The sequence below is a fragment of the Bolinopsis microptera genome, chromosome 6 (assembly GCF_026151205.1).
Source record: "Bolinopsis microptera isolate Bmic1 chromosome 6, MBARI_Bmic_1.0, whole genome shotgun sequence".
In the NCBI taxonomy this organism is placed as follows: Eukaryota; Metazoa; Ctenophora; class Tentaculata; order Lobata; family Bolinopsidae; genus Bolinopsis; species Bolinopsis microptera.
Window position 1 is genome coordinate 13876459 of NC_087077.1, and position 54790 is coordinate 13931248.

The window sequence follows — 54790 nt, forward strand, 5'->3', positions numbered from 1 at the left end:
CACACCCAGACACACATTTCATAAATTACTGTATGTAAATTATATATATATAATAGTAGTTCTGTTATATTCTTCTACCATACTTTTGAACAGTCTTTTCGAGCGATGAACACACATCTTGGTCGATTATAACGTGCTAGAAAAGACTGTTTTATTTCATTCGGAAGAATTCTTTGAACGTTACGAGTATATATTATAGTAGATGTATATTTGGAAATATAGTTGATATTTTTTGAAGTAAACTCTGTAAGAATAAGATCTTCAATTTTGTTTGTCTTTATTACACTTAACATGCAATCCAAAAACTGACATGCGATAGGCAGACGAAACAACAGTGATGCAGAAACAAATCATAGAGTACTTAAATATTCATGACATTCACAATCAACATAAATTAATCAGCTAAACTGATCAGCTATCGAATACAGCCGATCAAAGTATCCAATGAAAAGATATCGTGTAACATATATCAGCCTTAAACTAACTGAAATTTTATGACAATCCTGTCTTAATTTGTCTGGTTCCACTCCTTCAGGTGTAAATCTCGCCTCGCTGCCATGGCACCCTGCCCCAACCTTACAATATATTATATAACATATCAGCCATTACCTTGTGATATGATAAACATGACTCAAATTTCAACACTCTTTGTGTCACACATGAAAGTGTGTGTACAAAATAATTGGTCTTATCTTATTGCTTTACACATTATCAGTATTTAGTGCGCTGGTGATGGATTCTGCTGTTTGTTGCAACTCTATTTTAAAACGGGTAAGTGTAATTGTTAATTTTTTGTATTTTGCTCAGATTGTATAGTTATGTCCAACATTATCGGCGAACCTACTGTACTTTTGACAATTGCACCATTTTCTGGAGAAAGATCAGGTTGGCGGACCGAATGCCTAACACTTTTCCTAACCCTAACCATAACCGCTAGCTTAACCGTGGTCCTAACTGTGACCCTAACCCTGAGGCCTGAACCCCATTCCTAACCCTCACCGTATCTGTACTGGTAGTTATTAGGCGCTAGGGGTTCAGTCTGCTTACTGAAAGTTTAAGATATTTGTCATATTTGTAGTCGCAGATTTTGCGCTGCATGTGTCAGACTTACTTCCATCAAACTATGGATCTCCAAGTTTTTTAGGACATGTTGAGTTGATTAGGCAAATTCTGGAGATTCAGAGTTTCCTCGAAACTATGGTGATTTTCTGTGAATGACTAGCGCGTGTGACTATATAAATAGTAACTCACGAATCTCAGTTGCATGTCGTTTGATATGCGTACTGATGAATCGTCAGAGTACATCTGAGTCGTCTGAGCACATCTGAGTCGTCTGAGTACATCTGAATCGTCTGAACTCATATCATGTGATCCATCTGGTTACATTCTGTACATGGTTGATGAGCATGGTTGATGAGCTGATGTTGCCTAATAATGTTATCAATTTAAACAAATGTACGGCTGTTAACTAATCTAGAAGCTCGCATGTCATCAGGTTACATTATTACCTACTTCTTGAAACATAAACCTCTCCGTTTTACCTTAATTAATTGGACTAATATGTATGATCAATCAGATTTGTAGCTTTAGTGACATGCCAGTTGACATTTTATTCTTTTAAGACTTGGAGATTTCAAGATTTTGTATCACTCGTATTTGTAAGTGGTTTACTATGCCTCGTTTTCCCCGAAGATACAGATTGTTTGGTAAACTCATGGTATGTGCTTATCTGATTTATTGCTGAGAGATATCCTCGTAGTCACAATACAAGGGCCATTGTCATTGTTGGGAGCCAACTGGAAATCCCATTGGTTTCTGGCTGTTCCTATTTTAATAGTCAGTTTCTAAAAGTTAGTGCAGTTCGGCTGACCAGATTCTCTGGACTAGGATTCAAGACTTCTCATTTGTTTGAAATTGTGTTCAGTTACAGAGCAACACTGTCGCTCCTCTCACTTTTCTCACGAGAAGCCAGAACAGATCTAGAAAGGATAAAATCGCTAACATTTTTTTCTCGATAGAGTCAGTTCACAGTTGCTAGTGGTTAGAATTTGCAGTTCATGGGATAGCCCTTTATAATGTTTAGTTACTAATAAGTACTACTAATTAATAAATATACTACTACTGACAATTAATTTATAGTAATACTAATTGTATTAATACATTTCAGGTTTCTGCCTCAAGACAACCTCTAGTAACAAGGTAAGCCTCTCTTCTCTTTCAATATCATTACCAGCGCTAACCAACTTACGCTATATCATTATCTCCGAATTGATATTATTAAATCTTTTAACATTCTTTGTGTGAAATTTGACGGAAATTGCTCATATATCCCGGGGAAAAAAAGACAAAATAACATTACAACTTCACATACAATATTACACAAGGCACCTCACACCAGTAACCAGATCAATAAAATATCACGACGTTACACTCTGTTACCGGGAGAGAGAAAATACCATAATCCCACTCTTTCTCGTAGTTACATTGAGCACCTACAGAGAATGAAAACGGTAGCCACCTGTGCTAATCTCGCTTCACACTGCTTAAATTATCTAGTCTCTGTGTGTGTGTGCTCTGTGTGATGTTGTCTGTTTGTTTCTTTGCTCTATAGTTCTCGTATTATATACAATTGAAGAGTAGGTTCTGAAACAAATATCTTTTTAGGCCTAGCGTATAATAATTGAAACAACTATTTGAAACGGTTCAGGTAGTGGTTATCAGTAGTTAAATGTGCGTGATAATATCAAGGTTTAGACGTTTGCTATCGATATCTTATATTAAGTGATTTTTAATGCCATTAGTTCAGATTTATTCATTTAGCTACCGGGTTCAGACTACGACATTTCATTTATCAATATTAAGTCCAGTTTCATTAATGCAACTAATAAATGCAAAGTTACGTAACCATCAGCTGCTTAAATTCAATATGATATTGAGTATCAAGAAGTGAATCATTAATCATTCATCGTATATTCAGAAAGTGCATTATCTCGCCGGTCATGGTATTGGTAGTGCTGGTTCAGTTTGAGTCGTTACAATTGAGGCAGGTACATTTCCATTGCTTGATTGTCGATCAACGATATGTTTTTTGATCCTTGAGGCGTTGCTCCCCCCCCCCCCCACTGGAACCCCCATGTTTACTATCCGTCCTCGAAAGAAAAAGCAATGTAATGTAAACTGTGTAGTTTTTCTGTTGAGAATGAGATTGACTGTTCTCTTTAGAGGAATTTGTAACTCCACCCGCTCTCCTGCTCTAGCAACAACTTGTCAGCCAAAACTGAACCAATCTAGAAATGAGCATCATTTCTTGAAGCGTTAAATGATTTTATGTCGTCTGCACATCGTCAAATCGACAACAAAGTCAACAGACTGAATCAGGAAACTTGGTTAACTGACGGTCCCAGACACACCAAACTGACACTCGGCCACAAGCATGCCAAAATCATCAAAAACCTCAACACTACACTCAGCAAAAACAGACAAGATTACAGAACTGCAGTTCACCTCATCACGGGTCACTGCGGCTTAAACAAACACCTTCACACCATTTGCAAATCAAACACCAGTGCTTGTCCTATGTGCGGCGACGGAGAGGAAACTGTCTCACACTTCCTTGGACAGTGTCCAGCTATTGCCCAAATTAGAGGTCAATATTTCCAGGACTACTACCTCTCTGTCAATGACATATTCGACAACCAACACATCACCACAATTGTCAATTTCGCAAACCGCACCAAACGCTTAATTGTGCCGGAAGAGCTGGATCAGACCGGGGTGACTTAAAGTATTATCTCATATGCTGTCTCGTCTCGTTTTACTTTTCCAAACCCAGCTGGCATTTAAGCGTATCATTTTGACTCATATATCATCTTACACCATCCTCCACCAATCACTCTGATTTCACCGGCAACCTTCCCCAAGGTTGCCACACCCCAGAGGTAGGCAGAGCATCTCAATGCTATCCTCTCGTGGGCTATCTTGGCCCAGCCTCTCTTAAAAAAAAAAAAAAAAAAAAAAAAACATCGTCAAGTCAATTAGACAAACATACGTTCACAAAAGTAAAATTAATCTAATGTCAGTGAGAATTCCTTGAAACTAGAGAGCTGTGACCCTGTAGTTTCTAGGAATTCTCGCTGACATTAGCCTTTTAATGTCAACAGTTAAGATGGGGTGGGGGGGGAAAAATAATTGTATAGTTTTTTAGTGACAGAGCTGCTGGAGATAAATATGTAAAAAGAAACTGCATACAAATCTGACCTTGCGTTGCTGAGATATTGCGCTCCAAAGTTTAATTATACCTGTAATTATATGTGAAACTTTAACTATAACTCAAATAAGGTAAACCTTGACTTTTGAAAAAGGCTGGCCATACCCAGGACGGAGGACCTGAGACTTGGCACAGGCGTTCCTTGGGCCGCTGCCTACAAACGGTATGTACAGAATTTTGATATTCGCCTCTGTTCTTGAAATATGAGGTTAACTGTAACCCAAATAATGAATTTTCAATGAATTACAGGCAAACCTCAAACTTTGGCGCGCTAAATCTGAGCAACGCAAGGTCAGATTTGTAAGCAGTTTTTTTTTCTTGTTCATCTCCAGCTGCTCCATCACATATTACATATTATTTTAAACTATAAAAAATCATTTTTACCCCCTTCTGGCCCCCTTCTGGCCCCCTTCTGGCCCCCTTCTGGCCTTAAAATATCATGTCTCGCTTCAGTATTCAATGAAATAAAATTAAATCCATCACCTTATTCCAAGAAGTTCGTTGGATTTGGCACTTATAATTATGAAGTGCGATTTTTACATCAGATTTTTATTTGGGATATGTATTTTGATTTATGCATCCATCGGTTTAATTAAGTGCATTTAATAATTCGTGCCCGCGATTTGTTAAAGTTTTTGATTGTGTAACTCCCATAAATTTGAGAACTCAAAAATAGGCTATACATAACGCATAAACTACTTGAGTAATAGTTTAATAACGCATAAACTACTTGAGTAATAGTTCAATAACGCATAAACTACTTGAGTAATAGTTCAATAACGCATAAACTACTTGAGTAATAGTTCAATAACGCATAAACGACTTTAATAACCCGGCTTAGGACTACACCCTTCCTTTTTTACCTTTTTATAATGGATCATAAGTAATTCAATCAAATACATAGTTGCCAATTATTTTAATCAGATCAATTAATTTTCCGACACCCGAGTCATCAAAATACTATTGAGCCCTTTGTGTGCTTGTTTTTTGTGTTCATTGCTTGTAGTGTTTGATTTGCAGTTTACTTCAGCCGTATTAAACAAGAATAGTATGTAGGCATATATGAACAATATACATTTTTTTTTTAAAAGCACGTTAATGATTATTAAAAACACATTGTTGTCAGATGCTGTATCTTATTAAAATTAATACAACAAAATAGGGTCAGAAGCTATATAGATGATTGAATTCATAACGTAACATTCTCATGCCTTCATGCAAGTAGTGATATCACGGTGCCGTATTTATTTCAGCTCCTAGTGCTGTGTTGAATCACTTTACAATGCACACTGAAATCTGTAAATTTATGCACACGTGTTCTGAAGCAAATATTTTCGTTGCTTGTCCCGCAATTTACAATGTATTATTGCTATTAGTTGTGCAATTCCTCACGATCTTCTGCTAGTATTTGCGGTTTTCTCTACATAACAGCTTGTAAGTGTAACATGTAGGTGTAATACGTTTACGCCATATTATCTCTGATTTTTCATTCTGATTTTCTGCATTTTAAACTACTCACAGATTTCTGAGTGAACCGGCTTGTAAACTTTATATAACGATAAAGTTTTGGACTCCACGTGGTTCCATAAGAAGCTTAACCGCGATGGTTTATATTTCATGTATTACTATATCATAATAGCCTGTAGCAGGCAACGCCCGATACTAATGTATTATTTATAATTTATTCCGTTACACTTGCTGTCATTTTAACATGTTTAGTGGTTTCGTTGATTTTGTCGTATATTTGATGCTTAATTTTTTATTTCATGTACCCATCATGTATGCTTCGTGTCCAAAAGCATTATAATTTCATGTATTCTTTATTCTGTATTTTTTATTTCATGTTTATTTTCGACCTCTCCCGCTCCATAATTTCTAGCGGGGGTTCAATTTCTCATATACTGATATAATTTAGAAATTCTGAACCATTAAAAATTCATGACTGGTTGACGAATTGTATCACGGTTCATAATCCTATTAACCGTTTGGTAGTTGCTCTAATACCGATCAGCCTCCGTTCAAATTTCCCATAAAAGTGTCGTACATGATCCTTTATAACTTCACATTATAACTTGAGCATTTTGGGTGTCAAAATATTTTTAAATCCGTTAACAAAGGCCTTCTTTTTCAGTCAGGTAGAGAGATGGCCAGGATCTAATGAAATGTACTCCAGAAAGCTTTTGTCAAATTCTACCGGTAGGAGTTAATAAAAAACTTCCTTGTTCAGTTCTGACTGATGATTTATTATTTAAGCTTTTCCGTTACCCCTCAAGTGGGAATCGTGTGTTGAAACTTGAAACCTGTTTATTCATTTGATCGGTAACCATTTTATTTAATGGGGTCCGGACTCTAGGTCGTGATCTCACTTCCTAGAGCCCCTGACCCCACTTTGATTGTGCCTTAAAAGATATTTAATAATAAATTAATCAAAAACTAATCCCCCGCCAGATCGTCACAAGTCTCAGTTGAACTCAAGTAAGCAGGATCTATTTGCCCTGTTCGATGCCATTGAGCTGAGTTGGTACAGCAAAGTGTGCTCCCTTGTTACCTGTCCTGGACTTCAGATCAATGGGTAACATACCTATTAATAAGTTAATTAATTAATTAGCCGCGAAGATATTTTGGTTTAATCAGTAACTAACAAGATAGTTGAGTACAAATAGTTTGAGTTTAAGTTCTCGAAATCTATTAATTTCAACCTATTTTTTGGGCTTAAACCATAAAATTTTAATATGCTGAATGAAACTTTCCGTAGCTATAATAGACATCACGTTCCCCATTCTCATGAAATGATTTCAGATTAAACGAGGAAGGGATGACCCCGTTAGACGTGTCTCTGTTGCTGGGTGATACTCCCGTTGCTAGGGTACTACAACATCACGGAGCTGCTGAAAGTATGAGATGTGAGTTTTGAAGTAGAATGTGGTTATATTTTAGGAATCACTCCTCATTCTCATACTATAACTGTAATTTCCTCGCTACTCTCCAGCAACATTACAACTTCTCAAGTGAAACCCAACTCCTCCAGATATGAAGGATCCTGGAGTAAGATACCAGCACGTGTTGGCACTTCTCCAAGAAACTGAGATAAACCGAACGAATGTTCTCAGCAATCCTTGTACCCTCTCCCTGACCTCCGATCCACCGGTATGTCGCGTTGATAAATCGATAAACTCCTCTGATTTTCCAAGATAAGACAACATTTTATATTTTCATTTCTGTACTCTGTCGATTTTTTAAACTATTAAAATCAATATATTATACTGTAGATTAATATGTAGACCACTTTAAAACTCAGCCCTCAAAGTTACTGAATCACTTTGAATTCAGCCGCAATTTGTGGCATAAATGGTTGGGTTTTAAATTCATTCAACTTCATAAAGCTACTCCGGGCTTTTAAGTGATTCAATATGAACTGCAACCTTATTTCAAGTTGATCAATGTTCCGAATGTAAATAGTTAATTTTTGTGAACATTGGTATTGGGTAAAAGTTCCCTCGTTTGATTTGGACGAACGGCTCGGTTACATCTGATAAGGATTAAAATTTTCAGATTTAAGTAGATGACATACCTAATAATAATAGTCATATTTTAATGCATTTGAAACCTTTTATTTTATTTTAGGAGTTTCAGAAAATAACACCTTGTCCCAAAATTGGGGTTTCATTCAAATATCATCGACTGACAAGACAAGCACATTATTTAATTTCTCTGCAATAGAGGTACCCTAGCATGGTTTGAGAACATTATTAATTGTTCGCTGTAATATTAAAAGAAGCATGCTCATTTTCATTATAACCATTATTACCTTGCTCGCCTTGTGGAGCGCTAGACCCTGTATTAGCTGACAAGCACAATAATGATTGCGTAACTGCAAAAGACGCTTTTCCCCAAACAGTTGAGAAATTGAGTTTTTCCCCTTGAAACAGTTGAGAAATTGAGTTAGCGATGTTCTTCACTTTATCCTCTTCTAAGCCATGTTGATTGTTCGACTTTGTTCAATAAAACGGACGTGCAAGTTCAAAATAATTGTCTATTTTACACCGTTCGCTCTTAGTATTTTCATAGTCTATACTGCCGGGACTCTGCTACTAGAACTAACTCCACGACAGGGCAGCAGGGCCCTTAGTTCTGGTCATTATCATTTATCAGAATGTAAAATAGTGGTGGCATTATTATTATTATTACAATTTACCGCGTACAGGACCACATACACTGTACAGGTAACCACGTACAGCCGGTAGTATCTCAGGTTGTACCTACTGTACCTACAGTACTTAGTGTACCAAATGTACCTACTGTACCTACTGTACCTACTGTACCTACTGTACCTACTGTACCTACTGTACCTACAGTACTTAGTGTACCAAATGTACCTACTGTACCTACTGTACCTACTGTACCTACTGTACCTACTGTACCTACTGTACCTACTGTACCTACTGTTTTCTTTGTCGTCTGCCACCCCCCTCTCTCCCAGAGTGGGGTAATTAAAGTACTTTTAACACGTAAAAACATTCTGCTTGTAAAGGCAATAATGTGCATGGCAATACTTTAAGTCGTGACACTCAAAATGCTTCTGTGATTGGACAATACTTTTAGTTGCCATGGTTGCCAAAAGCTTAAGGTCGCCATGTCTTTTATTGCTTACATTGCACGACGCTCGTCCCTAGCCTTTGTCTAATTTTTGTTCTCCTCAATTTCGTTTTATTACTGTCGTCTTTCATTTTTACTGTTGTCCTTACCTTGGTTGGGACCTGGTACCTCTCGTTTTGAAAGGATTTAAAACGCTGTCAACGGTTTTAAAATAACCTAATTTTACGTCGATCAATAAAATGCAATTTAAAATAGACTCTCTGAACGAATAGCTTTGTCTCGACAGCTCATTTCACGGCTCATGCCTCAAGACGTATTTAGAAAGTTTTATTGCATATCATTATTTGGGTATGTCGTGAGGTTGACATTTGTTTTTTGTTGCAGGATAGCAAAGGATCTGATACAGATCAGAAATTGTGGAAATATCATCGGATGTTGTCTACCCTCAAGAACACAGGTAACATATTAAATCGCCACACACTTAACATTAGATTTATGATCGTAAGTTATTTTAAGCATACATAAATCCTGGAAATCCCCTCGTGTAATGTGTAATGTGTAATGTGTAAAGTGCAATGTGTAATATATGTGTAATGTGCAATGTGCATTGTGTAATGTGTAAAGTGCAATGTGTAATGTGTAATGTGTAATGTGTAATGTGTAATGTGTAATGTGTAATGTGTAATGTGCAATGTGCAATGTGTAATGTGTAATGTGTAATGTGTAATGTGTTATGTGTAATGTGCAATATGCAATGTGTAATGTGTAATGTGTAATGTGTGTAGTGTGTAAAGAACATACCCTCAGTGTTACCAGGGATGCCTCAGAGGGTATCTGCATCCGTCCTCAGCAGCACGAGTATAAAACTGGAGTGTTACGAGCCGACTGACTGCAAGCACTCCCTCATCACTCAATACAAAGGTTAGTCATCTTCTGTTGGATGCTTTTTTAACTAAGGTTGGTAAAGGCCTTTTCTTTGTCATTGTGCTGATGATGAGTTTGAGATGTGTCCTCAAAATTCAAAACTGACGGACCACCACAGATATTTTTTGATGAATTCTCGTTAAATCATAATTATCTACAATTCAAAATACTCGTGTGTCGAACCGTATCGAAGATTCTAATTATTATATTATGCCCTATATACCCACTCCCCAGCGACTAAACATCAAATTTGAAGTATATTTTGTGAGTTGTGTTCAATGACCTACATTTCTAGTTAGGTCAAATCATAGGCAGAGGTTTGTAGGTTCTCAAAATTAAATTTGAAGACATGAGGCTAGACACAACATGTTATAAACAGCCGGCCACCGGGCCACCCAAATACGGTAACCAGTGAAATTCAAAAATTGTTTCACGTGAACAATGTAAAGCTTATCTCATTGGTTTAGCTTCATCGTCAGCCAACTCGTGATTTGATCACCGCCACTCCATTGCAAATTCTTCTCAATAATTTGTGTCAATTCCCCGTGATATCATAATTCAGTATTTTCTGCTGTCCTTACTCCTTTCTTTTATTTTCCGTACCCGAGCGAAACTGGGTTACGTGAGTTGAATAATTTTCCATGTTGATTTCCAGTTCCAGAATCGAAACTTTGGCTTTAAATTGTTATTTAGTTATTTTTACACTGTGCTCGGAACGCCAATTTATTGGCATTTTGCCTCCTTGTCCTTCGTGTCTTATGATGATTCAGCATTAAGCTCATTTAGTTCCGTGCAAACCCAATATTTCTAAATTTCCGCAATATAACGTGCACTTTCTTTATCACTCAAACAGAGAAATTGGTGAGTAAATTATACACCAGTGTTGATAGTCACATACTTGATAGTCACACTTGCCCTATAGATTTCCATGATTCCCTAAAATGATCGTAATTACAGGGAAAGTAGATAAATGGGTCCCACTGCATCTGCTCATTCGCTCAGAAGACTGAATTATGATTAATGATTGCATAATCAGCACGAATAAATATATTCAGTACAATTTAATTACTCAAAATCCGGTCGTCCCTATGCTTACAAAACAAACTGCTGCTATTGTTTCTATTATAATAGAGAATTTAGTCGGCAGCATAATTGGTTAAATAGTTAAAGCTTTTCTTCTTTTGTTGCGGCACGCTCATGTTAACTGCTGTCCTGTTTGATGATTTCTGTTGTTTCCATGGTTGCGTTACTCATGACTGTGATAAGGTATTAGCTTATTATGGATCTATGGACCGGGTGCCTTGAGAGTTATGGCCAAAAGACTTGGCCTACCAAATATGATTGCGCCAATAATAGGCATCATGTAGCCGGTGGGCCCGACATGATACGACATATCTCGACACGTCGGGGTTTGTCAGGGTTTGTCGGGGTTTGTCGGGGTTTCCGGTTTGTCGAGCCTGGAGGCTTTTTTTTCTTTTTTTTCTCCCAACAAAAAGCCGAGACGGAGTCATCAAGCTTTACGTGGAAAAACACTATACAAGAAGGCCTCATGTAGGCGGTGGGCTCGAGGCAAAACCCCTCGACAAACCCCGACGTCGGGGTTTGTCGGGGTTTGTCGAGCCTGGAGGCTACATGATGCCTAATAATCATGATTATGTTAACAATCATGATTACGTCGACGATCTATAGTCATTGATTGATGCATTTAAACTGTTATTGCGAAAATAAAAGGCTATTCTTTATTAGACACATCTGGGTTGTGACGTATGGGTTGTGACGTATGGGTTGTGACGTATGGGTTGTGACGTATGGGTTGTGACGTATGGGTTGTGACGTATGGGTTGTGACGTATGGGTTGTGACGTATGGGTTGTGACGTATGGGTTGTGACGTATGGGTTGTGACGTATGGGTTGTGACGTATGGGTTGTGACGTATGGGTTGTGACGTATGGGTTGTGACGTATGGGTTGTGACGTATGGGTTGTGACGTATGGGTTGTGGCGTATGATACAACCGGAAATGAGACTTCAAAAAAACCCACAGACGTTACGTCACTAGACCATTGTTTTGCAATTAATTTCCGTACGACCTAGCAAATATATTTTGCTTAAAACGTTTAAAATTGTAACAGAGTACTAATTGCCAAGCACGGGGCACTCACGCCTCACACGATTTATAATAGACATAATATGGTCAAACTGATGCTACGATTACTTAGACTTTTGATGTGGGGTTATTTCTATTATCTTTCTCTTTTTTCTCTTTAGTCTAGACTTGTCTAGTGTACGTGGCCTCCAGATTGTTACAGCATCGACTGGTACGGGGTACGACACTCTCATTTATAAGCAATCATTAATGTACGTCGTCTTCTTTTATGGCCTGATTGTGACGAATGCCGATATTAGTTTCAAGATGTTAACCAAAATAATTTACCGTTACTGATTATTCAATTATTTTTACAGGTGAACAAACATTGCCTATCTGTAACTGATAAAAGATAGGTTATGACGCTTTATAATGATCACGTGATCTAGTTCGTTAACGTAGTTTTTAAATAATAAATTAACGTATTATTTAAATTGCTATCAAATTCAATCAATATATCAGTGCAATATTCTTTGGAGATAGCGTGATGTTAAAAAGTATGTCACAAACTCGAATTTCATATACTTTTAACACAAGATAACGAGTGTTTGATCCCCGATCCATTGCAATGAAATCTGATAAAGTTTTTTTGCGAACATTTTGCTGTGTTAATGCAGTAAAAGAGCGGTGAATGTCAAAACTTTATTAAATCCTGTTGGTCGATTCGATGATTGCTAATGCTCCATTTGATGCTCGATCAATTTGACCAAAATATGACACGTTTATGACAAAGCGTGGCTCTTTTTGTCATTCTTTGTTTGATGCTAGAATTTGGAAGGTTCAGTATTTTGCATATGTAGGACGTAGGTCTAGCACTGGGTTGTTCTCACGGTATTTAAATTGAATTTTTAGAAATTCCATGTTTCCTTTGTTTAGAATACATACATGCTCCTCCTAGTCGTTGGAGTGGCCTGCATCACACACATCTCTTCTACGGTGTAACATGTTCCTCCATTCCACTCGTTTTATAGCTAACTGTTTTCTGCGTGTATGCTGATGTTATCGACACCTGTAAAGTCAGCCGCATCCTCGAGTATACAGGCCATCCAGCCTTTGCGGGGTCGTCCTCTCAGTCTTTTTCCATAGTTTGGTTTCCAATCCAGTAAAAAATTGGGAAACCGTGTCTCTGGCATTCTGACAACGTGTCCGTACCACCTTAGTCTAGCCGACCGATGAAAGTTTCAATAGACTTAATTCCAGCACGCCTGAGAAATTTAGAATGGGTCGACCCTACCCCTAACCTAACCTTGAAGTCTACCTTAAACTCTACATTTAGTGGCCAGGCTTCTTAGGAACTGTTACACATGCATACTTTTAATCTTAAATAATTACTACTCACTTATCATTCGTGATTCGCCCCTTCAACATACTCGTCTATACCTGGCATTGACCCCACTGACGTATGCATCCGCCTCTTACCCATCGCTTAAGAGACAATTGTATTGTGTTCCATCACTTCCAATCCTATCGCCAAAAATAGATGCCGTGTACGGTGTATGTTTTAGGGATTGTGATTATGATATAAACCTAGACGCAGATTTTCTCGCTCATCCCCGACATAGCAATCATTCCTGACCTCTGAACAACCAGAATTCACTGGGAGAGATTATCATTATGCTTGTTGCAACAAATCATCTTAAACAACCACTCACACTACATTGACCTTCATTGACTCCTTGGACGTAGATAATCGTATGCACATCCGACTCTTAGTCCTCAGTAGAGACAATTGTATTGTGCTTCTACCACAAAAATAATTCCCGAGATCGTTTTTGTAGTAAAATAAAGTTCAATTCGTGCGATTCGTTTCATTGATTCAACTGAATTTCTCATTAAAACATTAAAGAATCAATCATCAATAACTTACATTCTTACATCATGAATTTTAATTAATCAATAAACAGTGTTAGCTGTTTTAAAATAGATATTACACTATACCCACAATTTAAATTTTACACTATTTTGAACAGCTGCTTTCCATTATCTCACGCATTTAAATTCTTGAAATATTGTGTGGAAATGATTCAATTCTAGAAACTTTTCATGTTTCTTAAAACAATATAATTTATGCATCAATGTTTTTTTAAATGTTACATTGCTTTCGGAAATACGATGGTTTCTCTAGCGTTTCATAAAAAGTGAACTACTTCCCTAAGAATTCAATCATACTTAACATCTTTGGAGGGGATTCACCAAGTCAATGGTATTGCCTATCTCCTATTGGCTGCAGATGCTAACTGCAGCCAATAGGAGATAGGCATATCTTTTTTTTTCATATTCAATACAGATCTTATGTAGGAAAAATGCAATAAGACTATGTAGTACGTAACTAAGCGATTTTAATGAAGTTTGGGATGTTACGTCAAAAAACCAATTACAGCACTGCTCATCTCCTGTTATGCCATTAGCTGAGCAGTAAATAATGTTATATAAAACCTGATTTATTGACCGACCCTGCGTGCAGTTTGATCTGAAAACAGTTTTCACATTTCAGTTTATAAAGTTAGTTGGCTCTGTTTGGAGTGCACATCCGTCAGAATCTTGAGATTGTTTTCAAGTGAAATTGATAAATAAATAATAAATTCAATTTAAGACCTAACAGTTCAAAGTTTGTTGGATATAGTGCGGCGGCTGAAAGTGGCTCAATAACTAATACGCTCTCCCGATGATGTTTTGGATTCAAGTGTGCAGTGTACTCGAGCATTTCGAATGCAATTTGATCGTTTTTTAGTGCGAACTTGTCGCTGCTTAATGCAGTTAAAAGACCATCAAAGTTAATAAAGTTCTATCGATTGCAGATTAACTCAGATTTATTTGACGGTTGGTGATTTTAACCAGGTGCAAAAATTACATCTTTGAGTCCTTTGTACTAGTACTAGGTAGCAGCAGGAGCCAAACTTCCATTCTGTTTCCGTTGATATAAGCACCGGCGAGTGGTGATGTCAGATAACTTTATATACAACCAGAATCACTCACAATGCAGCTGTGATTTACAGGGTTAACCGCAGCAATTATTTCTCTTCGGAACCCTCCCTCTGTATCACATTTCAGTGTTTTATGGTAAAATGAAAGCTTCGAGACACCAGCCTGATTTCAATGAGGTCAGGGAATAGTCTGGAGTTATTGTAGTCTCACGGGTAAGCGAGCCCAGCTGTGAGGCTGTCCACTGTTGTTTCCCAAGTTGTGACGCTTCAAATCTGATCGATGAATCTCCGTTTCTATCCGAATCTAGCTATTGACATTGTGATATATCTTAATCTACATAATATGTATATATATGATATATATATATTATATCGTCATCTTCATATCATAATGGGCAGCACTCTTGCAGTCTTGCATCCTGGATGACTATATACCTGACTGTTGTGAAAACTAACAATAATATCCTAATTCTTGAAAATAGTCTTCTCTTGCTTATGGAGCTGCATAAGATCTCGATCGTTACCTATTTGCCATAATGTCGTGATATTTTCTCCGTGTTCCCCTGATGTTCAGTTAATGGTGGTATTATAACTTCTAAACTCTAAACTTGTAATTTATTCTAAGAGAGTAATTGAGATAGTGCCCATTACACGTGATTATACAATTACAGCAGAACATTACCAAGTGGCAAGCATTTTAAATTGTTTTTCTGAACATGTTCTCCCACCTTGGGAATTTTCAGGATGAAATTTCCCAGACTATTCCCAGGTAGTCCAAATATGTTGTTCTAGTCAGGTATTACCAAGACATTCCCACCTTGGCAATGGCAGGGTGGGAACTCTACTGTTAGCCCTGGGATGAGTCTTTAGTTACAATGATATTTGATTAGTGCTCAAAAGCGTACCTGATCACTGACCAGTGACCCTTATAATATTGCAGTTCGAACTCGCCACATGATATATTACGCAATCCATTTTGCTGCTCAATTATTCCGTGTCTGAATGCTGTTTGTCTGCACTCTGCACCTGTCCAGTGCTCCCAAATTATAGGCCATTGGATCAACATCACGTTAACCGGGAAAGATCGCTTGACTTGCCGATGCTATGGCCGATGGCCCTAATTCCTTGAGAAACTGGAATATTCTATATAACTTTTATGGGTGTTTAACCGTGCAAAGAGTTTTTAAATATTCCATGCAACATTTCAGAGATCTTTGTCATTCCTAAGTTCCGTATAATTGTTAAAATGTTACCATCAAAGCCAACTAGAAACCTCACAGTATTGACTGTCTGAAGGTCGAGACTAATCAATCCTAAACCTTTACGAAAAGTAAGCAGTATTAACTTCGCATTAAGTATAGGTTTATGATGAAGTCGCTTTTCACCACCCTTTCCAGTGGACCAGTCCGTTATTTCTCAGATATTGACAGCACTGGCTTTTTGGGCTACATTCATGTAGTGAATGTACAGTACGCTCTCTCACAATTTTCTGTAAGCTCTCGGAATTTTATTGTGTTTTTCGAAGTTTAGCTTAGGAGAATTCCAGCAACTTAAAACTTACCCGCGATACCATTGCAACATGTTAGGGATGCAGGTGTCGTCATAACAAGGCCGCTCAATAATTATATATTCTTAAACGTGAAAGTGAACTCACAATTCATAGTTACATGTTATATATTGCTGTACTCGAATATAATCATATTAATACAATTTTCCAAACTTAATGAACAAATCCCACCTGACATCCATTATGCACGGTCGTGACCACACGTTCGAATAACCAATTATTTTGAAATTTGTCTCGGAACAACAGGTCATTAGTTTTCAACATAGATCGCGAAATTTTTACTGTAGAATCGTAAATAGAATTTGATACTTTTACCACCTGACGTTTGTTATTATAGATCAGTTAGCATGTTGGTTGTGGTATAATAATTTGCTCTCTTTGAGAACCTTGATGACAATTTTCATGAAGATTTTCATAATTTACACTGAAAAATAGACGCTCATAACTTTTGATTTACTTTCATGAATTTAGACTTTGATGGTGAGAAACCAATGACTTACAAAGAGTCAACCATTGTTAGAATCAAACGTAATCTTACTACAGACGATCCCAGAAAATCGCCCACCGGTGCTCATCTTCAATAATCTTTAATTATTTCACCGTCTTGTTGGTTCTTAGTTTGCAGTCCTAAGAACTACCACATTTTGAAATTCTGCATTTTTTGAAATCGTGATTTTCCAGTTTGATTTTGTTGTTGGTATTCGACCAAATTCGTGATAATTTGATCAATCAAATAGTAAACCTAAACCCTTTTGATTGAAAGCTTAAAACAATTTGAGATTGCCTTAAAGAAAATTTGTTGATGATTGTTCACTCTTTCCCTCTATCATTTCTGCAGATTTTTATTGCTACTTAACTTTCTATGGGCAGAGAGAATTGGGTGTCAATCATTGAACTAATTAAATTACGCCCCCAATAAACCGATTCCTCATTAATCACTGTTTAGCACGGATTGCGAAAGACCCAGAATGACAGATCAGACTACCTCGAGTACAGCTCCCTACACCGGAACTGAATATCCTTACGTTTACTGGCCATTTAGTTCCATATCAGTCTTCTGCTTCTGCCTCGGTGTCCCAGTCAACCTTTTTTCTGTTGCTTACTTCGTTTCCAAAAACAAGAAAAGACCGACATACGTGTGTCTCCTTTATATATTTATGAACACGGTAGATCTGGCGATATGTTTCCTCTGCCTCCCTATGTCAATGACTAACTTATCAAATGGAAAACAACTTTTCTTCTCTGTCAGCTTCCTGTGTAACATATGGGGCTATCTATGGCAGATTCTGATAAGATTGTCAGTGTTTGCAGTCGGACTGATGAGTATTTGCCGGACTATTTCCCTCTCGCTGCCGTTCTTAACACTTACAAAACGACACCTTCTAATTCCTGTTGTCATATATTTGGTGGTACTGCTGGTACAACAGTCTATCCCTTGGTGGTTCGGGAAGAGATACAATTTCTGGAATAGCACATGCTCCTGGAGTATCTGGTTCTCTGGTACGGAGTATAAAGTTATGCTCATGTTCTTAATATTACTGCCCTTTATACTGCCCTTATTTCCAATTGTCATCAGTTGCTTGATATCAGTTGTGAAACTGAAGACTTCTGTGACTCACTTTGATTCTGGTAATACAAAAGTTGGGCACGAGCACGCTGCAAGAGCTAAGAAAAACAAAAGATCAGCAACAATTACCATAGTCATGCTAACAGTCGCATACATCGTATTCAATTTACCCTACTGCCTGCTGATGCTTGATGAACTGGTCTACAGTTTAAGCGAAGGGAAAGCAAACATTATCCGATCATTGTTTAACTGGTCAAAAACTCCTTATTATCTGGAGATCTACTCCTTCTTCATCCAATACTCAATCCCGCTTAACAGCACAGTGAACCCTCTTATATACATTCTGAGGATCAAGAGTCTCAGATGCTACATTCGGAACGCTCTGACTTGCGGAGGGATAACTCCGCCTAAGACAAATATCTCCTATTCGATGCAAACGATTACAAGCAAGCTCAGGCCTAAACATAGAATTTCAGCCTCAAGAAATTCTAAACTTTTGCCACGCTGACTTGATCTCACGAAGGACGTTATTCTTTGATTGCATGAATCCCGATAGATAACTGCATGAATCCCAATAGATAATTTTTATTATGATTACGAAATTATTAAGACAGTAGAACAGCTTTTATTTTACACAATGTTTTTTTTTCGGCGCCATGGTTCGTATCCATCTTTTATTTATTTCAATTTTCGAGAAAAACGTCTACATTACAGCAGACTTTTTGATGTTGTTACTGTAATCAGTACCGGCTCTTCACACGACTAGAAAATAAGAGTCACGTGTCATATGAATAGTAATTAGTGAGACCTATAACAGATGGCCCTAAAATCATCGGATGATGATTAATCACTCTACGATCGACTGTCACGTGACTTTATCACCCGTTCTCTAGGTGGCCCTGAATGTCTAATGTCTATCTGAAACCCTCTAATGAGTCCAATCTGATCCCAACCCTCACCCTCACCCATTCCCTTACAAAAGCATACAGTATACTGAAACCCTACCCATAACGAAAATTAGAGTAACTTCCTTATATGGTCATAATATGACTCATATCATAATATGACTCATATCAAGACAGTTTTTCGTCATTATCTCGCCAGGGGAGCATTTTAACCCTATATCAGGGGGAAGGGGTGATTCGGAATCAGCATCCGAAAATACATTGATTCAAGGTGGTTTCAACAGCTCTTACTAATTCGCTCGCCTAAAAATTTCACGTGACTTTGGTTTTTATGGTTTTTGCAGCCGTAAAAAACGGTTTAACATAAACCCTAATCCCAACCCTAACCCTAACCATAACCAAAAATACACCAATTTCATACCCAAAGAGCCTAGCCTTTTCACAAGAATTTTCTTAAAATTTGGGCGAGCGATTTAGTAGAAGCGGGTTTAGTAGAAGCGGGTTTCTATTCAACTGTCTTTTAGAAAAATCTCGAAGATCGAGTGTAGCACGCTCGAAAATCATTAATAATACTGTTAGTGTTACTAAGATCTGACCTATAATTAGCTTTAAGGCGTGCTTCATCGACAATGAGCCGCGCATAACATGACTGAAGGATGGTTTTTAGCGCTTATTTCGGCAAGCAAAAGAGCGATTAGAATCACATAATCGGTAAACTTCCCTCAATCCAATCCAAACAAAATTTTAACCGAAAATTCGAACACTTAAAAAAAAAGTTTGGGCATATTCAACCATCAGACATTATGTTGTAGTTCAAATTATATTATTATTAGCTGCTTTTGCTTTTCCGGCCGGCCGCCGCGCGCGGGATCAAAAGGGGTTGTAGCGTGTGTCAAGACGAAACTCACTTATCATTCCAAAAAAGTATAATGACAAATTTGGTATTACCTTACTAGACTCGATCATGAATTGCTTTAAAAATGATTTTGGATACGATCCATTATGATCAAAAGTAAGCAAGCTCTGTCACTACGATAAGTATAATATTGGCAGGGCCAGGAATCAAGGCCCGGACTAAAACACACAGAGCAGACTGGGTATAAAAAATATCAATATGGAAAAATAGTAACCATAATGAAAGTAATTAAGTATATAGATAGTATAAAGGAGGGACAAAACGGGGCCCTTCCAGTAAGAGTAAGGAGATCCTGTGTGTTGGGTGTTCTTCTCTTCTTCTTTATTGAGGGTGGACGTGGACGGTGGATATCCAGTCTTGATTTCTATAAGGAAGGTTTTGATTTTGTGAACGTATTGTCCTGTGTATTGGAGGGGTTAATCAATCAATTAAACAATTGAATGCAAGTCATTAGTATAATATGTTCTAAGAGCGACAATGGTGAGTCGGACAGGATCGAGGTGAGCGGTAAATTGGATCATCTCCCTCTATCAAAAACAGTTAAACCTGAAAGGAGAGCAAGTATATTCACTATAGTATATTCAATGGCTTTTTATCTAAAAGTAAAGCTTGGAAGTATTAGTAAGACAAAGAAAACGTTCCATTTCTAAAGGGATAATTAATGTTGCTTTGTAATGATATAATTTTCAATCTGAGTCTATAGTATTCTTTCACCGCGGAGTGATAGGCTCAAATACTGCGCTGAGGTATCTGTAGGATATTATTCGTTCATCTTTGCGAGTTATTTATTCCGTACAGTAATTCGTAGATCGTTAAAATCGATGTTTAATCGAGCTAAAATGCGACCAACAAATATTTCAATTGCATCTCATAGTCATTGCCCTTTTTTATGGACCAAAATTAATATTCGATGAATAAAAGTTCGTAAAAATTGCCAAATCAAATTCGGGTAATTTGCGCTTCTCCGCCTGTAGTAGCTACAGATGCCTGGAGACTGACAATAAGGCCCTTGGGTTTCGGAGTCACATGGTGATTAGATCGTGAACAAATATTTTGAGATATTTAAATAAAGTTAAACTTTAAATAAAAACTGGTCATAATTTCCATGGCTTTCAGTTTTCTGTTATTTTCTATAGCATAAGGTTATGACCTTAAAGATGGCAATGATGGTAACATTTAATTTTAAACCGCACCTTTCCAACAATTCTTCATTAATCATTACTATCAATCAAGGATCGGAAAATGACAGATCAGACCACCTCTAGTCCCTACACCGGGACAACAACTGAATATCCTTACGTTTACTGGCCATTTAGTTTCATATCAGTCTTCTTCTTCTGCCTCGGTGTTCCAGCAAACCTCTTCTCCGCTGCTTACTTTTTATCGAAAAACACGAAAAGACCGACACACGTTTCCCTCCTTTATATGTTCATGAATATAGTAGATCTGATGATATGTTTGCTCTGTCTACCCATGGCAATGACTAACTTATCAAATGGAAAACAACTTTTCTTCTCTGTCAGCTTCCTGTGTAACATATGGGGCTATCTATGGCAGATTCTGATAAGATTGTCAGTGTTTGCAGTCGGACTGATGAGTATTTGCCGGACTATTTCCCTCTCGCTGCCGTTCTTAACACTTACAAAACGACACCTTCTCATTCCTGTTGTCATATATTTGGTGGTACTGCTGGTACAACAGTCTATACCATGGTGGTTCGGGTACAGATATTGGTATTATCCTGAGTATAGCACATGCGCCTGGAGTATCTGGTTCAAGTTTGAGTCTACGGAGTATAAAGTTATGCTCATGTTCTTAATCTGTCTGCCCTTTATCCTACCATTATTTCCAATTGTCATCAGTTGCTTGATATCGGTTGTGAAACTGAAGACCGATACAACCCACTGTGATTCTGGTAATACTGAAGTTGGGAATATGCACCGTGCAGGAGCTCTGAAATCCAAAAGATCAGCAACTATCACCATAGTCATTCTAACAGTCGCATACATCGTATTCAATGTACCCTACTGCTTGTTGATGCTTGATCAACTGGTCTACAGTTTAAGTGAAAGGAAAGCAAACATTATCCTAGCATGGTTTAACGAGGAAACTCCCTATTATAAAGAAATTGGCCGCTTCGTCGTCGTCTACTCAATCCCATTGAATAGCACAATCAATCCGATCATATACATATTGAGGATCGGAAATTTGAGGCGCTATATTTGGAACATCTTGACCTGCAGAAGATACGCCGATACTTCACATACCATTTCTACGGTAGGCAACACCATCAGGCACAAATTCAAAATTTCGACTTCTAAAATGTCCAAGCCTCTGCAACTTAATTTGAGTTTAATTTTGTCACTCTTTCAAGGCCTTCTCCGAAATTAAACGCAGCGTCCCGTTCTTTTATTTATATTTCCTCAGGGATTTCAAAACAGCCCTCGTGCAGCTAGAGGGCAGCGATTACAAGGAAATACGATTCATCTTAATCCCAACGTCTCGTCACCCGCATCTTTAAAAGCAAGGAGAATAACATCACCTTGTAATTCTCCTGTTCCTATCCGGAAAAAGGCTGTGAGTCTCCCCGCAACTACAATCTGGAGCTGGAGTCCAGAAAGTGTTAGAGTGCATCTCAGAGAGACAGTGCCTCCTCCGAAGAAAAGAAGCTGCAATTAGATATATGGAGCAAAACTATAATGCTGATACTCTTTAGTCTTTCTTTTGCTATCTCTTAACTGTGAAACCTTTAAATTATCACAAAATTATAGTACCTTTAGTAGTAGTTCCTTTCTTTCCTTTATATTGTCTCTTTATTCACTATCTTGCTACTTTCATGCAATTTTCATAATTTAAAAGTTCACACTGACCCTCATGTACAATTTTAATAAACGTGCGTTATCATGGTATGATGGTTAGGGGTCGTTCACATATTACGTAATCAATATTTTAGCAAATTTTACCCCCCTCCCCCCTTCCGTAATCAACCGTAATCAAGACCCAACCCCCCCCCCCCCTCCTGACAGCAATATTACGTAATCATGGCCTGACCCCCCCCCCCCCCCCACCTTGTCTTTTTTTTCTAGAAAAAACTTTTCGCTACGTTTCATGATCATGCTATCATGATGAGCCGAAATCATTGTTATGATATCCGGCCAAGCAACTTCTAAAATACTTACTATTATAGCCGGATATTCGATCAATTTCTAAATTTCATCACTATCAGAGTGAAATTGAGTGGAATTTGAATTAAAATATTGTCAAATTGTTATTATTCTAGAGGGTAAAAAAGAAAATTTGATTACGTAATCAACGGCCGAAACCCTTCCCCCCCCCCCCGCCGTAATCAACCGTAAGCATTTGGAAACCCCCCTCACCCCTCGGCTGATTACGTAATATGTGAACGACCCCTTATGATGGGTAAATGGTACAATAATTTAAATCATAACTATCAATCAAGGATCGAAAAATGACATTAAATTCCACCGGGACAACAAGGGCCGGGACAACAAGCACCTCGACAACAACTGAATATCCTTACGTTTACTGGCCATTTAGTTCCATATCAGTCTTCTGCTTCTGCCTCGGTGTTCCAGCAAACCTCTTCTCCGCTGCTTACTTTTCATCGAAAAACTCGAAAAGACCGACACACGTTTCCCTCCTTTATATATTCATGAATATAGTAGATCTGATGATATGTTTGCTCTGTCTACCCATCGCAATGACTAACTTATCAAATGGAAAAGAGCTTTTCTTCTCTGTCAGCTTCCTGTGTAACATATGGGGCTATCTATGGCAGATTGTGATAAGATTGTCAGTGTTTGCAGTCGGACTGATGAGTATTTGCCGGACTCTTTCACTCTCGCTGCCGTTCTTAACACTAACAAAACGACACCTTCTCATTCCTGCTGTCATATATTTGGTGGTACTGCTGGTACAACAGTCTTTACCATGGTGGTTCGGGACGGTATAATTACTTTCCTGAGTATAGCACATGCGCCTGGAGTATCTGGTTCTCTGGCACGGAGTTTATAGTTATATACATATTCTTTATATTTCTGCCCTTTATCCTGCCCTTATTTCCAATTGTCATCAGTTGCTTGATATCAGTTGTGAAACTAAAGACCGATACAACCCACTGTGACTCTGGTAATACTGAAGTTGGGAATATGCACCGTGCAGGAGCTCTGAAATCCAAAAGATCAGCAACTATTACCATAGTCATTCTAACAGTTGCATACATCGTATTCAATGTACCCTTCTGCCTGCTGATGCTTGATCAGTTGGTCTCAAGTTTAAGCGAAGAGAAAGCAAACATTATCAAAGCATGGTTTAACGAGGAAACTCCCTATTATAAAGAAATTGGCCGCTTCGTCGTCGTCTACTCAATCCCATTGAATAGCACAATCAATCCGATCATATACATCTTGAAGATCGGTAATTTGAGGCGCTATATTTGGAACATCTTGACCTGCAGAAGATACGCCGATACTACACATACCATTTCTACGGTAGGCAATAACATCAGCAACAAATTCAAAATTTCGACTTACATAACGTCCAAGCCTCTGCAACTTAATTTGAGTTTAATTTTGTCACTCTTTCAAGGCCTTCTCCGAAATTAAATGCAGGGTCCCGTTTTTTATTTACATTTCCTCAGGGATTTCAAAACAGCCCTCGTGCAGCTAGAGGGCAGCGATTACAAGGAAATATGATTCATCTTAATCCCAACGTCTCGTCACCCGCATCCTTAAAAGCAAGGAGAATAGTATCACCTTGTAATTCTCTTGTTGTTATCCGGAAAAAGGCTGTGGGTCTCCCCGCAACTACAATCTGGAATCCAGAAATGAGAGTCCATCTCAGAGAGACAGTGCCTCCTCCGGAGAAAAGAAGCTGCAATTAGATATAGTTATATGGAGCAAAACTATGATGCTGATACTCTTTAGTCTTTCTTTTGCTATCTCTTAACTGGGAAACCTTTAAATTATCGCAAAATTATAGTACCTTTAGTAGTAGTTCCTTTCTATCCTTTATATTGTCTCTTTCTTCACTATATTGCTACTTTCATGCAATTATCACAATTTAGAAGTTCACACTGACCCTCATCTACAATTTTAATAAACGTGCGTTATCATGGTTATGATCAATGATGGTTAAATGGTATAGGTACAATGATTATACTGTAACAAAATTGCACCTTCTTCTGCTATTACCCACAGCTATTCTTCGGAATGTTTCTCTGCGATCTGCAGATTTTCTTTTTCTCTTTTATGTTTTATACAGCTCGCCTATTCATGATCCGGTTTTGATGAGAAATTATATCTTGTTTGATATATCTATACTTTTTTACTTCTCTGCATCAACCCATTAAATTACAAAAAAGGATGGACATACATTGATCTGGTGTAAGTATGAGAAGTTATTATTTATATTCTGACATTATTGTCTAATATTACACGGTCGATCATTTTCATCCGTTTTTAAATACCCAGTGGTCATGAAAAATATCAATTTCTCCAGTAAATTCTTATTTTCTAAATAAATAGATACCAAAAACTCCAAGTTGTTATTCCTCTTTTGATGCAGTAGATGATAAACCTCTGAAATATTTCAGTACAGCGGAGTAGTTGTCCTAACTTCCAGAGTGATGTTCACACCGAGATAGTATCAGCAGGACATGTCTTATCTCACCAGATAACAGGACTCAAGAAGGGGGTTTGTTTTTACTTCACCGTCCAGGCTGGGAATATCAAGGGCTTCGGAGCACCCTCGCCAATTTTAAAGTGAGTGATTTTTGTTATATTTTGTTTTTTAAATACATGTTTATCGGCATCAAATAACAGCACAGCTTGCCATTTTAACCCTCACCATTGTAATTTGTCTGAGACGTTTCCACCAAACTTTCTATCACCGTGCTTCTTGGACATTCCATCTGTTACATAATATGTGTATCTCGTTAACAAAATTGACTGGGTGATTATGTGACACGACACCTTAATTGGGCACCCTTAACAATTCCCATAATGTTTAACGGGGTAGTTAACGGGGTCACCTTATCACGTGATTAGGTAAACCAATCACCTGATCACACGTAATGAATAAACTCGTTATGCTTCATATCTCGGTCATCTGAGAAGCTACAGTTCTAATTCTTTCAGGACAAACGTAATTCGAATGGCCAAACACAATTCAATAACATTTAGCTTGATCCGACTATCCAAACTATCAAATAAATGTGAAAATGAACCTCAATTTGAAAAAAATGAACGCGAATATTTTACGAGTTGACAAATTCCTCGAACCAGTGGTGGTACTAAGTCATACCAGAAGGAAGTATTTCAATTGGGCACTCAGTGACTGAGCTATTAAGGCCAACGTTTGCACACTGACTTTTGGCCCACCCTGTATTAATTATGATAATAATATCATCACATCATACTTACAAACCCCACAGCTTTATAATACCCGATCTCAGATGTACCCCGTCACACTGGTCCGACAATGCTCCACCTACAGACCCACTCTCCCACCAGAGCAAGTGTTCCAACATGCTCTCAGATCTCCGGACCCACTTCAACTACCTCTTCCCCACCCTACTCTCTCAGACACCTACCAAGTGTAAACCTCGGAGCAAGAGCCTCAGTAGGATATTTACTACTCCTAAATTTGTTAAGAACTTGAATAGGTGGGTTTGAGACTTGTTGAGATGAGCTTTTCAACATATTACGTAATCAGCTGAGGGGGGGGGGGGGGTTTTCCAAATGATTACGCTAGTGTAATTTTGACAAAATAACTATGTGTAAAACTGATTACGGAGGGGGGAGGGGGTAAAAATCTTCCAAAAAAAATGATTACGTAATATGTGAACGACCCCTTAGTCGGATTCATTTATTGCTTTAGTTTGTTTAATGGTTGGTCAATATATTGCCTGAATCAAGTAATAAATTGTGAAAGAAGTATTTTTGTATTAACATTTCCATTAATTTCAGATCTCTGTACCTATCAGTCGTGCACTGCACTCAGAATGGAAAAGTATTGTTGACAGACTTTGATAAACTACCCACCATCGAGGTAACTTTAAAACAAAAGGTCTTCGTTGTCCACACTTGAGCAGATTAGTCATCAGTGCAATAATGCTATTGATGAAGATATTTAAAGATCGTTTTGATCTTCTGCCGATTTTGCCCCATTTCCATGCCATATTTCCCAATTCTGAATTATCTAAAAATATCTTTTCCCAGGTAGAGGATCTAGTGACAGCACCATCCGCTGAAACGGAACTATTGTGGCTGTTCAAACATGCCCTGGCAGGTTGGCCTTCAACCCGGGAGCTGAGAGAAGAACTGACTCCACACGAGGGGGTCGGGGGTATAGGGCTCAGATACAAACTACTCTCTGCTGCTATATATCTTCAGGTACTATTAAGTTTCAATTCAGATTATATCATTATACACTAGATTTTCTCCTTCTACTAGTATTATCGTCACTGATCCTAAGATTAAGATTCAATATTAATTGATGATCTGTCTTAATTCTAATAAGGCAATTATTTCAGGATTGTTTAAGTTCTAATGACTTGGGTATACCTTACTATCGACTTGTAAAGAAAAACGGCCAGCTCCTGATTCTACTGATCAAGACTGTTGATCCGTCCACTCCGCCATTTGGTGGCATCCACTTTAGGAACTTATCCACCTTGACTTCCGGGATTGTTCAACCTAAAGATGCCTTCGACATAGCACACCTTAACGCCTCAGACCTCCAGACAGTTTACGAGCAATTCGAACAACCACCTACTCCAGGACTATTCGTAGGACTCCTCCTTTTCAAGATGAAAGGAGAAGAGCTGGAGATAGTGGTGGACAAGTCATGTCCTCTGCTGCCACCACTGGAGTATGTCAGAGAGGTGGGTCACGTGACTATGGAAGAGTGGGACTGTCTCCGGAGGGCGCAACTCGGGGGTGCTGGCAACAGCGTACTCTGTAAACAGGTATCTGCTGCAGCTTGTGCTTTGCTCTCCCGGGTCCATGACACCGAATCAGATATTGACAATTATGCTATCTTCACAAAAACTATCATCGAAATCGGGGGTACTTCAGTTATCTTGATAATCCCGCCCCAAGTTGTAGCTCCCCTCGGGTATGATGGAGATATTGACGGCACAATATCCGTCCCTCTCCAGAACTATGAGATCTTCCTGAACCGAGTCTGTCGGGGTGATCTGACCAGATCAATGCTGCACGTGACAACTCACATGAACACGTGTCACGCCATCCTCGTCCAGATGATCAGACAGACAATCAGCACTGACCAATCAGAACAACTCAGACTTTGCCAGGACAAGTTTAAGAAAATGCACGAGGAGATGTGTGGGGTTTGGTCCGAGTATTGCAGTTTCTCTAAAGTCCTGAGCGAGTGTATGAAGGAGGGGGACCAGTGTGTCAGGAGTATATCTGATCTCCTCCGCTACGCTCCCAACTCCCCTGCTACCTCCATCAGCGACACCCTGACCTCCGGAGCAGACGGACAAACTCACAAACAATCAGGTGTTGTGCGGATATACTCTTCAGACGAGGTGCCGGTGATATCACCCTGTATAAAGCTCCACATCACCCACACCACCACATCACGTGACGTCATCAATAGTGTGATCAGGAAGTTGAGACGTCAGGGAGCTGCCGGACAACTAGCCCTGGAGGACTGTGACCTGACTAAGTTGAGTCTGGTGGCGTGTGTCAGTAATGTTAAGCATCATATTCCGGACACCGTTCAAATACTTCAGCTTGGGCAGCCTTGGATCAATGCCAAGTTTCACATCAGATATATTGACTGAAGTGAGATCAAGTCGTTGAGACCAATTTTATTCAGTAATATTGAGATAATAATGTTTTTAACGTGTTTTATTGAACATTTTCGAGCTGATGAATTAAAGAAAGTTTTACAATTACATAAAAGTTTTGATAAGACTATTGTGGCATTTATTCCCATTTTAAATGATTTAGTTTGTTGTTTATAGATGACGTTATTCTTAATTTGTAAAGAGCTGAGCTAAGTATAACTTGCACTGATAACGTAAGCATTGCAGTTAATAAGTCCAGTTGGGATTAATTTTAAATGACCAAATTCATAATTAAAAAACCACCTGTTTAGTTATAGCACGGTACATTTCACCCTAACCACCGTCAACTAAATATGAAACGCCATAAAATATGATCTATCAGCCCATTATCACGTATATTGTATATGTATGTATTTTGTATCGGTAAATTTATTGATAATAAGGCATAGGTTCCCCCAAACATCACCCTTTTTGGAAGGTGTGGGAATTTTGTAATATAAAACTAGTATTGAACTGTATCAAAGACTGTCATTTATATGAATTTATTCAGTGAACTAATTTCTTCATGCAGTATGTTTCTTTACAGCATTTTTTTACGATAAGCATGCATTATGAATTGTGACTTCTTTAAATGTTCAATCAAACATGTCCATAGTGTTAGTAAAAATAACACTAATAAGCACACTGCGTTACAAGAAAAGTCCTGGTCAGATCAGTGATTGATGATGGAGCAGTAGGGGTTCGTCTCTGTGCAGTTGAGTCACTTGCCACGGTCCGAATGTTTCGTACTTCTTCCCAATATCCGTTTCCAGACCCGACAGAGACTTTGATATGTTGGCATGAAACCTGTGGGAATGCTGTTTATTGACTTATTAGTCCTTGTCTAAGAGATGGTTCACATATTAGGTAAGCCTAGACCACTCCCCATTCCGTAAGCCACTTTACGTATAGTTATTGTTTATTAATTACGCTCGTGAGCTTTTCCAATCCTCCTCCCCTTTGGTCTAGCATACGTATTTTGTGAACGATCCCGAAATAGTTTTGGTGTCTTAGTTAGCTAGGACGGTAACACTACAGCTGTAGTAAATAAATAATCTCCCAGTCTCAAACCTACTGTAAAACTGCACATTCAAGAAGTTCCAACTGAGGTTGACTAATAACTCACGATGGATTGAAGAAGAAGGGTGTGGAATATCTGTCTGCCTTGATATCAACAACTCGGTGTCGCAGAGGGGGCATCTTCTTATCACACAGTTCTTCTATCAGACTGCCTGACATCATGAGCAAACTCCCCATTACTGAGGGTACCTCGTACCAGCTGTCCTTGTACAGTGCCTGAATTTGATCTTGGTTTATTGCAAGTTATCTTATCGTTCCACCTCATAACCTTTTTTATCGAAAATTTTCCAGAAATCCATACCCCAGAATTAAGGAATAGGGACAGTACCTGGAGACAATAGGGACAATAGGGACATTACCTGGAGACCTCCATTAGAGTAAGTAGCGAGTAGGGTGATAGTGGTGTCAATATGCGAGGGTATTGAGAGGTCCTGTCCATCCTCTGAGACCATGCTGTACCCACTATCTGTCTTGTATATGCTAATGTTATCCCTGTATAGCAGTGTCATTGTCAGCATTATAGAGTGAGACTCCGGCTGTACTAGGTTCAATGATCATTCAAACATCATGTCAAATATTGTCAAAATTGAAGAGAATTAAGGCTAATTGAAGGCTAATTGAAGGCTAATTAAACAACAATAGACAATGTATGACTTCTACAGAGAAATAATAATATAACTGTTGTTGTTTATCAGTTTTATAGTTGATGTTATTAGAACATTCACAGCAACAGACTTACTTGGCTTTCCTTTCGGTGTATTTCTTGAGATAAAAACTGGAGAACTCTGCCTCTTTGAACTTCTCGACAAATTCAGAATATTCCAACGCCCCTGCTATTTCCTCAACCAACTTCCGAGCCAGTTTCAAACGGAGTTGGAAACCGTTGCTTAGCAATGGTTTGAAGTTGCGGCTACCTGGAAAGTCATTTTCTGCCGGCCACACGTTAGGCTCCCTAAGAGGAATGACTTTGTGAATCGAATATGTTGTTGTACTAGTAAAATAGAGATTTTCCATATTTTTGAAGTAGAAAGTAATGTGAATTTTAATTGAGAATGAAATGATGTTTGGCTGTACCTGGAGATGTATTCTGCAATACAGGACACATCACTTTTCTTAACATTTCTTTTCTCGTACTGCCCTATGTTGTACACCTCCTCAATGGGCTGCCCTTCCTCGTTCTTTGTAAACCCATAACCTGAGAAAAAGAAAAACTTAACTTTGCCAATATTACATTTTTATACACGTTAGGAAGCTCACATAGAATTAAATCTCCCCGTTGTTTAATTAAAGAATACATTTAAATTCTAAGTACCTCTGAGTATGTTTGCATTGTTGGGATTGTTCTTGATGGACGCATATTTCTCTTTGGTATCTTGGGATTGACTGAAAAATTGTTTCATGACGTCCAGCTCAGCTTGGGGATCAAAGTTTGGTATGTTCACGATGTAGAAGAAGCTGTAGTCTTTCATGGCTTGGATTATTTCCTCCCTGGCTCCTCCATTCATGATATCATTGTAATCTATTTTGGGCGTTTCGGCAAGAGGGTTGGACTGATTCTCGACCACCATTCTCTGTTGATTAGCTGAAATCATAGCGAACGGATGCTGTTATAAAAATGAATAACTCTAATCAAATCATAATAATGTCATTGTATATTTGTTATAATCCTTTAAATGTTATTGAGAAAATTAGGACATTCATCGCGTACCATGTAAATTATTACCAAATGCCATCGAAGTTGAATTTCAATATAAAAAGATAACAAAAATTACACTATAAAAGCTTGAACAGAGGTCAAGATAACCGAATCATCTACGATCGCAACGAATATGAAATTGTTAAATTAAAAGGAAAAGCTACTAAAAGTAAAAGTAAAAAATAATGAGTGCAACCCTGACACTCGTCACTCAGCTGGGGTTTAAGTTTACTTTGACAAATGGGTACTTACTACTTAGTCTGTGAAGCTACTGACTAATTATACTATACACTTTAACTACAAGGTTAACAATATAACGAATATATAGATACCAGGACCACTACCAGGCAAGCCATCTTGTATAATAGTTGTAATTGTATTGTATGGCGAGTAGCTTAGCAATGTACCGCCGCGCGCCGTATCGGCACATATAATATCCAGGAAATAGCTGTGAGCTGATGCTTAAAATTGCACTTACAATTGGCGTAGTATTTAATTAATTATGTTGTACGTTAGATTAGACATAACTGGCTCATATATTATTGTTAATTTCAAATTATAAAGCCACGGTCAAATAATTAAGATAAATTACGCTAATAATATTAATTAATGGGGCCGGATTTATCTTCTTAAAGCCAAAGGTACGTAAAGTAAGTGTAACGGTGCACCACTAATAACAGTTTATTACGCTCTAAAATCAATAATTGGTTACGTAAAGACTCGTTAACCACATTTAAAATAGTCGTGTATAACTTGTTTTCACTTTTAGTGAGCAATTTTAGATCGCAATTTGCAACTTTGCGAAACTTGAAACTTGATTAAATTGCTATTTAATCCTATAGTTATATCATATATGATCTGCACGGTAAGTGCCAGAAGTCGATTAAATTTAAAGAGTAAAGACCTATGTCCTATACAATTACAGTTACAGTTACACCGTCGACTGTCGAGTATTTAGAAGATTCCATCGCAGGGTGCACATGCAGGACGCTGTGACTGAAAAATTAAATTTTGCTAACGTTAGTCGTCAAGTAAAAGTAACCAATAACGTATTTAGCAACTTTCCGCCTTTAAAAAGCTTTAATAAAGCTCGCAAAATTTGAGCCACCAAATTTCCTGGATAAAGATGTTGAACTAAATTTTTTAATATTTATTCTATTCCCTTGTTTTTCTTATAATTGAATAAATGAAAACGCAAATTCAACACGTTACCCAAATTTACATAAGTTATGTCCCGGATAATGATATTGATATTACTAATTACTTATCATAGCTAAATTTTACTTGTGAATGCGATGCTGTAAATGCTAAATTATCGACTTGATTGCTGAATTATAACTTATTATCATTGACGTTGCTCCCCTGCCAGCCATTTTAAAGAAATTATAAACGGTATCGATCGATTTAAGAAACAATAATTGTGCTGTCTAACCAGCCTTCGAGAAAGAGTGGCGACTAATTAACCAGGCTTAAAGTTAACGCATATCATTAAATTGTCCTTACTTTAACTGTTTATTATACAACCTCCCGTGATAAACGAACTCATTATCGGTCCGATTTTTCATTATCTTTTGATTGTTTCTGCCGAATAAAACTTCAAGGAATAAACTTGGTTAGACACAACCACTTCACACTTTACACTTCATATTATGACTATTAGTATTATATCAACTAGAGGGACCCCTCTGGAGACAGCTGCAGTTCGTATAACAGTTGATATTTTTAATGGATATTGAAGATTCTCATAGAAGAATATAATATTAACTAGTGTAACCCGGCCTACGGCCGGGATTTCACTGCCGCAGTTAAAAAGGGTAGGAGTAATTACCCGCTGAGTCAAAACCCGGATTAGACGAGCAATTCTATTCGGAGTGCCCTCACGTATCCAATAGTATGCTTAAAAGATAGTAATTCTTAATCAATAATCAATAGAAATTAACCCTTAACACCATGCACCACACCAGCCTAGATCATATTTGTGAACATGCATTACATTGTCGTATGAAAGTATGAACTCTCTCTACAGTCCAAACAGACCGTTTGAGCACTCCCTCCCCTAATAAGTTTATAGTATTATATGACCATGTAATATATACGCCATGTAATATATACGCTACACAATATTATGCAGAGAGAGAGAGAGAGCTAGCCCCGTAACTCTTGCCGTTCTTCTCAAGCCATTTTATGCAACATATTTTGTGGTACAAAACCATCAATTAAACCACTTACCACCGGCCAATTTTTATAAAATTTGCTTATTGGCTTCGTCAGAGTTTTGTCGGCACTATACCGAAAAACCCAGTCCCGTAACTATTACCGTTTTTTTTTTTGTATAACCGTTCGGAAATTACACACGAACGATCAGACACACACACATTCTGGTGTTATTAAGTTGATAGAACACTCCTTACTAATTCGTCAATGGTGAAATCGTTTACACTGTAGTTCGGCCAAAAAGTTAATTCACCTTCTTTATGGTTGATCATGGCACCAGTCATAATTGAATTGTTTTAGTTAAGCTGAATGAGAAAAGCTACGATGTCAAATAATCTACTTAAAATAACATTTTACAAAATCATCCTACAATTTTGACACGACCCTCAGACTATAAATGACATGACACGAACAAAAAAAGGAATTAAAGACTATATCATAATTACTATATTATTAATTATATATATATATTATAATTAGTATAATAGTTATTACTATATTATGGGCCTCATTGTGAAGTGAAACGTCAGAATATTAACAAAGCAAGACAACCTAGCAAGATTTCCCCACTGCGGTATTAAACTAAGCAGATTAATATAACTATAAGCCGCTTTACTAAACCACGCAAGTCGGTGGCATTAAATGCGTAACTGCGATCAACCAAATAGTTGTGCAGTTTTATTCTAATTCTCAGGAAGTTGTTTCATATTCTGGAATGAAATGATCGTGGACGACAAGCGCTAGCACTGAGCACCGCAATTCACACACCAGAGAAGTAGATAAAACAAATGGGCACCCCTTTTCACGTTCTTCATTCTGGCCTCTTCACAACTATTTTCATTCATTTAGATCAGCATGACATCACGTAGTTAAAGTCGATTTGGTTTTACATCATTTTCTTACTCCGCTCAGATTAACTAAATTACCGACATCACTACCACCGTGTGACGTGCATAAAATAGCACCATATTCATTATTCACAGACTCGTATTTAATTGTATTTCGGATTTATGTCCAGCTGGCCTATAATACAGACAAAGAAAAATCGTTAAATTTAATGTCAACAAAATTTGTTAAATCTTTACAAATGGCAGCCAAAACTAAAACTGAATGGTTAATCCCACCATCAACCATGCGAGATTTCAACTTTTATATCACATTTTTAGCAAACAAAGCTCAGTCAAATGATAACAGTCAAACATAAAATTAAAAAACCTGCACCAAACAAAAACTCAGCGAAGAATATTATAACAATGAAGAATTGTAAATGTGATGATTATTTAGCTTCGCTGAAAAATTAACATGCGACCGAAGTGTTACATTCTGAATGAAAATGGGAACTTTAAATTGTTTTAATCATTGAAATTTATGCCATTTGGTTTCTCTTTTCTGTGCAGTACGTTGGTAAATCCGCGGTGAAAAGTCGAATAGGGTATGAAGTTAAATAAAATATCATTATTTTACTCACAAAATGAAATCAATTCTATTTTGTGCAACAACCACAACACGGCGTTCATATATGACCTCAGAAAAACGCACGGAACTAAATAAATTGGCATAGCATAGCCATAAAATCTGTTAAAATTGCAGGGAAACTTCATCTGAAATACAAACAGTGTCGGATAACTCAATTTACAGGGTGGTAGTTACAATAGCTGCCTGAGATAACCCAATTTTAAGGGAATTCCAATCTAGTTCCGTGAACAATGGCGTTCAGCTTTTCACACCAATTTGAAATCCGGTTTGAAATCGAATCGCGTAGTTTAAAAAATCGTAGCATGTTGCCCGGTGATAATCACTGTATGTGACTAAAATCACACTAAAAACGTTCCTGCTCAAACAAACACAAAAACAGCAAAAAGCATAAAATCGCTGCTGGATGTTCTAAACTCAAAATTGCAAAAAAATCATCTTAAATCCTAAAAAGCTTGAGTGAAAATAATAAAACCTATAATGTCTAGACCGAGCTAACTAAACACCACATGATGCCCTTATAAGGAGCTAACTAAACGGGAGTAGCACTCTCAAGGTGCGCTCCCAATAAATTGTCGCTGCTGTCGGCGCTGCCCCGACGGGAGAGCGAGCCAGGCTGACGAGAAGGAGGAGGACTGAAAAATGAGAGGAATCTGTGGCGCGAGGGTGAGGACTCGGGGGATGCGTTGTACGAGTTAGAGGAGCAGGGGGATCCTAAATCCAGCAGCGTCTCGTCCACATGATCACTGAGATTAGGGGCATTTAGTCAGTTAGGCTGGGCAGTGTTAGGTAATATAATTCGAATACATAAAAGATTGCAATCACAAAACAGGGAGTAGGGTTGGTCCTTCTGGTATTGTTAGGAACTCTAGCCAATTAACGCACCTGTTGGTCATAGTTTGGTATCCCACCGTAGACGGTAGGATTTTATCATAGCTGCGCTTCATATGGGACGATACGAGGTTATTTTGTGAGTTTGAGTGGGTTTGTCCTCCAATGTAGGGCGATCGCTGCAGGGTTAGACGTAATTAATCGAAGAGCAGGTGTTGTAAGTATTACGAAATCGAACTTTGCAACGTCACAATGTCTAACTTCATGCAACAACATATGTGTTACTAACCGGAGGGGACGGGCAGGGCGTAATTTCATTATCCTCGGATAATCTTGACAATATCCTCTGAGCTTTCTTCTTCAAATCCATGTTGTCGCAGACGGCGATTTCTTTGACGACGTGCAGAAATGTGGCTTGGCAACTGTCTGTTAGGAAAGATATGAGGTTCAAAATTATTAATTATTCAATTACTCTTAATCTTCAACACAGAATGAAAGGGGTCCACAATTATTACACTGACCAGTGACCAACCAATTTATTGTTACTGGCAATACATGTCCAAGTGACAATAAAAAGTAAGTTGAATAGAATTCAACAAATTGTTTAATCTATGCAATAATTGACAAAATATTGGAGCTTTACTATAATTTAAGAGGTTACAATTTTAGATTTTTAAAAATTGATTTCAGTAACTCTGTCCCAACACGAAAAAAAACTGCATCCGCCTTCCCTTTTATTTAGAAGTAAAAAGTAACATTTATCTGCGATGGAAATGAAGTAATCACGACGAGTAATGAACTTACTGTGATAATGCTGAGAAAGATAATCAACAACCGAAAGCGCCCTGAGCTGGCACATTGGCTCCTTCCCTTGTAAAACTCGCTGTAACTCCCTGCAAACACACGTGTAATTAATCTTATCACGTCGAAGAAATTTATTCAATAGGTAAACTTTTTCTTCAATTTACAGATTAAATCCCGTTTATGTACGTAAAATGATTTCAGCTGCCATTCTTGGTACAGTAGAACCCCGATTTACCAGTTTAAGGAAAGGAACCATGAACCATCTATTCGGGGGCGGAGGAGAAGGGGGAAGGAAATGGGTGCGGTAAATCAGGGTTTGTAGTAAATCGGAGCGCGGTAAATCGAGATTTTGGTGTAATATTAGTATTTAAGAAACTGAATTACATGTTGATAGCATGTTGGTTGAGTTGTTTGTATTGGGCAGCAAACTTCCATATCTCTGTCATGGGAGGTAGAGGCTCAATACAACTGGCTGTGGTGATCTGATCAACTATCCTCTTCTCCGGAGATACTATCGCTTCTATCTGTACTTCTCGTGTGATATCGCCTTTTGTTCGCACCGGTATATCTGTGGCAGAGATCGTGTTAATCTAGTCGGAGAGTTTTATTGGAATTCTTCCAACCACAAATCACGATGTAATTCTTATCACAAAGTAATCTTAAGGTCATTAGAACGTAATCTGTATAAAAAGGTAATGTACTATAAAGTACATACCGTTCAGTGAAATACATTTGGGAACTGCAAGTTCTGAACTGTACTCGTCTCCAAGTAAACTCTTCTTGTATTCATACTCTATCAACTCGACTAACTCCTGCAACAGCGATGCGTTATTAACATGATTAAGTTATCTTGTTCGAAATCTCCTGACCGGATCGTAGCTCCGTATAATTACAGTAAAACTGAGATTGGAACAGCATTGAACAATTCCAGACGCAGCCTAATGAGATTAAAAGTTTCTTGCTTTGGCATGGCTGCGTGTAGAAAACACCTGGATCAACAGCATGAATTCCACGATTGCACAAATATAACTGTACGTGCCATAATGCTATTTAGCAGAAAAATCCGATTTGGCGGTGGCGCGCGCTGTAAACATCCAATTCGCGTGTTGTGATTCAGTGATTGTCAAGGTTTATTTGGATAATGTTTCCGCCTTGGCCGAAATACGCCACGGAGTAGCGTATTGGGACACACGATGCATGGCATCTTTGAATCTAAGAAATGATGCAATAACGTTACTTGAAACCGTATAAAACCAGTTAGTTATGTACCCGGCCCCGGGTCAGGATAATTGATATTGATATGTTAAGTTCTACCACATGTAACAACGTCGTGTGTGAGCCTTAGGCGGTAAACACACTTAAGAACACTTAGGAACACTTAACAATTCGACAAATTAGACAGCATAAAACATTATGGCACATTTTAGTAAGTCACGAAATTCCTTTGATCTTAATAAAGTAGTCTAAGATCCAAGTCTTGTAATAATTGAATAATATTGCTTTAAAGGTCTACTTTAATGGGGTTTACTTTAAATACACATTTCTGATTGGTAACCGTGGTAATGTCTAAATGGACACATTTGGGTACGGGTCCGGTGTGGTAATAGCACAGGCAGCCTCTGTGGCGCGCGTGTGTATACTATATTATAATACAGCTGTTTCTCAATCATCTACATTTAAAAAATTAAATTCCTTTAAATCGATGAAATTTAATACACTTTACAAAAACGACGAGTGTCCTGTGTAAATTAATGAATAGCAGGAACTGGAAGATATATTTAGAAACATTTGGGACATACTTAGAGCAGATTCGTATGACGTATAGTTACTGTGTGTTTAGTTTACAGAGCATACCATAAAGACACCAGCTGTAATCATACTGATTAACCTAATATTAGCGGGTGAAATTTAGTGCCCAGCATTAACTAACTTACTATAAACAGTTCGGGATCAGCAGGTTAAGAATTGGCTAAATGGTAACAAGTATTTGTGCTATTCATGATCATGGTATGTCATTGACTGCCTGTTAATCTAACCACACCAAGTTAATTACCAGTTAACTCCCAACGAAATGATTATGAAGCGCTGCTATTTAAGCACTTGACAACCCTGCGCCCATCGCACATACCAGGCATACCTTAAAACTCATCCCATAGAAGCTCCCAAAGCCCCCTGTTTAAATATCTCAAGTTACAATGAGTCCCAGTAGCTGCCCGAGCAACAAGTCCTTCCCAGTTTAATTCAATTAACTCTCTATCAGTACTAAAGGGTCAGGAAACCTTAGAGCGTGTGGGAGCTGTTGGACAATCTAACAGTCTGTTAGTAGGTCATTAGTAGGTCATTAGTAGGTAATTAGTAGGTAATCAGAACAGATACTGTATCTACGTCTGTCTAGATACCAGGCTGAACTTAATTACAATGTATCATGATCTCGCTTTAAATTATCTGGGAGCATGCCACTGTTCTTTTGTGTTTGATAACCTATGGAACAGTTGTAACACAGTAACACAGTTGTACAGAGAGGACCGGTTAAAATATCGTTGAAAGATTTGGTTAAATAATGGTAAACAGTGATATAGTAAACTGTGTAGTAATTTGTGAACAGTTCTCTCAGGAAAAGGTAAGCTAGTACAGTATATCTCACTAGATTAGTGCTCCATAACACCTAAGTATTCCTTATTTGTAAATATTGTCGTAAAAATTAAGTCACTTTTCCATATTTTGACCAATACATAGACTCTAAGTATGATCCCAAAGTTGCAAAATTCGAGTAACTCACCAATTGGTCCACTTTGGCAAACGTCAAACACTACCAAGAGACAAAACAGCAGGTTGCAGCAAAAAATAGAGGGTACATACGTTAAAAAGGGGGTTGAGCGAGAGATATGAGAAAGAAGCAATCAGACCATATAAGGGTGGAGGGAGTCATTGAACACCAGTAAAAGAATGGTGGTCTGACATTACAAGCATCGCAACCATCCTTAGAGGTAAGAATATAGAACAATTTGTTGGCAGTAGTGGGCACTACAATTATGAAATGAAGTGGTACTTTGAAATAATTACCTAGTCTTTACTTCTCTGCGAGCTTTAGAATTCGTGATTGTGCGAATGAGTGTTGGAATGAACATAATTATTGATATTAGAATGTTGGAACCAATCTTGAGACCTGATTCATGGCACGTGAGTTAGAAGAAGTATGTAATAATATTGCCCAGTTTTAATTTAAATAATTGCTTCACGCTATGCTGCTATCATTAATTATTCTCCAGTGTGATTGCTTGATAATGAGAACAATACTAAAAATTATCGCTTTAGACAAAGTTAGCCCTCCGACAAACTTGAAAAGTTTGTGTTTCTACATTTTACAGTTTTTTGTATGCATTAAGACAAGAGCTCTTTAATTGCTCTGCATGATAAAATTTCGAATGAAAGAAAACAAGTAGAGTTAGTTTGCATTGGGCAGCTGCTGCTTCTCACTAACATTTCTGCGAACTTTGTCAATACATAACATTCCAGCGAACTTCACGAGTCGGGAAAACTTTGAGACTTTTAAAAGGGTGGAGCAGAGTTTTACGACTGATTGGTTGCTTGCGATAGTGGACATCTATCATTCAATATTCATCATAATTTTATATTCACGAGGTAAATTCCTGCACAGTAAATTATGCGCATAAAACGGGGCAATATGAATTATGAAAGCAGACAGCTTGGCGTGAACATGAGATAGATTGCACGGTTTAGATACTCCTCCCCTTCAATTCTAGAGCTGTTCTAGTGTAATTCTAGTGCAGTTCTAGTGTAATTCTAGTGCAGTTATAGTGTAATTCTAGTGCAGTTTTGGACTCCTTTAACCCAAACTTACTGAAAACACCAGGACACTTCACTCTTGACTTGTGTCCCAGTGTGTACTGTGAGGCCAGCCTCAGGGGTGCAGCATGACAAACATCTACAGCACGGTGGGTCACGTGCTACTGTCAAGATCACATGTTACTGTCAGGTCCTTATTCACTAGTAACAAGTTAACATTATGTGGCCATAATAATATGTGAATGTCATCAGATTATCCTCCAGCAGATCAGTACAAACCAAATCTGGTTGCTAATTACTGTCATGAGTATGGTACATTGCACGTGTACTATTTAAGGGTCTCTACGAAATGGTAACAAATAGAATGGACACACAGCAGACTTGAGAACACGACACGTTTAGCCGACCCCCTACCGACCTGTCATTGCAAGGTAAAGGGCTGGGGTTGCTTGTCATTGCAAGCATGATACAGGGTAAAGGGGTTGCTTGATTAAGGCTGGGCGAGAGATAATGTTCACTTCAGTGCTAGTTTTAAATGGCTCACAAACTGGCTAACGTCTTAATCAGCAAAATCATGAGATAATCATCTAATCACTATTGCTAACCTTGTAAAGCTCGTGGACGACAGTGCCTTGGCAGGCAAGCGAGGACTCCATGAGTTTCACAATCAGTGTCCTCTTATATTGAACCTCCATTTTGAAGTAGTTGGAGCCCTGTCGTAGCAGGTAGCATACCACTGGAATTATCTGAAACGTTAACAGGGTTTGTTAGTTGTTAATTTGATCGGGGGAGCCAATGAACTTAAATGGCATACATTTTTATGAAGAAAATGGAAAAACTTTTGAGTAAATAGACATTTATGCCATTTCAGGTTATTGGCTCCCCCATTTGACCGCTTTCCAACTGTTGGTGGTGGTTTAGAACATGTGAGATGCATATCATATAACGTGTAAATTGTGTTCAACATCTTGAATAGTGTTTCATTTGCATTCTAACACAATAAGTATAATCTAAAAATTCAAAAATTCTTGTAGTTTAGCACTGGCTGCTTGGCGGTCAACACAGTCTAACTTTGTTTATACTTTCTTACTTTATATTTTTCTAGAGTGAATAAGTATAATAAAACTTTGAAATCTGTAGAAATCGTATATAATATTGCTCGCTATTTCCGGCGGTCGTCATGAAGGGAGGCCTATATTTTAGACCCCAAGATCCCACACGTATGACATAATAAAGATATTCACAGGTTTAAATCTAAAACTGAGTAGAAGCCGGAAGTATCTTATACAGTTATAATTTCAAGAGAGACGTTTTAGGTAACATAACGTAATCGAAATCGTGGACTACAATAATTAACATCGCCAATACCAAATTGTCACCTGGACCCGCATCATGATCAATTATAGCGAGCGTGTTTTTATGATTGGTAACCAAATTGAAAGGATCAATGAAGTCCCTGTAAAGTGTAAATGATAACGGATAATTTTGATGTTCAGGCATAGAGTCCCTGTAATATACAACTTACAATGGTAAAGTACAAAGTGTCTGTATAAGATATCTCTGTGATAAAGTCATGTGTACTCCCAGGGGGACACCTTGTCTCATACACTACCTCGCAATTGTGTTATCAATGTTTTAGGTTGCTCAGAGTACGGTATCATAGTCTTTTGACTTTCGATGTGAGCAAAGCAAGTGAGTTTATTTTTCTATTTTTTTATCGACGATGGGTGAATCATCCACAAATCTTCGGAAACACTGACGTCTAACGCGACGATCGTTTCGAGTAGGATTGGTTCCTGAGCGATTTCTTAACAATTGAAGCTCACGAAATGCGAGACACCCCTTACTGGTCCTTACCTTTTACTGTGACAACAGTCGTAAGTCGATTTACATTTTGTTGCTCTCTTATCAGCTGTAACAACTTGCGATAAGAATTAGAAGTCACCAGTGTGATCGTTGTGTAGCATGTATTATATATAAACTGTAAATTGGACTAAGCACAAAGTTGCACAACCATACTCACTGTTCAACTCATGACCCTGATTACTATGATCCATTCAATGTCAAGCATGCAGAATAGGTAGCGAGGGCTGAATCAGTGTTTTCAATGAAATTTGCCAAAAACTAAGAAATTACTGCGGAGGAAGGAGAGGTTCTAAGAAGCTCTGGAAGGAGTTGGGAACAGTGGAACACAGAGCCTCATTCACAGTATTCAGAACTTTTTAAAGTGGTTAGCTCTGACAGTGTGTCTAGATACAAGACAAGACCACGTGATATAGGCGTGTACAATCTCTAGTACAGTGTAGCAGTCCCGCCTGATAAAACTTAAACTTCTCCACATTATTCGCCTAACAGTTTACATTTGCCTTTACGGGTTTTTGGTTATTGCGGGGCGGGCACAGTTCACTGTGCATTACTCATTTACTCGCAATATTTTACAGACGGAGCCAACATTTCATCCGATTTTAAAAGTATCCGTCAATGATTTATGTACTCCAGTACTCTGTAAAATCAAAAAAGGTTTTTGACGAACAACAACAAAAAACCTAGACCCCTTAAAAAACAAAATCCCTAACTGTGTAGCTTTACCAGACCCTCTACTGTACCATATATATTCTATAATTCCGGGACTATAAAATAATCTGTAGGAAGAATTAGAGAGAACCACCCCGTGCATGTTGACTTGTATACCACCCCTTCAACACTTTCCAAAACAGTACAGCTGTAATTCCCACACTGAAGCCACACTAAGTACAGAGTGACAACTATTGGGTTATATCCAGGAACTGACGGTAACTGGCTCGTGCAGCTAATATCGTTTGTAAACTCAGGAGAAATGTTTAGAGGTAAACCAACCGTGTACTCAACGTGTGTCGTGTGTGTAGTGGAATTGTGGAAACAAGTGGAATTGTTAAATGTATCGGTGTGTAGTATCTCTAGATACATGACATGACCACGTGATATCGGCGTGTAGAATCTCTAGATACAAGACAATACAGTTAAACTTGCTGTTGTTAAACCAGTTTCCTAACTTTGAACTGCTTTATATCATGTTGTTACGATATTTTTAACATTCTGTCGTCAGCGACTGTTTTGTTTACAGCTATAGACTATAGTGCTTATAGATATTGGGATAATTGTAGCCTTGATAGACCTTTAATAATTGTACACCGAACAGTGAACATCGAATATGGGTGCTGTTATGTTGTAGTGTGATAATAGTACTGCTGTACCCTGAAGTAACACTCTACAGGCGTAATAAGATGATAACACATAATGATGATAACACATGATAAGAACACAATTTTATATCAGAGAGCTGATAGATAAGGGACCATAATGTTTTGCAGATAAGGAACTATATATTTTATAAGTATAGGGCGTATTGTACTGATAAGGACAGTTACTGAGTTACACTTTGAGGACTGATAAGGTATAAACACATTGTGTGTTTACTGTATTCTTGCTCAACTGTTGATAGAAGGTGATCAATCAATTTAAATCTTTACATTTCATTGGACTGCACTGGCACGTGCATTCCGCCTTTCTGAATCAGTCGACTTTTAATAAACTCGGAGATGCTTGATCAAGGTGTCGGGTATACTTTTTATCTGGTACAAGGCCTGATTGTCTGGATATCAATCACAGTGTAGCAGTGCAGAATGTTGGCATCTAATAGATTTGCGATCTATTTGTCAAGTTCTGGTGCTTAATCATAAGGTGAACATAACACACATAACCCCGGCATGCGCAGGGATTATATTTCAATTTTTCCCGCGACGCGCGGGAAAAATTTATAATAATTTCGAGTGCGAAGCACGAGGGATTATTATGAAAATAACCCCGACGTGCTTTAGCACGAGGGGTTATTTTAATATAACTTAAGCGTGCCGGTGTTATGTGTTATAAACCCCTCCGGGTTAGTGCTAGGACCAACAAATTTGACATTTTACTCTTAATTCTAGCCATATGAGATCAGTATGAAAAATATGAAATGGAATTGGGGACTACCAAATTGAAATAAATACAACTAAGGTACTATGACATTTGAAATTGGCGTTATATCTAAACATTATTCCTCAGTCAGAAGTACGTTGAATGAATATGAATATCGACATAAAGGGGCGTCGAGTTAAGCCTGGCAAGCGATAAAAGGTGGAGCTAATAATGATATCGTGTCATGAAGTTCATCAAAGTAGACGACTATAATACATGGCTTATATCAAACACGACAAAATTAACCGGACAAAATCAAATGTAACCGTCGAGACAAGTTCTGGAACTGGTCCTATTAATGTAAGAGTTTAAGTAATGTAAGCAGTGTGCTGGAGTTTTGCCAGCGCCTGCAATTAGACCGATACGTAGATCAAGTGTATTTATAGTTCTTACGTTAAGCCATAGGTCACGTGACATTTTTTACCAATGCGCGTCGTAGTAGTTAGTCACGTGATACACGTCATCAAAACACGTGACAGTGCGCAGTTGAAATTCTCATGGAATATCAAAACAAAACAAATCTTGTTGAGCCAAATTAGCGGGGCGGGATTATAGAAGTTGTGCCGGGGTTATTTATTCAGCGGGAAAAAACTAACAGCGGGAGGCGGGATTATCAGAATCTATTTAGCGGGAGCCGGGATTATCATAATCTTATTCTATCCCGGAGGGGTTTATAAGGTAGTAGTAGTAATTCACAATCATACCTATTAAGTGCAACAGGTGACTTACTTTGATATTTCAGTGACAACCGTCTTTGTACGAGTTGGAATCCACCTTTACAAATTGTGGATTTCAAATTTACATTGTACAGCAATTTAAAGCTTAACAAAATCTATTTCTGCCTACATTTTCTTGGAAGATAGCTTGGTACTATGAATACACAACTTTGCACATTAGTTAGCCAATCAACATTATAATTAACGACCAACGGCTGCTTTTTTATCCATAGGTTACAACTATGAAGTTGAACTATTTTGTAAACTAGGATGGCTTCCAATTTTAGCATCAGCCACACAATATTCAGCTTTCTACACCAACATCTTGAGCTTTTTAACGTGTACGAACAAGTCCAATATAATGGTGCGAGATGGTGCACTGTTCATTCTGCAGACTAATGTTGATTAACACGTAATTGTACGCTCTCAGACTAATGCTATGTGATCACACACCATGACACCATGACATAAACCTGCTAAAACCAGGATCAAAGTGATCAACAATTTAAAATCCTACAATTACATCAGAATATCGAGCACGTGATACGGCTGGGTTCCTCTAATTGGTGCCCAGAGTTTTCCTTGTATTGCAACACCTAATTATCACAGGCATGGAAACTAGATATTGCACCTCCTCATAACTTAATCAATCTTAATTACTCTATTGTGGCACTAAGGTTTGACATTGTGTTTTATACTGTTATAATGATAAAGCGACTGAAAGGTGGGGCGGGAAGACTCCTTCATAAACTCAGGAAATACTTGTTGTGGTTGTTACCAAGGGACAAATTACATTACACTTGACTGTAACAACACATAATATATTGATATATTTGAGACTCGAAATAGGAGGGCAAACGAATCGTTGTACATGGTATGGTTATAGAAAGAACAATCCTCGGTGCCAAATTAGAATAAAGAATTCACCAACATTCATTATTCTAATGTGCCCGCTCATTTCGAGTGTTTCACTCCTTTGAAATATAATGCTCCTGCTTGTTTGCAGTTGAGCACCAAGCTACAACTAATTATTAATACATTATCAAAACTAAGTTTCTGGCAGGATTTGTTAAAACGTCTGCATGGTATGGTCATACCACTTACCAATTACCATACCGGGATTATTACGACGGGTTTATTAACGACCGGTTAAAATATGGTTCGGGAAAAATATGGCGAAATTGCTCAAAACCCACCACATTTTCCCGGTCGCCATTTTACCGGTGTCCAACCTTTCAATTTTAGATTCAAAAATTTAGTCTCAGATGTAAATTTCCTTATTAGAGATACGGGTATCGGCCTTACAAAATGACAGGCCTCACAAAATGACAGCCCACATAGACCATGCTGTAGCTTAGGTTCCCTATACATTGAACCCTATTCCTTTTACTGTATGAAAGAAAAAGCATTAATTAACACTTCCCAAGGAATGATAATGACATAGAATCTATATTTCTTACATAAATATGGACGTTTTTGCTGTTCAGTCATTGCCCCGCCTAACTGTTACCCAGAATGGAGACCAAAGTTTAGAATTTAACCCCAGAAAACCAGGTACTACCATGACTTATGTCAATCAAAGACTACTCTGGTCAAATAAAAAAACTGATTTAGTGACTTTGGTAGAAGAAATGACAAAAAAATGACCTAGCCTCACAAAATGACAGTGTTATGCCTCACAAAATGACAGTTTTATTTTATGATACAAAGATGGCATATTTATATTGGATGCCCCTTGCCTAATTATTGGTATTCTTAAACCCAGTAAGCTTATGATGAGCCTAAATGTGTTTGTTTGATCATAAATTTTGATCAAAATGCCTCACAAAATGACACCGAAAAGCCTTACAAAATGACAATGTTTCAGATTGAATTACTTTCATCATCTAAAATGGATCAGAAACAGTCAACACAAGAAGGAGTTAAAAATAATCATAATCTGACAGTTAACAATCAAGTAGCATTAAAAAAGTGCAGTTCTGATATCAAAACTTTGATTTCAAACTCTGAATTCAAAACTCAACGAAATAAAGCTTCTATTTTGTGAAAGCAGAGAGTAATAACAACTCCTAAAACATGTCAAACGTTAACTAAACACTGAAAAGTGATCTATCCAGCCATAGAAAATATCAAATATAACCAAATACTGTGTTCAAGTATGAAAACAAAAAATGATTTTTACGCCTCACAAAATGACATTTTTTAAATTTTTTCAAAGTACAAAAAATGTTCCTTTTTTAATATATTCTGGTAAAAACAGAACTGGTATAATATAAACAACATATATATCTAACAGTAAGACACGTGAAAGAATAATGAAACTTTTTCCCAAATCGGATTTGAAGTGATGCCGTTTTGGGTTGTCATTTTGTAAGGCACTATCTCACGCGAAATTGCCCAACTTTTTTAATCATCCTTTTTCCTGTAAAAGCTATTCTAATCTTCAATCTATTATATTTATCTAACTGTCCTAGGTGAAATCAAATTTCTATAAGCTGCTGTTAAAAAATGACAGCCGTGACGAAATTGTCATTTTGTAAGGCATGTTTTTTTGGAAGATTTCAAAGATGACAATTTTTATCGCAAAATTTACGGTTTTTCAATCAAATCAACCCCCGGGAAGAAGAATATACCTGTTGAACTACCTATCTGGATAATAAAACATGAACAAAACTCATTTTTGTGCATTTCAGAGCCATCTCCTTTTTCGTGTCATTTTGTAAGGCCGATACCCGTAAGCAAGTTTAGAAATTTTCGCATTGCTAAAACTTGTGAAACAAGTCGAATTATCAATAATTGTTGAAAGTAGACAGAAATAATGACTCGTGGTTAATCAAACTAGATGGAAAATAATTTTTAACATTTGAAGCGTAACAACCAGATCGATATTAAGATAAAGGGAGAGCTGTTTAGTCTTCCAATAAGTTGTAATCATCTTCGTTATCTTCATCTGGATCATCCCTTTCATCAGTTTTAATTAATTCAAGTTTTAATTTAACTGTTACTTTTACTTTGAGTCCTATTTCATTATGTAGAGATAGTCAATACCTAAGAAATTAAAAATTGGCCGATTTAAATCAAATTTGACAATAAGGATATATGACAAGAATTGGGCAAAAAGGTGAATTTTTTGCAATTTTAGCCAAATGAAGTCGAAAAACCTACAAGTGTCCCAATAGTCTTCTTTAGTGAATATAAGACAACGATTAAAATATGAGCACCCATACCCCTTGGGAACCCTAAAAGCTGAGTAGGCGGGTTTATTAACGACCGGTGAAAATGTGGTTCGGGAAAAATATGGCGAAATTACCCTAAACCCACCACTTTATCCCGGTCATAATAATCCCGAGTAAGGTAGTCCATTACCCGTGCGGGATCATTCATTTGGAAACGTGTTATAGGACCGTCCTTACAACTTTATGTCTGTATTTGTAACTTGAAATTCAAAACCACTTACATGACCTTTTGAAGACACTCGACATCCAAATATGATTACTGATTAAAGGGGCAGAGTGTGAACGAGACAGTAAATATTATAACATATTCAAAAAGTTCACTTGATTGTCTGATCCTTTGAGTGGCGGGTTAACCGGAGATGACTGATAGGGACATTGATCACGTGACACGTGTCACTGGAAATTACGAGTCTACCTTTGAAGGTGGGAATATTTGACAGGAAGGGTGTTCGGACTACATATAATCTTGACACGAACATGTACCACGATTTATACGTGTCTCGCCTATAATTATCATAAATTGTATACCCTTATCAAATTTGACCCAAATAAAACACACAGTTTTGATAAGAGATCTCCAGCAGTGGACTGAGATACAGGCGCGACATATTCATAATCATGACAAATTCCGAGTAGCAGTCCTGAAGTGCTAAAGTAGCAGGACTAGTCTAAATTAAACAGGTCACGGCGAGACAAATATGAACTTTGTGAGGCTTTAAGATGTTGACACAAAGTGACGATTTTGTTTGGGAGATTAAACATAACAACTGATAACAAGCATGCGACAAAGGATAGCAGTCAACAGACTGAGACAGAGGTTCAATATTGTGAGAAATTTCTTGAGAAAGAATAACAACGTTCAATTACGTGCCTAAGTTCAGTTTGATAAACAACTAAACGTGCCTAAGTTCAGTTTGATACACAACTAAATGTTTCAGTTATTCACTTATCGCTATTCACTTATCGCTACTACTATACTAACATTGTGCGCGAAGGGTTTTGGTTTGTTGAGAGGAAGTTAATTTTAGGCGACCTATCTGTTCTTCTATTCCGGATTGAGAGGGTACGTCGGTAGGATATAGTTCGAGAGGACAAGTGATAAAAGTTTGATAAATAAGGCGAGTTGAATGAACGACCAAAGCGAGACGATATATAAAGCGAGACGATATATATAATATGTGTATGTATGTATATATATATCCGTACCATTTTACTGACACCACGGCATCAACTTTAACACGACTTTCCGCAAAAACCGTAAAAGATATACAACTTAAACTTTTTTGAATGGCTCAAAATATGCTTTAATGGCCTTCAAATTGGCATGAAAAAATAAAAATTGGCCAAGGAATAAGAATTTTAGTGCCAAAAATTTGGACCATAAAATCAGGAACAACACTATATCCGATATATGGTCCGATAGTTTCATTGCGTCTTAATATTAAACGTGGGAAAGAATAAGGTTTACCTTTGTGGAGAGTGATGATGATTTCTTTGCCAACTTATCAAAGAGAGACACAGCGATATGTCTGCTGACCAGGGGTCCTTCAAAGGTTACAGCTGTGGATACTGTTAAGGAAAATAGTTCTTGTGATAGTTTGGATAACTGTAGGTTTTTAAGAGGTTTTGTAGTAGTTTTGTAGTGGTTTCTAGAGGGCTCTTTAGAGGTTCTCTTTAAGGTTTTCAACTAAAGTAAGGATCAATACACAGCGCCAGTAAGTGACAGGGGTGACAACATTTATCAACATTTAACGATATATATTGTGATCCCAACAACAATAAGATGTGAAATGGTACTTATTAATGTTTTGATACACACACTCACATCTCACTTATTATAATATGGGTGTCTACATTATGCTACATACTGCAGTCTTATATATTATTAATCTTTTACTTCATACTATACTTTTGGTGACACATATTTCATAACGCACGAGGAGGGCTCTTGCTTGTAACCAGACAATATTAACTCTCACTAAGATAAGATGCACTCTCTCTCTCTCTCTCTCTCTCTCTCTCTCTCTCTCTCTCTCTCTCTCTCTCTCTCTCTCTCTCTCTCTCTCTCTCTCTCTCTCTCTCTCTCTCTCTCTCTCTCTCTCTCTCTCTCTCTCTCTCTCTCTCTCTCTCTCTCTCTCTCTCTCTCTCTCTCTCTCTCTCTCTCTCTCTCTCTCTCTCTCTCTCTCTCTCTCTCTCTCTCTCTCTCTCTCTCTCTCTCTCTCTCTCTCTCTCCACCGTAATACTAGTCGTTATAACGAGATCAGATTACAGGAAATCAGTGCTCAATACGTCATCATAATATGTTTCTGATATAATATGTTTCTGAGAAAACCTTCTTATATACAACAAAAAAAGGAGCAACTGATTGTAAACCGAGACGGTGCCCGGGTGGTTCTAATGACCAATTTAAATCTTAACAAATATATTATAAAAACTATTTCTCTTCTAATGTGAGATGTATCAGTGTCAGGGATTCACCGTATTTGTGTTTGATGTTGGAGATACGGTACTTGATAAGTATTGTACCTAGCACTGTGCACTGCGCAATACTGCAATCTTATTAATACACGATTATACACAATATATTATTATACATGCCTGATACGGTGCGTTAGGTGGATTTTTACCTAACATTTTGGCAAAACTCTGTTTAAATGTGCATACTATTAACCAACAAAGTAGACATAATAATAATAATATATTAGTAATTATAAAGACAGAGACTAGTCTAGTTACAGGGTGTAATACTGGGTCAAGGAAGGTGTTAACTGTTAAACAAACATATCAGGTGTGAACTGTGGGCTGGGTGTGTCAATATCACAATATATTCTACATTCTACACCCATTTTTTATTTACCACTGATAACTTTTCACTCTCGGGTGCGTGATTTTGAGTTTTCAGTCAAAGATCAATTATTATGTTCGTAATACACTCACGTAATATTTTTATTGAAAAAATAGGGAATTCTTAACGGTACTATAACAGTTGAAAAGAGGTACTTCATGATAGAAATGGAAAAATAGTATTAAAGCCTCCATACATTATGGCGTATTTAAATAAGCTATGTTATGTAACGGACGAAGTAACGAAGTAAGTATGGGTTACAACGTGTGCTAAGTACGCTAAAACACACATGTTATTTAAACGTTTAGATGGTACAATGTAGCAAACTATGCTAACAATGTGAGCGATGCCTCACCACTGGAGAGGCCCTCTCATCACTTGTACTCTTAAATCGCACTAAAATACAACTAAATGTTTAAAGATTGCAGCGTAAAAGGATACATGAAAGTTTGTGTAGAGATTCCTGGTTTGGCGCTACTCCATCGTCCACAGTACACTTGTTGAGAATAGACGACTGAAATTAGTTGGTAATTAGTAGTAGTAGTAGTGTTACGTGATAAATTGTGTCATCGTCAGTTATTGGCTTCAGGCTAAAGTCCGGGCTTAAATTCTGATGAACCATAAAAACTCTGTTATCTTGCTATTTGATGCGTCATGATATAAGTGACCCTCATAGTCACCGACTCGTGCAGATTGGTCCGGATTATTAAAAATATACTACCACAAACTTAGATCACAGCTATTAATGCGAATACTATTGTTTTGATAAAATGGAGAACGAACAGGGCTACAAGTTCCACAACTAAATGAACTATAAGTTGAAAAAAATCCTACATTTTTAGAACCGAGAATCACGCTATCTGAATCTGGAGAATTCACGGCCTCCCCATCGAACTCAATATTCCGGATATCACTGCGCAACTTGCGTTGAGTACGCTTTGTACTAAGTCGATTTTTAAAGGACTTTAAAGTTCCTGAGAATGATTTCTTCCTGTACACTCCCTTCAAATTCACGGGATCAAGGTTGTTTGAACATTTCGATATACGAAGTCGAACAGTGCTCTCCTCTTCTATAGAATTTTTCTTGGCAAGAAAAGTCCTTGAAGATTCAGCTGGGTCAATACTTTCTTCGTCTATAGAGTTTTTCTTGGCAAGGAGATTCCTTGAAGATTCAGCTGGGTCAGTACTTTCTTCGTCTATAGAGTTTTTCTTGGCAAGGAGATTTCTTGGTCCATCAATTTCCACTGTTAGACCTGATCCATTCTTAGACGACCTAAGATTGACTTTCTTAAAACTAAGCGTTTTAGAACGGGTCACTTTGTTTCTCACATTTTTCTTCGTTCTAGAAGGTCCGATAGTGTTGGATTTTGCTCCACTTTGATGCACAACCTCCAATCTTTTCATAGTATTCCCATGTTTTCCAATGATACTCTGATTACAGCTTCCACTCCTACTTCTCTGTACCATCTCCACTTCTACCTTATTCATCACATCACCAATACTGTTCTTTCTGATGAACTCAGGATGAACATCAGGATGGATTGACTCAACAACGCTGGCTGCAAACTCAAACTTTCTAACCAAATCTTTTACCCTGTCCTCAGTATCTGTCATTACACAATAAGCAAATCACGACACTGACAGCAATACAGACGAAAGGTAAGAAAACAACGAATACTGAGTGCCCGTACACTGTCTGTATCCAACTAGTACAATACAGCCCGTGTATACTCAGCTCAACAAGTACTCACAGGCAACATTCAGTTACTGTATCTGACAAGAATGTGACTGTATTGCGGAAACTTAATCTATGGGCGAGAAATTTGTTGCTTTTCACGATCATTTGCATATAATATGTAAATCGTAATTGTAGCATTAATTATCACATATATAATATATTGTGCACTATTTCTATTGGTTAACCCATACTTGGGATTAATTATTTAAAATATTCTTAGACTGATTTTTAACTTTACGGTAGGGAGTGCTTTTTAAAAGTATAGTGAATTGAATATTGAATATAAATATAAAATCATACGTAAAAACATTATATAAATTATGATAATTGGTATTGATTTTTTGTTTTGTTTTTGTTGCCCGGACAGTGCCAGTAGTTCTAATGACCAATTTACAAAAAGTTATATCCATAACAATATTATATTTAAAGAACTGCATCCCAATTTAAGTGTTAGAAACTTCAGCTCTTGACTCAACTTATGAAACGAATTAAGAATATCAATCTTAGATTCTGAAATCTATTCAGTTTTTTTTGTAGAAATAATACTGCGAAGAAAGCACATGTTTCAGCATGTTACGTGACGTAAATTTTTATTTTTTCTGTTAAAATCAATCATAATATACTATTGTTCGGATATGGAAAGAGTCACTGCTAGCAGTACCAAAAGAAGGAGAAACCATTGGGTTGTTTATTTCACTGAATACATAATAGTATAGATTGGAAAATGCATCTAAGCAGTATGAAAACTTGTTGAAAATCCTTACTTGATTCCAGTATCTAATCTTTTGCAGGATCAATGACATTGTCCTATGAACCTGGTAAATGTTTAGTCAGTGTTGTTGAGTCGAATTTGTATTTTTAAAGTTCAGAAAAACGTTTCTAGTGCTAAAAATAAATGTACTCAAATCATTCTTTGAAGGAGTTTTCTGCCTTTTAAATTGCAAAACGCTTTCCATCATTTTTATAAATGTGAGGTGACTGGGGTTTTTGGTAATGATTTGAAACATTCCATGACTGTTATTCAAATAAACGGTTGCAAAGGTCAGAGAACTAAAAGAGTCAAAGCGTATCTCCCCTTTGTTGACGTTTTAAGATCAGATTGCCAAAATTTGCTCTTGTGGAGAAAATGATCACATAAAATGAGATGAACTTAAAAATAAGGTCTTTGACTTCAAGCAGGGTTGTAACAAGTTATGGGAGTAGTGAATTCCACAACACAATAAATTTGTGTTTAAAGGCCATTGTTGATGTCGATTAGGTGATACAAGAGTCAAAACTCATAATCAGGATTAAGATTTTAAGGATTCTGATGTCAGTACAGGTTTTAAAAAGTAATTGTAGATGAAAAGATGAACTGACTGATCAGAAGCTGCAAACATGATGAACACAGTGATAATTTTGGTCATGTGGTGGATTCAAAAATATTAATGATAAGTGGTGAATGCCCAATTGATTTAATAGAACATGAAGTTGTTGGGCCTGAATTTTTTGTGAAACTCGTTCCCGGGATAGTAGTGGACCAACATAATAGAACCCTTGACCAAACAGCCTAACAAATTTAAAAATCAGGTTTATAAAAATCAAGGCTACTCGATTTGAAAGTGGGTGTTGAGAATCCTCAACTAAACTAAAAATAATAACAAGCAGATATCCAAGAAGGGTTAG

General features: G+C 37.6%; 3 protein-coding genes across 5 annotated transcripts; 1 reads left to right on the forward strand and 2 right to left on the reverse strand.

Moving 5' to 3' along the window:
* Positions 1-482: 482 nt before the first annotated feature.
* Positions 483-28825, forward strand: LOC134817117 (ankyrin repeat and fibronectin type-III domain-containing protein 1-like). Of its 3 annotated transcripts, XM_063826225.1 has the most exons (14): positions 1259-1495; positions 1623-1717; positions 2168-2199; positions 6399-6463; positions 6716-6839; positions 7067-7170; positions 7296-7414; positions 9248-9320; positions 9671-9784; positions 25426-25594; positions 26287-26496; positions 26801-26882; positions 27053-27226; positions 27367-28825. In XM_063826225.1, exons 1-14 carry the CDS (start codon positions 1486-1488, stop codon positions 28642-28644), a joined length of 2649 nt encoding a protein of 882 aa, XP_063682295.1. In that variant the 5' UTR covers positions 1259-1485; the 3' UTR covers positions 28645-28825. The 3 variants fall into 3 exon arrangements, with proteins under 3 accessions (XP_063682296.1, XP_063682295.1, XP_063682294.1); XM_063826226.1 differs by lacking the exons at positions 1259-1495; positions 1623-1717 and adding an exon at positions 483-771; XM_063826224.1 differs by lacking the exon at positions 1259-1495 and having other exon boundaries at positions 1540-1717.
* A 56-nt stretch (positions 28826-28881) lies between these two features.
* LOC134817118 (uncharacterized) lies at positions 28882-31355 on the reverse strand. Its single transcript, XM_063826228.1, has 6 exons — positions 31082-31355; positions 30844-30964; positions 30509-30721; positions 30129-30261; positions 29816-29985; positions 28882-29496 (listed from the first exon to the last, which is right to left on the reverse strand). Exons 1-6 carry the CDS (start codon positions 31335-31337, stop codon positions 29358-29360), a joined length of 1032 nt encoding a protein of 343 aa, XP_063682298.1. The 5' UTR covers positions 31338-31355; the 3' UTR covers positions 28882-29357.
* A 3537-nt stretch (positions 31356-34892) lies between these two features.
* LOC134816762 (uncharacterized) lies at positions 34893-53936 on the reverse strand. Its single transcript, XM_063825753.1, has 10 exons — positions 53890-53936; positions 51829-51901; positions 50011-50102; positions 41200-41340; positions 37503-37599; positions 37172-37355; positions 36788-36876; positions 36273-36409; positions 36038-36162; positions 34893-35898 (listed from the first exon to the last, which is right to left on the reverse strand). The coding sequence occupies exons 1-10, from the start codon at positions 53926-53928 to the stop codon at positions 35685-35687; spliced, it is 1191 nt and encodes a 396-aa protein (XP_063681823.1). The 5' UTR covers positions 53929-53936; the 3' UTR covers positions 34893-35684.
* Positions 53937-54790: the final 854 nt, after the last annotated feature.

Excerpts from the sequence above, each read along its gene's own strand:
- LOC134817117 (XM_063826225.1), top strand. Across the intron at positions 1,718-2,167 it reads GATTGTTTGGTAAACTCATG|GTTTCTGCCTCAAGACAACC; the intron begins GTATGTGCTTAT and ends AATACATTTCAG. Across the intron at positions 9,321-9,670 it reads GTCTACCCTCAAGAACACAG|TGTTACCAGGGATGCCTCAG; the intron begins GTAACATATTAA and ends ACATACCCTCAG.
- LOC134817118 (XM_063826228.1), bottom strand. The coding sequence starts at position 31,337 with ATGGTGGTCGAGAATCAGTCCAACCCTCTTGCCGAAACGCCCAAAATA. Across the intron at positions 29,986-30,128 it reads ACTCTAATGGAGGTCTCCAG|GCACTGTACAAGGACAGCTG; the intron begins GTAATGTCCCTA and ends GATCAAATTCAG. Across the intron at positions 29,497-29,815 it reads CCCTTCTTCTTCAATCCATC|GTTTCATGCCAACATATCAA; the intron begins GTGAGTTATTAG and ends GCATTCCCACAG.
- LOC134816762 (XM_063825753.1), bottom strand. The coding sequence starts at position 53,928 with ATGTCATTGATCCTGCAAAAGATTAGATACTGGAATCAA. Across the intron at positions 50,103-51,828 it reads ATCTCTACACAAACTTTCAT|CTGTAACCTTTGAAGGACCC; the intron begins GTATCCTTTTAC and ends CAGTATCCACAG. Across the intron at positions 41,341-50,010 it reads CATCATCACTCTCCACAAAG|ATAATTCCAGTGGTATGCTA; the intron begins GTAAACCTTATT and ends TTAACGTTTCAG.